Below are 72,089 nucleotides of genomic sequence, written 5' to 3' on the forward strand. Positions count from 1 at the left end.
CGAGGCGAGGTATTTGATTTCAAGGAACTTAAAATGTAGCTTATCTAACTCTTTAGTAATTTTAAGAGCATGATATTCTGTCCTCATTTTAAGGAAAAGGAAAGTAAATCTCAAAGTTAACTAACATATCCAAGTTAACACAGGGAATAATTTGTAGGATCAAGAGTGAAAGATAAGTCTATCAGATTCTAAAGCCCATTTTTTTTCCTCTCTGTTATATCTATTAAAAGTGTTTCCACATGTAATAGGCAAAATGGAGATCAAATGGCTCAGATTAAAGGCTGCAAAAAGGAAAGAGTTCAAGAAAATTATTTTTTTCTAGTTCTACTGCATTATATATTCAAATGTTGCCCAATTTAAAAAAAATAAATCAACATGCCTAGGAAATTCAAGAAATATGGAGACAAATTAGGTAATGATGAAAATTCATGTGAGAAGTGTCTAGTTTGGATGAATAATCAGAAAAGATGATAGAAGTGCATGTCAGATCTGTTAAAGAAATCAGATGGTTCAGTGATGAAAGAAATGTTACAGGTACTTGGAAATAAGATTTATGGTCTTGAATATGGAAAGAATTGCCTTTATGTTAGTAGTATACACTATCTTTTTATCTGTGTGTGTGTAAGCAAAGATGAAAATGATTTTATGTACTTGCTTTTAAATGACAATAATCATAAAATACAAGACCAGTTAATATCTTGTACTTTGAAACTTCTATTGTGATTTGTTGAATTCTGAGACCACAGTTTGAATTAAGCATTGATTCAAAATCCACATATCTAGCAAAATCATGTGATTTAAAATTTTTGATTGGGATAGGATGGACTAGACATAATGGAATACAGTGAACTATTTTTTCTCTTACGCTCTTACCTACCCCTGGTGGATAAAAAGCCTCATAGCAGGAAAGTTTAGGGTGATCCAAAAAAACATAATAGAAATGTGAATTAGGAAGATTGAATAGGAATATGATGGCTAATTATACACCTGGAATTTGGATACAGAAATAGGGGGAAATCAAAGAGGAATCCAGGTACAGTTGTTTTGCCAATAATAGAAGCATCTCTCAGGCAAAGGACTTGAAAAGAGTTGCAGTAGAATGAAGTTGGTTTTGAATATGTTGTGGTAACCTCTAAATTTAAACTTACATCACAAAAATAATAATGGTAATGGCTGTTTCATTTAGCGCTCATTTGTACTGTAAGCTCCACTAAGCTCTTTTCATATATTAATAGAATACTAAAAGTCATGTAAACAAATGGTAATAACTCCATTTTACAGAACTGGAAACTGAGAATCAGAGAAATTAACTGACTCTCCCAAGCTTATACAGCTGGAAATATTCAGAGCCTTCAAATAAACCACATCTGTCTGACTTTCCTGTTACATACTATCTCCTTATTCTTGAAATGGAACAGCATAAAATAGCGTAACTATTGACCATTGATCCACGAGTGAATTTTTAGTCCTCCTCTACAATACCATACCAACATTTTGAACCTTTCTACTTTAAAATTGTGTTTGCTATTTTCCTGATATTTTTACATTGATTTTGAATGATCAATCCCTGGAACCTAAATTATTAACTTTCTGCCTTTGAAATTCTGTTGTTAGTCAAGCTTAACTTGTTTGTACTCTTATTGATTTGTGATGGAGATGACTAAGTGGCCATAAAAATCCTTTTTTCAATTTTTTTTTTTTTTTTTTTTTTTTTTTGCCAGCTGAAGTGTGGTTGAATGGTGGCTGCCCAGACAGAGACTACAGTTCTCAGCCTCTTTGGCATCTTTATGCAGTCATGCATCTAGTTTTCATTAATGAAATGGGAGGGGAATTGCTGTGTGCCTTTTCTGGGTTATGACCTTTAAAAAGTGAAAAAAAAAAAAAGTAAAAAAATAAGAAAAATAAAGTAAAATAAAAAGTGAGTATCCTCTTTATTCCCTTCATCTGGTGGGATCTAGGCACAGACTAGGTTCTAGGGATGACAGAATGGAAGAAATATGAATCCCATTTCACTATACAGATAAGAGCCATCTGCCAAAATCTCCTGCTTTGCTCTGAGAAAGCACTTAGAAACTATGGTATTTGAAACATTAGAGTTGTGGATTTTTAGAATATTTTTTGAAAGATTTTATTTACTTATTCTTTTTACAAAAAGAGAGAGCGAGTAGGGGGAGGGGAAGAGAGAGAGAGAATCTCCAACAGACTTCATGCTGAGCATGGAGCCCTTGCGGGGCTCAATCTCATGATCCTGAGATCATGACCTGAGCTGAAACCAAGAGCTCAATGCTTAATCTACTGAGCCACACAGGCACCCTTATTTTTAGAGTGTTTTAGCTTAACTAAAAATTTCAACTATCAGTAAAATGTATCCTGTCTTGTAATAGTAATAGTGGAACATAATTCCTTGTTATCTTCTATAGAACACGTTCTGGCAATTTAGGTGCTCTTGAAATCTACCAAAAAACCATCTTAATATCTGTTACGGCTTGGATTTAGAATAGGGTGTGAACTGTGGCCTACATACTCAAGTCAGACTGCTCTTTGCAATAAAATGCAGAAGAAATTTTGATCAAGCTCTTACTTATATTATGGTCCATTGCATAATGAATAAGTATTTATTAAAGTCTTGGTTTGTGCCTAATCACTGAGTCTGAGTTATCTTTGTAGAGGATTCATCTAAAGGAAAAGAGAGTTATTTTTACATATGTCCCCTAATATTATTCAATGTATTTCTTTTCCCAACCAGATAATCTTGTTCTTTCTAAATTCCTATTGGTTTTAGAAATTTAATTTTTCATATGCGTGAAAGTTATCTTGCCACCAGAGATGTCTCTGAGAGAGAAACTTATGGTCAGGGAGATCCTGAGAGGAATTCCACAAAACGACTTGTGTAGAAGCTATGACTGTAAAGGGTTCTCCAGACAACATTCAAACTTTTCTACCTTGTGTACATCAGAAGGGTGGTCTCTGATTCGGGCATCTTGAATACATGCTAAAATAAGTTATTTTGAGGCAAGTTGTCTAGAGGTCAAGAAGAATAAAGACCAACTTCAAATCAGCTTTTATTTGAATTTAACCATTTTTCCCTTTTTGTTGTTATTTTTCAGGCAATTACACTCTCCAATACTGGCTGTGTGTTGAGGGCCTTCAGTGATTGCCTTCCTCAGGCAGTGCCAGAGAGCAGTGTTTGAAAAATAAGCTGTGAAGGCTTAAAAAATTAATCTACCTAAAGGCTGGACCAAAACCCTTTTGCTAGAGAACAACTTTTTGCTTTAAAAACCAATTACCAAATTCTCAGAGCAAAGCAGAGGTAAAGAGCAGAGCAGGCAAAAAGGGCAGCTGTGTAAGTAAACTTAGGCCCTTTTTCTTGAGCTTTTCAAGGTTTCTACATATATTTCTCAGTCATTTCTTGGCAAGGCAGTCTCATTACTGACAAGGACCTGGAAAGGTCTGACCTATATTTGCATCACTATGCTTTATTATTTTATTTTATTTCATTTCTATAAGTAGTGGATTTAATTTTTTTTTAATTTTTTAATTTTATAATTGCTAGAGATCCATTAAGTTGGATCCAAATTCCAGCCTGGTTTTCTTGCTCTGTGGTCCTGAATCTCAACTGTAAATTACAGGTAATATACTTATTACAAATATTACTGTAAGAAGCAGATGAATTACTAAACATAAAGGGGTCCACTCAATTTTTTTGCTTATAACAAATGCTCAATAAATATCAGCATGACTGTGTTGTTGTTGATGGTTGTTATAGCAAAAGTATACCTTTGTGAATTTTCTTTTCACTTCCAATTAATGTCTTCGCCTTTCAAAGCTGTAATGCATTTAATCCCATTATTGCCTTGAGAGCAGTTTCTGCCCTTAGCATGGCTCTTCCACTCTTTCCAGATGCATTGTTTCATAGTTAGCTGGGTGAGCCTATTTCTTCTCCTGTCCAAGCACTTCAGAAGAGGCATTATTGTAACACACATTTGACTGAAAGTATTAAATATTTCTTAAACCGTAGAAATTGGATACCATTTTTTCCCAATGGTTATGCTAGTTATCACTTTAAAAGTGGTAAGAAAATCTCAGTTAAATAAAAATCTTGGCATATGATTTTTGAAGTGGTTAAAATTATTTTATTAGGAGAGAAAATAATGTGGTTGTCTAAACTGTAAACCTGGAACCAGAGTGTCTGGATTACAGTCCTGCCTCTGACCCTCCATCATGGTGTGATCTGAAAAGATTGCTTCTGACTCTGTGTGACTCAGTATTTTCATCCATGAAATAGACACGAAAATAATATTTACCTCTTAGGACTGTTATGAAGATTCAATTACTCTATGTGTGTAAAGTACTTAGAATAGTATTTGGTTCATAGTGAAGGTTTCATGTTTTGGTTGCTGTTTTGTTGTTGTCATTGTAGATTTCACTTCTGTATAGCTTGATGAGGTATTGGCTACAATGCTTTGTACATTGATTTGCTTGTAGTATAAACTTTAAATAATGTGTGTTTTGCATGGCATTGGGGGGCCTTTTAAAGTTTTAAAGATGTAGAGAATGTGTGATCAGAGAGAAGATTCTGGTAGAATTAGTTGGAGACTATTGTCATAACTCCAAGTATGAGAAAAATATTGTGTGTGCTAGGCCAGAATTGATGAATATGGAATAGGGAGATAGAATTGAGAGACATGTAAGAGGAAAATTTACATAATTTTGTGATTAAATTGATAAAGAGATAAAATGGAGGTTTCAGGAATAACATTTAGATTTCTCAACTGCAAAACAAGATGAGTCAAAGGTCCAGTTATTGTATAAAGAATTGAACAAAAATAGGTTTAGAGATGGAATGATCATAAGTTTTATTATAATAAGTCTTATTTTGGACATCTGGCCTTTGAGGTGCTCTGGGATCTCCAAAAGAAAATGTCAAATCATTTAGACCCATACAGTCAGTTGGTGCTCCCAGGAGAGACCTGGGAATGTTGTGAGCTGTCACTATATATGTAGTTATTTAAGCTCTGGGATCATTGAAGTGCAGAATCTTGTGTTAAAAGAAAAGGCGAATTAGAAATTAGACTTGAGAAACTCCACCATCTCATGGTGAAGTAATGGAGAATGAGCATGATAGGGAAGAGAGAGAGAAATTTCCAGAAAGAAAAGAAAATCAGGAGACTGTTAAGTACAGAAGCCAAGGAAAGAGAGGGATTGATGGAAACCAATTTTGGATGGGGCTACAGAGTGGAAAAAAAGTGAGTAAATGATACAATATGAATAGATGGCTTTTCTAAGAAACTTGGCTAAGAAAATAGAGACAAAACAGGAACTAAGACAAGCTTAAGGGGTCAGTTGACTTTTAATTAATTAATTAATCAGTATTCATAAAAGGGGGTGACTTGTGTATTTAAAGCCAATGAGAAGAATCTATATAAAAGATTTTAAGCATTCTGGAGAGAAGGTGATTATAGAGATGGGAAAATTCTTACAAACATGGCAGAGATGAATACAAGAAGTTGGTACAGAAGGGATAAACTCTAGAGTAGTGATTCTCAATTGAGATTGATTTTATTCCTTCTCCCTTTAGTCCCCAAAACATTTGGGGAATTCTGGATATATTTTTGGTTGTCACTCTGGGGAGGTGGTGCTATTGGCATCTGGTGGGATAAGGTGAGATATAGTGCTAAACATCTTACAATGAACAGGACAGCTCCCAAAACAAAAAATTATTCAACACAAAATGTCAATACTGTTGATGGTGAGAAACCATGTATAGAATAGACAACAATTTCCATTTAGGAAAAGACTAGAAAAAATAGGATGGGGCAAGAAGTGGGCATATTTTTATGTTTGATATTAATCAAATGATGAGTACTAAATAATATTAACCATAACTTTTGTCATATGGTTAAATTATGTCTCTAGTAATGTGGTTACTTCCTAGTAAGCTCTGAATGATGGGCAATTAAAAAAAAAAAGTATCAGTTGACTTCATTAGAGAGTTACTATAATTTATTTTAACAATGTGAAATTTGAATATTATTGGTGCTCCTGACCCTTCTACACTGAATTCTACCCCTTTATTTAAATTTTATAGACACCATCTGTGACTAAGTCAGCTGAATTAAATTTGAGCCACCTAATAAGAATAAGTTAGATTCATTTTTCCTAAATAATATTCAAAGCTGGTGATTTGGGGAGAATTATGGCATAGTGGGTAACAACTGAATTCCAAGAAGCCTTTAGCCCCCACTTCTAAGCATTTGCTAGCTAAGGACTCTAGGTATGTTACTTAGACCCTAAGTAGGCTTTAGTGTCTTTATCCATAACATAGAAATAGGGCCATTCATCTCACAAGTGTATCTCAACATAAGGGACTAATGTTTGCAAAGCACTCATCATGGGGTGGAAATAGCAAATTTTAGTAATTGATGCTGCTGCAGATAAGAATTTCATTTAGGCCTACTAAGCACATCATAAAATATCCATCAGTCAAAATGCTCACCATGGCATGTTGGGCATGTAAAATTGTTTTTAGGTGTTCTTGTTAAAGAAATAAATATTCCTCAAAATTTATTTCTACATGAAGCTTTAAAGTTTGGAAACCCGAAAAACACAAATTGGTTTTTCACTTCTGATTTATATGAAAAAATGTTTTTTCTTTGTTTGATACTGTTTGTTATAATGAATTCAGAGACATCCAGAAACTATTGGTAGTAGACAGTTATGTTTCTATAAAATAAAGTGGAAAAAAATAACAAATTTTCAGCCTGATTCCTGTTAAAATAGTCTTTGATGGTTTGCTTGATTTCCTTTTTGTGATACTGAAGCATGAAACAGCAGTACACAGTATCAGCACACAGTGCAAGTGTGGTCCCAAATCAGAAGTGAAGAAAATGTGTCTTTAATCAGATAGCAAGACTGGAGTCAGATGGAGGCAAATCAGGAGGAATGAGCAAAAGCCTGTACAGGTACTCTGGGCCTCTATTAGCAAGTCTTACACTGATTGAAGCCAAAATATGAAGGGCAGTGTAGTGCATATTTATTTTATACCCCTGCCTCCCATTTGATAGTCTCACCCTCTTTTCCTTTTAGAGAGTCACCTGTTCTCTGTGTGGTTTTCTTGCAATTGCCACAAAGCATTGTGTCTTCTCTGAGCATGTCTCAAGTTCTGCCAGTCAGATACTTGCCTTTGGGAACTCAATTATTTAGTTTTCCTGATTCTTGTCCATCTCTGAATCTGGCTTATCTGTATTATCTTTGAATCTGTGTGCTACATGATTATCTTCCAGTGAATTTTTTTTTTAAGATTTTATTTATTTATTTGAGAGAGAGAGATCACTAGTGAGTGAGATGAAGGGCAGAAGGAGAAGCAGGCTCTTTGCTGAACAGGAAATCCAATGTGGTGCTTGATCCAACTCTTGATCATGACCTGAACTGAAGACAGACATTTAATGGACTGAGCCATCCAGGTGCCCTCCAGTAAATTTTTTATTTTCCTTGATTATTAAATGTCGATTTTTGTTGATGATAACCAAAAAATCTTAACAGACACAGGCATTACCAATACCAAAGGCTAAATAAACAATTGGTTGTAGGACCAGGGAATAACTAGAACTGTTTAGAAACTATGTGTCAGTGGGAAAGAGCTGTGTGCTGTTCTTACATTCCAGATGAGAATTAAATATGTCTCCAAAAAATTCCAGTGAGTGGCTTTATTTCTATTACAATATGAATATCTCATTAGCTTCCTCACAAATCTTTTCCACTTTTTCAGACTTTTTTGCTTGGATCAGAGCATTATTCAATCAAATAAGACGCATTTTTTGTTGAATGAACACATTTATTCCTAATGCTTTGGGTTTGGAGTTGCCAAAAAGGAAATCAAACCAACTCATTCATACAAATGGGTTAGGCTGCATGCTCTCATCTTTCATCATTATGTTCATGGAAGAGTTAGGCTTCTATTTTAAGAATGAAGAACAAATTTTTGGAAGAGATAAATTGTTATTGAAGAATTCCTATATAATCAGAAGCCTTAGAGGCAAATAATAATTGTAATTTGGGTTCTGAGATTGAAGCCACTTCAATAATGATGCTCATTAGATTTTTTTGTTTCTCTTCTCTGGCCTATTTAGGAACAACAATTGTTTAATGTCCTGATGGACATAACCAATGTAAACATGGTGATTATTTCTGGTACGATGTCTTTCTTGCAGATCACCAGATTGAGGCTTCAGTTTCTTGCTATGTCTCCACTAAGCAAAAATGAATCTTTCCCCAAATGCAATGACACATGTTCAAGCTGTAAAAAAAAAAAAAAGTAAGATTATGGTCTATCTACAGATGACTTATTAGCAAGCAAACAATTATTTTTCTTTGACTTATCCTAACAAAATTTCTTTTACTAATATCAGACTATGAAGATCCATGCCAGGCCAACTGCACAGGGGGTTATAAAATGGTTTACTGTTCTCTTCAAGGAGATATTTATGCAAATACAGCAAAATTAGATATGGATAAGAAAATATGGTAGACTCAGTTTTCATTATATAACTGCCTTTCAGAATAGAAAACTTTGGGTGCTTCATAACATAGAGTAGTGTAACTTTTCCACCAACTTACAGGGATATCCACTAAACATATTTATAAAGTTTTTTCACTATATTTTACTTCACATAGTAGCCTTTTGTAAATAGGAAAAAGCAAAAAGAACTGTGAATTAGGATTATAAAAGATATCAGTGTATAATTAAACACATTTTTTTTTGTTTATGAAAACATGTTAAAGGCCAGAACAGGGGATCCCTAGGTGGCTTAGCCATCTAGCTCCTGCCTTTGGCCCAGGGTGTGATCTTGGAGTCCTGGGATTGAGTCCCACACTAGGCTACCTGCATGGGGCCTGCTTCTCCCTCTGCATCTCTCTCTCTCTTTCTTTCTCACTCTCTGTGTCTCTCATAAATAAATAAATAAAATATTTTTTAAAAAGCCAGAACAAAGAGCTATGAATATTGGCAATAGTCATTGTGTAATGTAAAAGTTATGCAACTGAAAGACAGAACACTTAGAATGTAGATCTGGTTTTGCCATGACTTATTGTAATAACTTTGAGTAAGTCACTTACTTAATGCAACATTCACTTTTGTTTGTTATCCATTAGATGAGGCTGAGCATTAGATCCAGAGTTTCGCCTACATGGCTCTGAATCAGATCTGGTACAGAAAAATGTTTATTGAGCATTATATAATTTTTATAAATTGAATCCGATACATTTTGTCAAGGGATAGTCTATAATTGTCCATAAATTCTGTCATTTTCTGAGGTCTTACCTTTCTTTTATTTGCCTGGTCTCCAAAGACAATTGATAATGTGATTCCCTTCAAGAGATGTTCCCTGAGGACAGTTATGACCTCAAAATCTTATGATTCTAACTGTATGGTTTTGGAATGGTCCAACCTAGCCTGTCTGGACTTTCTCAATGTACTTGAATAGCAACAAAGAATAAGGGGCCAAATTATATATTTAGTTTAGCATATAGTCAAATATGATGTTAAAATGAATTTTGAATTTCTTCCATATATGTCCACAAAATCTAGTAGAGATTCTTTGTTTAAATGTGTGTTTATATGTAAATTAAATGTACATATACTAAAATCAAGAAATTTTAAAATTACTTAGCTCATAGAGAGTGGTGCATTCTGAAAACTTAGCTAACTCTCTGCCAACAATTTCCATTTGAAATGAGACAGAAAGTTAAAAAGGAGTTATGATGGTGGAGTAGTATGGGGACCTTGAGCTTTCTTGGTCCCCAGAACACAGCTAGATGAACATCAAATCATTTTTAACAACTAGGAAATTGATCTGAGGATTAAGAAAACAATCTGCACAATTGGAGGAAGAGAACATGGCAGATGCGAGGTTCAGAGCCATGAACTGGGGGAGAGAAAAGCCATCGTACTGCAAAGGGGAGGGAACCCTTTGTGTAGAACCAGGTCATAGAGACAGTGGGAGAGCAGCCCAAAGGTTTGCACAGTATGTTTCAGTGAGGGGTTCCCTTGGATCATACTGGGAGAGATCACTCTCCTGTCTACAGTACATTCAGAAGAGGTATTTTGCCTCTCCAAGGACAAAAGACCCACCAGGAGACTTTGAGCAGCAGTTCATCAGCAGAGGACAGAGGCATGCATGGGGGGGCAGATAACCTGGTCACAGCTTTCCACTGTGCATCACAATAGACTCCAGAAATTGTGTGCTTGCTGTGTGACTGCTTTTCTGAGACAAAACCTCTCCTCCATGGGAGGGGTGTGGGTCTGCACCTTGATGGGCTCTTTAAGATTTGGAGTTTTGAATCCCAGCCACTGGCCAGAGATAAAACACAGAACTGTGCTGCTGGGCATGCTGATGACTGGGAACAGACAGATTAAGGGCAGGGAGCTGATGAGAGCCTAGGATATAGGAGAGGAGATTGTTTGCTTTTCTGTAAGGACCTCCTGAACAGCCAGGGATTCAAGTACCCTTCCCCAGAGATGAGAAGGTAGTGTGGTGCCATCTTCCACCCCTGACCCATTAGCACGATGGACTTCAGAGAGAAACACAGCACTTCCAGCCTCCACTGGGGGCGCTTATACCAAACCCCACCCTCTGATGCTGACAAGGGAATCTTTACAAGGGTTGGTCTGACTGTGAACCAGTGCAGTGGTCCTCTCCCTCAGAAGGCCCCTGAAGAACCCCTGAATGTACTAATTTTACTGATCATATAGTATTCCAAACTATCAGCTTCAGTTCTGATGGAAATAGAACCACAGTTGTTTTTTAGATTTTTATTTTTTATTATTTTATCTTATTTTGTTTTGTTTTTCTATTTTTCCCTTCTTTGGTATGAATCTCATAAGTTTTTAAAATTTATTGATTTGTTTCCTTTCCTCATGTCTGTGTCAAGCTTCTTTTCTTTTCTTTTCTTTTCTTTTCTTTTCTTTTCTTTTCTTTTCTTTTCTTTTCTTTTCTTTTCTTCTTTCTTTCTTTTTCTTTAGAATCAGGCTTATAGTTTTGTGTTGTTGTTGTTTGCTTTTTTGATTCTTTTCCTTTTTTCTTGGATTAGGCTTTTTTTTCTTTTTTTTAAAAAATTGGGCTTATCTTAGGAAACGGATCAAAGCATACTTAGTTAAAGGTCCAAACACTCCCCACTGCAAGCAAGGAGGAACTCTACAGAGGACTGACCTGTGGAAAAGAGCAATCAAAACACAACAGCAGAGTGCATATAGTATACACCAGAAACATTTCCTGAAGAGCCAGGTCTTGAACAGGGTATGACCCCTTCTTAATATGTATTACTCTCAGGAGCAGGAAACATGACAAGCTTTCAAAATATGCAGAAGACAGCAACCCAGACATAATGAGAAGATGAAGGAACTCTCTCTAAAAGAAAGATGAGGAAGAAATCATGACAAGGATTTGCTAAATATAGATATAAACAATATATTTGAATAAGAATTTAGACCAATAGTCATAAGAATACTAGCTGGGCTCGAAAGAAACATAGAAGATACCAGAGAAACCCTGGCTGGTGAGATAAAGGACCTAAAAACTAGTGAGGTCGGAATAAAAAATGCTATAACTGAGATGCAAAACTAACTAGATATAATCACAGTGAGGATGGAAGAAGCAGAAGAATGAATAGTTGAAATAAAAGATAAAATCATGGAAAATAACAAAGCTGAAAAGAAGAGGGAAGTAAAACTATTAGATCACAAATGTAGACAAGGAACTCAGTAATTCTATAAAATCCAATTATATCCATATCATAGGAGTCCCAGAAGAAGTAGAGTGGGAAAAAGGAGCAGAAAGCTTATTTGAACAAATTATAGCTGAGAACTTCCTTAATTCAGGGAAAGAAACAGGCATCCAAGAGTCACAGAGAACACCCCTCCAAATAAACAAAAACAGGTCAACAACAAGACAGATCATAGTGAAACTTACAAAATACTAATTCTGGGAAACAAACAAAGAGTTGCAAAAGGGGAGGAGAATGGGAGGATGGGGTAACTGGGTGATGGGTACTTATGAGGGCACTTAATGAGATGAACACTGGGTATTATATGTTGGCAAAATGAATTTAAATAAAATATTTTTTAAAAACCCACAAGGATAAAGAGAGAATTCTGAAAGCAGCTTGGGAGAAAAGATCCCTAACCTATAAGGGTAGACACATAAGGCTGGCAGCAGACCTGTCCACAGAAACTTGATAGGTGAGAAAAAAGTGGCATGATATATTCAATGTGCTAAATGGGAAAAATGCACAGCAAAGAGTACCTTATCCAGCAAGCCTGTCATTAAGAATAGAAGGCAAGAGAGAGTTTCCAAGACAAGCAATCACTAAAGGAATTTGTGAACACTAACCCAGCTCAGCATTAAAGGGAATCCTTTGAGCAGAAAAGAAAAACCAAAAGTAACAAAGAAAAGAAAGGAACAGAGACAACCTGTAGGCACAGAAACTTTATAGGGAATACAATGGCACTAAATTCATATCTCCTATCAATAATCACTTTGGATGTAAATGGACTCAATGGATAAAAAAAAACAAGACCCATAAATACACTGCTTACAAGAGACTCCTTTTAGACCCAAAGACACCTTCAGATTGAAAACGAGGGGATGGAGAACCACTATCATGCTAATGGATATCAAAAGAAAGCTGGAGTAGCAATCCTTATATTAGACAAACTATATTTTAAACCAAAGACTATAATAAAATATGAAAAGGATACTATATCATAATAAAGGAGCCTATCAGGCAAGATGATCTAAGAATTGTGAATATTTATGCCCCAAACTGGGCAGCAGCAAATACATACATCAATTAATAACAAACTTAAAGAGATTTATTGACAGTAATACAGTGATAGTGAAGGACTTCAACATCCCACTCACAGTACTGAACAGATAATCTAAGCAGAAAATCAACAAGGAAACAGTGGCTTTGAATGACACACTGGACCAGGTGGGTTTAAAGAACATATTCACAGCATTTCATTCTAAAGCAAGAGAATACCTATTCTTTTCAAAAGCATGCAGAACATTTTCCAGATCACATACTGAGTCACAAATCAGGCCTCAACTGGTACAAAAAGATTGTGATCATACCATAGATATTTTCAGACAACAACACTATGAAACTTGAAGTCAACTGCAAGAAGAAATTTGGAAAGACCACAAGTACATGGAGGTTAATGAACAATGAACATCATACTAAAGAATGAATGGGTTAACTAGGAAATTAAAGAAGAAATTTAAAAAATGCATAGAAGCAAATGAAAATAAAAACATGGCAGTCCAAAACCTTTGGGGTTCAGCAAAGGCAGTCATAGCACTACAAGCTTTCAAAAAAAACAAGGAAAATCTCAAATACACAACCTAGCATTATATGTAAAGAAATTGGAAAAAGAACAGCAAATAGAAGAAGGAAAATAATAGAGATTGGAACAAAAAATGATACAGAAATTTTTTAAAATGGTAGAACAGATCAAGGAAACTATAAGCTGGTTTATTGAAAGAATTAACAAGATTGATAAACCCCTAGCTGGACTTAACAAAAAGAAAAGAGAATGGATCCAAATAAATAAAATTCTGAATGAAAGAGGAGAGATTACAAACAAAACTACTGAAAAACTCCACCAAAATATTGCTAGAACTAATACATGAATTCCAATAATTAAGCTGCAGGAAGGGAAACGAAGGAATCAATTCCATTTAAAAGTGCATCAAAAACTATAAGATATCTAGGAATAAACCTAACTAAAGGAGTAAAAGATCTATACTCAATAAACTATAGAATACTTCTGAAAGAAATTAAAGAAGACCCAAAGAAATGGAAAAATGTTCCATGTTCATGGATCAAAAGAGAAAAAATACTGTTACAATGTCTATACCATCCAAAGCAAACTACACACTCAGTGCAAATCCTTATCAAAATGAGAGCAGCATTTTTCACAGAGCTAGAACAAACAATTCTAAAATTGTATGGAACCACAAAAGACCCTGAATAGCTAAAGTAAATGTTGAGAAAGAAAAGCAAAGTGGGAGATATCACAATTTCAGACGTCAAGCTATAGTGGGAGATATCACAATTTCAGACATCAAGCTATATTACAAAGCTGTAATAATCAAGACAGTATGGTACTGGCACAAAAACAGACATATAGATCAATGGAACAGAATAGAAAACCCAGAAATGGACACAAAACTGTATGTTCAACATACTATTTGTTCAACAAAGCACAAAAGAATATCCAATGGAAAAAAGTCTCATCAATAGACAGAGTTGGGAAAATTGCACAGCAACATGCAAAAGAATGAACCTCGACCATTTTCTTACACCATACACAAAAAATAAATTCAAAATGGATTAAAGACCTAAATGTGAGACAGGAATTTATTCTAAAGGAGAAGACAGGCAGCTATTCCTTTGGCCCTGGCCCCAGCAACTTCTTACAAGACACATCTCTGGAGGGAAGGGAAGCAAAAGCAAAAATGAACTATTATGACTTCATCAATATAAAAAGCTTCTGCACAACAAAGGAAAGAGCAAAAAAACTAAAAGGCAACCTACAGAATGGAAGAAGTTATTTACAAATGATATATCAGATAAAGGGTTGGTATCCAAAATCTATAAAGAACTTATCAAACTCAACACCCCAAAAACAAATACTCCGGTTAAGAAATGGATAGAAGACATGAACAGATGCTTTTCTAAAGAAGACATCCAGATGGCTAACAGTCACATGAAAAGATGCTCAACATCATACATCATCAGGCAAATACAAATCAAAACCACAATGAGATACCACCTCACATCTGTCAGAATGGCTAAAGTGAACAACTCAGGAAATAACAGATGTTGGGAAGGATGTAGAGAAAGGGGAACCCTCCTGCATGGTTGGTGGGAATACAAACTGGTGCAGCCACTCTGGAAAACAGTATAGAGGTTCCCCAAAAAGTTAAAAATAGAGCTACCCTACAACCCAGCAATTGCCCTACTAGATATTTATCCAAAGGATATAAAAATGCTGATTTGGGGGGAAACATGCATCCCAATGTTTATAGTAGCATGATCAGCAATAGTCAAATTATGAAAAGAGCCCAAATGTTGATTGGCTGACAAATGGGTAAAGAAGTGAGATAGATGATGATAGATAGATAGATAGATAGATAGATAGATAGATAGATGATAGATAGATAGATAGAGAGATAGAGAGATATAGATAGATGATAGATAGATAAATAGATGACAGATAAATAGATAAATAGATAGATAGATATAAAGAATAGATATATTGAAATATTACTTGGATATTTATAAAGATATATATATAAAGATATACATATTGAAATATTACTTGGCAATCAAAAATAATGAAATCTTGCCATTTATAACAATGTGGATGGAACTAGAGTGTATTATGCTAAGTGAAATAAATCAGTTAGAGAAAGACAAATACCATATGATTTCACTCATATGCAGACACTTGTTGGGATGAGCACTGGGTTTTATATATAAGTGATGAATCACTAAACTCTACTCCTGAAACCAATACTACACTATATGTTAACTAACTTGAAGTTAAATGAAAAACAAACAAAGCCCCCAAACCTTACAAAAACCCCAAGGAAACAAGAAAGAAAAAAAAAACTAACTCAAGTCATTTTCTATTGGACCATAACTTTATTTATGAAAAAGTTATTAGTTTCATAATATAATATTCTTGGTATTAACTCAAAAAAAACCCCAATTTACTTCTTGTAAGTCATTTCTTTTTTTTTTAATTTTTATTTATTTATGATAGTCACACATTGAGAGAGAGAGAGAGGCAGAGACATAGGCAGAGGGAGAAGCAGGCTCCATGCACCGGGAGCCCGATGTGGGATTCGATCCCGGGTCTCCAGGATTGTGCCCTGGGCCAAAGGCAGGCGCTAAACCGCTGCGCCACCCAGGGATCCCTTGTAAGTCATTTCTGAGACAAAAATTTTATAGTTTATTTTCAAAACAGAAGCAATTTCTGCTCCCATTAATAGAAATGATAGACAAATTTCATGTTCACATTAAAAAATTTGTTTTTATCCATGTGGAAATCATAGCATTCATTGTGAAAATGGTAGACAAGAGCTAATTGGTCTTTTTGTATCCTTTTTACCATTCAGAACCATCATCTTCAGAGTAATAGCATATTAGTACATTACTCAGTGATTTTTCCATTGGAGAAATCTAGTTCCATAAGATGGCAGTTTTCCATTATATAATATTGTTAATTTTAGTATTACTACTATGTTCACCATATTAAATTATTTAGTTGGAAGAGATTTTGGAGCATGTCTAGTAATGCTTTCTCTGTAGCACACTGACAGTTGATTGATTATATAGCCTATACTTGATCCCTTCTAATGACAGGAAGTTCATTATATTGTAGCATTGTCTTTTCACTTATTGGACAGATCTGATTGCTAGGAGTATTTCAAGCCCAATTTCTTTTTCTGGTGTAATGGTCTAATGACACCACTTCTGAAACCTTACTTGTCCTGTGTAATCATCTGTGACTCTTTCAAAGTTTTTTTCCTAGGGCACAGTTTCTCAACACTACCTTCTTAGAAAGCTTCTTAAAGTTTTGAGCAATGTCTACTTGATGTGACCAGTACAGGGTAAGATAGCTTGTTCTGTCCTTTGAGCTACACAACAGTTCTGTTTTTGTAGTCTTGGATTTCATCAGCTTTTTAACAGGAGGTTATAATCTTATCTTTTCAAGTATAATTTTAAAAATAGTTTCTCCTATCCTATCTATATTGGGAGCAACTGACTTATTTTGAACAATTAACATTTGAATTTAAATGCAGAGCTTTACATTTACCTACTATATCATTTTACACTTATAATGATCTTGGGAGAAAGGAAGAAAAGATATTATTAGCTCCATTTTTATTGATAAAAATAGTGTCTTATAAAGAAACTCGCCTAAATTCAAGTAGCAAGTTACTGGAAAAGTTAAATACTAGGATTAAGCATTTTTAATTTGGTGAGAAAATGTCTAACATTGACTAACAATTTAGAAATTCATTTACATGGTAACCTCTATTGCTAACACATAGTTGAGAAAATAAATAAAACTTCTGGTATTTAATCCATTCCCCTCTTTTTAACTTTATTTCTATCAGAGATTCCTTCATGTTTCTATGTATCTCTTTAATTATCAGTATTACTCTATATCCCATTACACAAATCAGTCATGTAACAAAAAAGATCTGCATTTGCTCTTATTTTGTCCCATAGAGATATAGGCATTACATTTCAGATTCACACGGTTTTTCCCAAATCTACAGCTTTAACATGTACTTGTCTTACTAAACTGAACATTTGCTCAGTTTGAATCTCAATTTCAACTGTTTATATCTGGTGTTTAAATGAGAAGTCTCTGGTGATCAAGCAGAGAATTACTGCACATTTTAGTTTTTACTTAAGAGGTGCTATTAAAAGATGAGAAAATAGTTTCAGTAACTTCAAGGAGCAACCCCATTTTTTCTGGAAAATTCTCTAAATATTTCACTTAATAATGTCTCTTCTGCAGATATTTCAATGTTAAATGGTACCTTCCTCTGAAGTGGAATAGAGCATCTATCAGACTCAAAGCAACAGTGCAAGCTTTCTTTTAAAGACATCAAATAGCTGAGAATGCTTACTTGAAAATAAATTTTTTTCTGCATTACCATGTTTAACCCTAATGTGATGGCTTATTACTCATCCCATATAGAGATTGGCGTGGGCAGGTGCTACTGACAAATTTGTCAATTCCAGCCCAGAGCTACAGAATTCCTTGTCCAAGGACATAGAATCCACTAACAGTATTAACGTTCAAAAATTGCCAAAGACAGTTCTGTTCTCTCAAGCATTCCATTTGGTCTAGTTGAGCTTTGCTAACCTTTTCTCTTTGACAGAACAACTTTAAATGCATGTCAGAAGGGAGCTTTATAAATATTTATTGAATAAAACAGCTTGTTTGGATATGAGATGAGTTTAAAGATAGGAATTAAGGCCAGTAAAACTCTAACTTTCTGGTGTGGAAAATGTGCATTGGGAGAATGCCCAACACCAAATTTTAAATAATAACCAATTTTGCTTTTAGTGCTCAACTTAATGTAGTGTTATAATAGAACTCTAGAACTTGCATTTGTCAGTTGTAAAAAAATTTTGGAGGGATATATTTATTTATCATTCATTCATCTTTTAATTCATCTACTCAAATTTTCTAAGAATGATTTAAAGTCATTTACAAAAATACATGTATTTTTAATTATAAGGACATTCAGGCAAAGAAAGAAAAATAGGATAAATCCAAGGATGGTATTTATAATAAAATTATGCACTATAAGTTCTGACCATTGCCTTAGGAGGATTATAAACTAGTTCTCAAGTTTTCTGATGATCAGCACAAGGAAGGATATACTGATTAATTACGTTTCATTTTCATATAATAAATTTCTTTTCATATAATAACAATAGTTTATTAGAAGAAACACATTTTTCTAGATGTGAGAATATAGTAAATATTTTCCTCTAGATATTGTATGCTATAAGAAAGATAAAGATAACTTCCATATGACAAACACAACTTTTAACTATTCCTTATAACTTTATTGTTTGTTTTTCAGGATCTGGGGTAGGCATTTGTATACTTTGTGTTTGTTTAGATGAACAGGCTGTTTCAGTATTGGTGGTGACAATAACTTCTTCAGTGGTACCTTGTCTTCTTACTGCTGTGCATTTTAAAATGCATGTCCTTGTTTCCTGCAGCTGTCTTCCCTACTCCCTCTTATACACAACTTTATCTCCTTACTTTTCCTCTGCATCCCAAATTGCTCAATCAATAAATGGTAATTTACAAGAACAATCCCTCATTTTCCCAGAACTATCTTTCATCAATCATTCCTGAAAATAACTAAATTCTGGCCAATCTCCTTCTGCTAAATCCCTTTAACACAAGTTAGGGACTCTTTTGAAGCCTTCCCCAAGTTAAATACTTCTTGGAAGACTTCTTCTGCTAGGCATTTCCTAATTAAGGCTTATGCATGTGATTCTCTGGTTGTTTTTCTTCATCATCTAAAGCTGTGGTAACTGCTACTTAGTAAATGTTCAAATGTCTTTGTGGAATGAAACAAAGACCTCTTAACAATCATATATAAGTGATTCTAAAATGATTTAGATGGTCTAAATCAGAAAAACATTCAAATACCTTTATATGTCCAACTATTTTCTATGAAGTCAATACCAGTAACTAACAAGAGTTGTTCTTTGATTTTCCTAAGTTTTCAAGTTTATTTTTCTTTGCTAATAATTTATTTCTTTTTCACATATAGATTTTTGTTATGGTCTAAAAAGTTGAGTGGCTGAATCAAAATATTTCCCTATATGAATGGAGTTATCAAATAGTTAAAGAGCTGGACGGTCAACTTTAATTTTCTTATAAGATACCATACCTTTGAATTGCATAGAATCTAGACTCTGAAAATTTGAAGTTTATACATTTTGTTGTCCTGCTTAACATAGATCAAAATGAGTCACCACAAATTAATCTTTTCATCCTGTAACTTACTCACAAATTATGGATTTCCCAGAACTAAATAGAGGTTAAAACACCAAGTGAGAATTTGCTTGTTATATTCATATGGGTATTAATAGATCTGGGGATGGGGAAGAGGAATAATCCTCTGGGAGTTTCGAGTTGTGAATCTTTGTACTTGCTCACTTCCAAACATCATTTGTTCAGTTCATAGACAGGTACAGCGAGGGGTAGGCTTTGCAGCAGGAAAATTTAAGAATTGAATGGGATACAGTCTTTTCTTTCCAGGATGTCATCGTGTTATGGCACAGTGTTATGGCATAGTGTTATGGTTACAACATTGTAGCAAATTCTAAAATTAGGAAATGTACAATTTTGTAGGCATGCACATTTGTGAAGTGCAGTGCCAATGACCCATAGGATTTGAGTATTATCAATCCATAGTTTACCAAGTAGAAAGAAAGGAAAAAAAAATCCAGAAATGGGAGAAAAAACTTCAAAGTCACAAGGATTTTGAAGGGCATACCTATCCCAAAATCTGGTGGTGGGGGAAAGAAATGAACATTTCAAAAAAATAAAGCACAACTTACTTAATAATATTGGGCTTTCATGGGCTATATGTTCCATATTACCCAGAATGAGGGTATCTTGTAAAGTAGAAGATTTTTTATTTCATTAATGTTTCAGGTTTAAAGTAAAAAAAAAATGAAGACAAAACATATTTCTCATAAGGTTAAATAGGTTTTCTTCTAAGGTTATCATTGCTTTGGTTAATATTTAATCATGATAATTATTTTGATCTTTTTGTTTCTGTTTTTAAAAGATTTTATTTATTTATTTTAGAGAGAGAGAGCCTGAGTAGGGAGGAGAGGCAGAGGGAAAGGGAGAAGCAGGCTCCTCGCTGAGCAGGAAGCCCAACATGGACTTGATCCCAGGACCCTAAGATCATAACCTGAACCAAAGGCAGGCACCTAGCTGACTGAGCCACCTAGGTGCCCTGATCTTTCTATTTCAATAAAATATCACTAATGGAAAGTTTTAGATTGTTCCTCAATCTAAATTGGAGGGCTAATAAAATCTGGGGAAAAAAAATCTGGGAAAAACCACTTTGGCAAGAATACCAATGCGAGAAATGAGTGGAATGAATTAGTGTAGTGGGAAGAAGCAGTTTGCTGGAAAGAGAAGCAGAATAATCATGTATGCTTAAAAATGGATCCTATAAATATTCTATTGGTTTAAAGTTCATTTTTGGGATCCCTGGGTGGCGCAGCGGTTTGGCGCCTGCCTTTGGCCCAGGGCGTGATCCTGGAGACCCAGGATCGAATCCCACGTCAGGCTCCCGGTGCATGGAGCCTGCTTCTCCCTCTGCCTGTGTCTCTGCCTCTCTCTCTCTCTCTGTGTGACTATCATAAATAAATAAAAATTTAAAAAAAAATAAAATAAAATAAAGTTCATTTTTTTGTAAATAAAGGTCTCTTTAAAAAATACATGATAATAACATTTAAAAAAGTAGAGTGGTTAAAATAATAATTCTTGGAGTGAAAAAGACCTGAATCATATTTTGGTTTCAACATTTACTAATTTCATGGGAGAGGAAGCTCCATTCTTTCCAAAACATTTTTTTTTTTCCTTTTTCTCTAGAGAAAGAAACCTTCTGTCTTTGGATCAATGGTTGGACTATTGTTATTTATAATCAGGGTCACTGTGCAGCTCCTTCTCATTCTCTTCTCTCCAATAAGGAGACCAAAGCCTACTCCTGCATGAGATAGCCAATTGCCCCTCTTGTATCTCTATGTTCCTCTCAGAGCATTACTCAAACCTAGAGAATCAACCTGATTGGATTCCATTCTTTGACGTATAGAAGCCCACTTAGTACTTAAGTTGAAACTGTGTGTTTGATCTAGGTCACAAGAAAGTCTTGAGTGTGGGTATAATTGTTAGCTTACCTAATACTAATGTGCTGGTGTGGATTACCATTTATTAGCGATATATGTATTTAGTGTGTTCAGCAATTATCTAGAAGGAAAAGGTTTTTGATGAAATGGGAATGTCAGGTCCTTTGTTTCTTATTCAAATTCTATCTAATAGTGCCTTAAACACTAACTTAATGCCTAATATTTGTGTTTGAGCATTTGATATCCAGAGACTTAGAAATATAACACCATCTGAGTTTTGACTTGTTAAATAATTTATGACATCTTTAAAATGTTATTAACCCTAGGTCAGAGGGTTGAAAGAACAAAATGTGCTACCATACTTTGTTATCACCTGTTGGCATATAGTAAGGGCTTAATAATTTTATTTATTAGACTCTAAATGACAAAAGTGTAGGAAATTGGCTTGTTCGCTATTGTTTCTTTAACCCTTAGCATATTGTCAGTTTGGGGTGTGTGTGTGTGTTCTACTTGAATGAACATGGGGAAAATTAAAACTTTTTTTTACCATATACAATAATAAGATAATCATCTATCTGACATTCTGGAATGTAACTTCTGATTGGTATGGAAAGGGAAACAGAAGACATATTTCATGGAAAAAAATAATAAGACCTTAGTACTCTAGTAAAATTTGACAGTTTCTGGGCAATAGAGGATAATGGGTAACTGAAAAATTTGATTGGAGAACTCAAGAGGTAGGATAACTACACATCCATGGTATAGTTTTAAATTTTATTTAAATTTAATATTTTCAACTCAAAACAATGTGTTTACAGGATATACATATATATTGCATACATACAGATATATGTATATATTACACAACTATGTATGCCACAAATACATTAAAGAGTTATCAAATAACAAAATATATTAAAATTATTTTCCTAAAATGACAGTGCCAATAGGCCTGATTATACTGGACAACATAATTAGAGTAACATTTAAAACATAATTTTTGAAGTATAAGCTGTGAGTTTATTTTAAATCAGTAGCTCTATTCATGGACAAAACACACTCATAAACATAGTATTTACTGTCAGAATCTTTATTTTGATCTATAACTTTTTCCAGGCAAGTACCAGAATAAACTATAGCTGACTTTCTTTTTCATCTGCTTATAAATTTGTTGCTAGAGCTGTTTAATTTTTCTTTTCCTAAATGAATGACAGAATAAAATATTTACATATAAGAAAAAGCATATGTGATTCCATTTTTAACCCTCATAATCTTTGTGTAATATTGTGATTGAATATGCTTCCAATGAGGAGAGTTTTGCTTTAAACATATAACTGTGAGCAAGTAACTCCAAAGATTTGGGGTTATCATTGCATGATATATGATTTGATTAAAATATTTATTATTTCCTTGTTCTTCAAAATGGTCAATACTCAGCTATTTCCTTTTTAGAATGCAGTTTTAGGGCTTTTCTTCATTACTTTTTCCAATGGTTGGTATCCTCAGGAACCACCTGTACAGGATTTATGCCACAAATAGGGGACAACTATTTGAAAATTCATTAATCAGCTTCCTCTTCATTATTCTGTTGCCAAGAACATTTATAGTAGACATCTTTTGAGATTTCTGCCTAGGACATTGCATTAACCATTGTGTATATATCTCCTCCCCCCAAATAACCATACATGATCATAAATGGCCCAAGCTAGCTAAATTAGATAATTACTTAGGGTAACTTGGAATTACAGTATAGCAAGAGAACACATTAATTTGGAAAATGGGGGGCTGTTGGGTAAACTTGGAAGCAGAGAAACCAGTCTGTGGGGAGAAAAGAATAGGCAGATGCACAAATGGAAAAGAAAAGAGACTGTGTAGAGAGAACAAGAAAGTGAAGTAGAATAAGAGAGAGAAGGAAGAGTAACAACAGTTCCCACAGCATATTAAAGGAGTCTTCATCTCAAATGAAAAGTATGTTCATTCATTCAACATTTATTCTTTGTTACTGTATGGCAGATACTGCTAAAGATTCTAATGATAAAATGGTAAACATGGGACTCTATGCCATTTCTTTGTGGAGATTTTATGCTCGTGAGACAGATCCTCAATGAGGAAACAACAATATAGTATAATTTAGGATAATAATGAGTAATATAAAATGATATAGAACAGAATGAAGGGTTAAATTGTGGGAAGTGGAGAGAGGAAAATCTGTGAAGAGGGATAGTTTTAGAGCCTATACTTCGCAATGAACACTACTTATTTTCTATTTTCCCATTTCCTCCCCTAGAGTTGCTAGCTCAGTAATGATATGATCATAGTTACTATACCTGACATTTGACCCCGGAACATATGCTTTATATTTTTGCTTTTGTTTTCTTTAGAGAACCCCTGCCCATTCCTGTTACCAATATTAATTTTTAGAGTAATTAATGCTAGCTGCTATAAGACATAAATCCCCAAATCTCCATGGCTTAACCCATTAAAAGTGTATTTTTTATCTCACAGTCTGATGCAATTTGGGCAGCTGTCCAAAGAAGCTCTCTTCCAAATGGTGACTGGAGAATCAAAGTTTCTTCCATCTTTAGCTTCACCATCTGGAGCATGGCGCCTTCAAGGTCACTGCAGCAGAGGAAGAATGAGAGATAAAGGAGGCATATCAGCTCCTAGATTCTTTAGACTGGAGATGATACTCATTATTGCCATTCAAACTTCCTTGACTTGTATTAATTCCATGGTTCCAACTTAAAATCCACAGGGACTGGGAAATATGAAGGATATTGGGGATATATGTGTTGAACATTAATGATTACTTCTATAAAGGATATATTTTGAAAATAGAGCCACAGGCTTTGGTGATGGATGGAGTAAGGGTATGAGAAAAAGTGGAAAACCAAAGATGATTCTTAAGGTTTGATCTATGTAATTAATGATTAATGGTAATGGTTGGGAGTGGTTATGGACATAAGTATTAATCTGACTTTAGTAGTATTCAAAAGTGTGCTTTATTATACCTATATCTGTGGCTGTTATTGCTTGGTAACATTATCTGTACTTGATTTGGTGACATAATAATATACCTGTTTTATCAAAATTCTTTTCATAAATAATTTTTCATAAAGTTGAAATACTGTACTTATTTTTTCTAACCTAGATCTTCAGCTCCCCAGGTAATTCTAATGTATATCTAGGTCTGAGAGCCCTTAGTGTCAACACCTGTAGATCATTGTAGCAAAAAACAAACAAAACCAAAACTGAGTTTTATGGGATGGTTTTGGCAGGAGTGACATGATTTCAGTGTTTTTGTTGTGCCCAAGATTGGGAATCGGAGAAACCACGAAGGAGCCGACACCGATGCAAACACACGAGGGTTTATTTACAAGCTCGAGCTTGGGTCCAAGTATACCCGACACAGCTGACACAGCAGAGCAGGGACTTGGACCCCTAGGTGGGTTTCAGCTGAGTTTTATGGGCTAGTCTAGGGGACCTCCAGAAGGGGTGGAGGAATTTTTCAAGTTCCCTTTACATTCTAATATAGGGCTTTTAAGGGCATTGAGCTCTGTTCTTATTCTAATATGGGGCTTCCAGCCCTTGGCTTGGGCTCTGTTCTCATTCTAATATGGGGCTTTCTAGGACGTTAAGCTGTAAACTGTTTTCTTCCTGTAACTGAAGTAATGTAAATTTCAGCTCTTATTCACAGGGGCCTGGGATGGCTGTACTTGTGCTAATGCTGAACTTGAAGTGGAATGGCCTTCATTTTCTCGGCCTCCACAGTTTTAACAAAATGTTTTGTCTGCTTTATTAAAAACAGATTGCATGATTTTTAAAGCAAGAGGACTAGCTAATATCAGCATGAGAAATGGAGAGATAAGAGGGATAAAGACTGAAAAGGGAGTCCTGGAGCATGCTGAGTTAAAGAAAGGACAAAAAAGGGGGAAGAAATAGTGGCCGGATGCAGTAGAAGAAAAAACAAGAGACTACACTGTCTTATAATCTAAGTGAATAATGTGTTTCAAGGGGTATGAGGGTTAAAGTGTATGTCACAACAGGGTAGATTTCCTGGCAAGCAGATGCTGAGACCAGTTGTAGCATATGCAATGTTTATTAGGGAATGCCTATAAGAGCAAAACCCATGAGAAGAAGAGAAAGGAAGCCACATGGGGCAAAAAGAGAGCCACAATGCCCATCTGATGATAACAGCTTTGGCTAACTCCAGAGTTAAAATGGTCCATCCAGAATTATCCTTGGTTGGGCCAAAATGGTTAGGCTTTTAATACCCTACCACAGTTAGTCACTGAATGTGTGTTTCCCCAGGAAGGGTGTAACCTTGAGTCAGATGAATGTGCAGCTAAGGCAGTTCCTTAAGGGGCTGATAGCCAAGGGTTGTTGTCTGAGACAGCCTTGGCTCTTCCAGTTGTCTCTTCCAGTGGCTGAGACAAACCCTTCCTTAAGCAGTGCATCATTGTGCCCACTATAATCCACCCTTTGCACTCAGATTTGTATATCTAAAATTTTGTATGTCTATTATTGTAAATATATGTAAATTATATATAATTACATATACACAGACTAGATATATTTATGTGTGTGACTGTATGTAAATATACATATGTGTGTGACTATGTATATATATTTATATATATGTATATTTATAAATATATAAATTTATATATAAAAATTTATAAATATATAAACTTATATAAACTTATAAAATATATAAATTATAAATATATAAATATATAATTCTCCAATTGATTTCCCTCTTTTTGAGATAAACTTAGAAAAGGAAATTTAGTTGAGATAAACCAGAGCCCCTGCTATGATAGCTGGTTTTGGGGTTGCAACTGATGCTCTTTGTGTCTTTCCTCATCTGTACATTCCAGATTTTCCTAAACACCAGTTAGTGTCTCTGGTGATTTCATTGGCTTATCTGGTGGCATGATCCAGAACCTCATTTCTGGCCACTATGTCCTTCTCAGGGCAATGTTGCTTCACTTGTTGATGTAGCATCAAAATTTGGCAAGGAGTATCAAGCAGCACCCAAGTGGAACACTGGAGTGCCAAAAATATTCATCCTTGCCATGTTGTGTAATAGGAACTCTGCCAAGGGGGTGACTTTCTGCCAACTGGTCTCTTGACACATTGTGTGCAAAGTGCTGAGGCAATGGCTCTTGCTTATAACCCAAAGGGTCTCTTGCTTAGTTCCCTGGTGGCAGTATGCCTTATGGATTACCAAGACCTCTATCTCTGAGGAACCTAGAGTCTTTGGAAGACAAAGTACAAATTCCTTAAGTAACAATTAAATGTTGAGTCTGGTCCTTAACTTTGGCCCCTTGCTGCAGGAAGTGAGAGCTTATTACCACCAAAGAGGCTCTCTGGCTCTCACACTTGGCTTTCAATTGCCTGTTAATTGCTCTCAGCTTTTCATTGTCTTTTTCTAGAGCATCAGTGGAGCTTACTAATAGCCACTTAATTCCATTGTCATTATGGTTACTATTTACCCCAGTTTTTCAAATGCTTCATACATTGTGTTAGCTCACGCCTTCCCTTGCTCTGGTACACCATCACAATTCAGCACCAGTGAGTTTTAGCAATTGGGCCATGTAGTTGTACCAAGGTCCATCTGTGTTCTGTCTACAAATGATGAGACCTTAACTGACAGCCAGACGGTGACTAATCCAGCCGTAGAATCCACTCTACCGCCTGAGTTTTGGGACCACTTCTATCATACTGTTGTAGGTTGAACTCTCTGGGAAGTAGACATGAGAAAGTTGTAGTGTGCAAGCTGTTTATTAGGGTGTGAACATGGGCAAGGTGGCCTTATACAGCTAAGGCAAACTTTGAAGAACTGACAGATGAAGGTGGGGGACCAACGGTACTCCTGGCAGCTAGGGTAAGATCATTGAACAATGTGGAAGTCAGTGAATATGTTTTTTAGATATTTTGTGCCTATTCTTTTTAAAAATTCAAATAAAAACAAATGACTTTTGGTGGAGTTGTATTATATTAGAAAGGGTGCAGCTTAAGTTGCAATAACAAGGAAACCCTACTTTTAAAATGCCTGGAACCTTAACCCCTTCTCATAGAACAGTTCAGCTCAGTCATCTACAATATTTTTGTTTTGTATGTGTAACCAAGGCACATCCTTCACATCTCACCATGTATCAAACTATGGGAAGAGGCAAAGACTAGAGAGTATACACTCACTCCTTTTAAAGGCAATGTCCAGGCATTGCACACTCAATTTCTTCTCATATCCCCATGGCCAGAACTCTATCACACAGCCAAACTCAGATGTGAGAGTTGCGGGAAATGTAGTTTAACTGGGTGATCACATGCCCATCCAAAATTTTATGAGGAATGTTAGGGGACAGTTGAATTCAGTCATCCCTGTACCATAAATGAAGACCTACCAAAATTCAGTCTCCCATTAGATTTTATCTAATATTAAGACTAGCTCAAAATAAACATTATTTGTGGTAGACCTCACACTTACACTAAGCAGTCTAACCTAGAGCTCTCATTACCTACTTTGCTATGCTGCTCTTCTATAGTAACATTTTGATGATAGGAAATGATTTTGCTTTTCTAAGTTTTCTTTATCTACTATCCTGAATTTATGCATTTCAGGTTTATCTCAGGTATTTGTCTCTGAGTCATCCCTTTTTTTCATTTGATTCCATCATAAGGCTTTTGGTACAATGAATGTTTAAGCAATATATACCGAGAGCTGTACAGACTGAGAATATTGGTATTGCAGGTCAGCTACCATTTTACACTTTTACCAAGTTTAAATTCAAGCCCACGTATTGGTTTGGCATGGTATTATTGCTCTCAGAACAAAAAGTGAGGAGAGATAAGATCCATGGTAATGTCTGAAGGTTAGGCTTGACAACTTTGTTTAAAAAATTGGGGAAGAGGCTTTTTTTCTTTTTCACATTCTACCTTTTGAGATATGAGACTAAATTGGCATCAAAATTGCTGAACACAATTAGATTGATTCTGTAAGGTATTCTGGCAAAATTTATCAGGTGCTCCTAACTGTTTATTCCTTAATGTAGTTGTTTCCATTTTGGAAAACTTGAACTCAAAAATGTAACACTAAACATAAGCAACTTCGTGCACAAAGATATTTATATCCATAGAGTAATAGTAGTAAATAACTGAAAAAAAAGCTAAATGTCTGATTATAAGAGAATTATTGAAAAAACTTAAGTTCATTTGATAGAAAATAGGCATCTATCAAATAGCATAGCAAATACTCATAATCTGAGTGAGAAAAATCAAGATACTGATAAGTAATATATATTCAGTGTTTACTACTTGTCAAGTGCTTTTCTAAGTGCATTACATAAGTTAATTCTGAATTCTGATACATCTTTGTGAAGAAGACATTGATATTGTCTCTGTTATGCAGATGAAGAAGTCTAGGCACAGAAGATTTATGGTATTTGACCAAGGTCATAAAGAAAGTAAATGACAGACATGAGAGTTGCATCCCGGCCTTGAAGCTGTAGAACCGATACTATTATTATTATTATTATTATTATTATTATTATCATTTTAAGATTTTGTTTATTCATGAGAGACACAGATAAAGAGATAGAGACATAGGCAGAGAGAGAACTCGATCCCAGGATCCCAGGATCCCGACCTGAGCCAAAGGCAGGTGGAGATACTCAACCACTGAGCCACCCAGGTGCCTGAACCCATACTGTTAACTACCATGTGATGTGGCCTTATATGTAGAGGACAATGATTTGTTTGGTAAGGTAAATTTTTGTTTTATTGCTTAAGGAAAGTATTGAAGTTGTGTTTTGGAATTAGTGGGCTTATTTATATAAGGTGCCAGGAGCTTTAGGAGAGAAAAAGAGAACAAGTTCCAACCCCATTCTTCTAAGCCAGTTGGATTGAGGTGGCCCAGAGTGAGGTCCTGGGATCAGGTGAGGATAGTATTACTACTGAGCTAAACTTTCCATAAAAGCAGATAGGCACAGAAAGAATGAGTGGGCTCTCCCTTGCTCTAAAGCTTTAAGTAAAAAGGAAGTGGTTTCATGGGTGACACAGAGATATATCCTGTCCTAGCCAGGCTTCTGTCCTAGCAAAAGTAACTTTTATGACTGAATCTAAATGGCTATCATGGAATCCAAGGCTAATGTTGGTGTGAAATCCTTAGCTTTCACGACCCTGATGGTAAGGCTGTCCTCTCTTCTACCTTAAACAAACCCAGTGGTCTGCCTGGAAGATAATAATGTCTCTGAAACAAGTCGCAGTCCAAGCATTAGCATTGGAACTATATAAGATGATGAATTCCAACATCCACAGTGGCAACTGTCCTGAGTTTCTTCTCAACCCCAGGCATCTGTTTTGGCAACTGTTTAGATCAGGCTAATGAACTCTGATAGCTCTTCTGGAAGCTTTCAGCTTCAAGGGAGCATATACATATTCTGGCTTAAAGTAAGGACATGAGAGTAAATAGGACTTGTCCTTCAGATAAAATTGTGGTTGGTGTGTGTGTGCATGTGTGAGTGAAAAATATGGCATGATTCAGGCTTACATCTGTGCTTTGGACCCAAACTATAAAGATAAATAGTATAGTTAAATATATAATTGATGCTCTGCTAAACAAAATAAATTATATATAAAAACATAAGAGGAAATGCACCAAAATGTTAGCATGATTATTGTATGGTGGTGGTTCTTGGGATAGTATAAAATGTTCTCTGTGTTCAACCTGTTCTTTAAGGAATAAGCATTACTTTTCTAATGAAAGACAAAAGTAATATTTATCATTTTATCTATAACTGTTGTTAGGGAAAGACACAATTCTTTATGATTTCCTCAAACTATTTCTCATACATATTAACTTATTGTAATATATTATTTAAAACATATTTCATCATTAATTCACTGAAACTTTTAAAGAAGAATCAATATTTACAGAAAAAAAATTTTCACTGTCTGCATATAGTGGACGTGATTTCAGCATTTCACATATAATGTACTGCCTTCTAAGCAGATAACATAAGGACCTTTGGGAAACATCAAGGATGTGCATTTATGATCTATGTACACTGTGAAATCTCAAGGAAGTCAGCCCTTTACACACTTCACCTAAATATGCCCAAATCAACCTGCATTAAAATTTAGTGGTTCAGGGAATGCTCACCAATGTCATCTTCATAACCTCTTACAGGGAGCAAGGATAATTCTATAAAGTTGTTCCCTGCATTTTAACACCTCTTTAGTCTGCACCTTTGGCATGTGAAAATTAAATTAAAGGAAACAAATTAAATCGCTAAATTCTATCATGTTGATTTTTTTATATAAGCTTAAAATAAAAAGATTTAGTTTTGTTTTTAAGGTTGCTTGGGGTTGCTTGAGTGTAGAAAATCACTGGGACAAGTTTGTTCAGCCAGATAGCAGTCCATGACTCCCACCATACTGGCTCCTCAGAGCGGTAATTTACAGATGTTAGTAAATGCCTTGCTTTTCTAAATACTGATTTCATGGTCCTGGGAAAGGATAATAGAATGCAAAGTACATGGTAAATTTCAGCAAACAAATCAGGATATATGTTACCTTTGGGAAGTTCAAATACTTCTAAACCTCTTCTACCCATTGGAGCAATGGCCCAATCAGGATCCCTGCAGATTGCTGTTTCGGTTTTGTTCTGAACTCCAGGGGGTGCCATTTGCAGTACTATCTTGTGAACGGCACCTTTTGAGGTTTTGCAATCCATAAGGAGAAAATATAATGGAAGAAACTAGAAGAATTCAATTCCTTACCTAACTTTGCTAATGTTGAGCTATTATCTCGATGACAATTTTAAAGAATAAAGACCATTGAGGTAATCATTTTATATCAGTAATGACTGTTCTACTTATACCTGTTTTCCTATTTTTTAACATCATATCAATGAGAAGTAGGTACCTAGAATGACAGCAACTGGCATTTAAAAAATAATAGCTTTGAGACATAATTCATAATATACAATTCACCTATTTAAAGTGTACAATTCAGTAGTGTGCAACTATCATTACAATTTTAGAACATATTTTCATCACCCAGAAAAGAAACCTCATATCCATTAGCATTCATTCCCCAATTCCTTTCCATTTTTTCTACCCCAACATCCCAGCCCTGGGAAACCAGTGTTCTTTTTTTTTTTTTTTTTTTTTTGGTCTCTGTAGATTTGTTTATTCTGAATATTTCATTTATATGGTATCATAGGTCATCTCTAGTGACTGACTTCTTTCATTTAGCATACCTGTAAGATTTGTCCACATTATAGCACCTGCAATAATACTTCATTTTCTTGTATTGCATAATAATATTCCACTGTATGGGTATATCACATTTTGATTGTCAGTTTATCAGTTGATAGGTGTTCGGGTCGTTTTCACTTTTAGGTTATTATAAATAATGCTGCTATGAACGTTTGTGTATAAATTTTTGCGTGAACATATATTTTTGTTTGCTTGGGGTACATACACAGGAGTGGAATTGCTGGGTCAAATGGTAACTTTATGTTGAACATTTTAAGTCACTGTTAGATTGTTTTCAAAGTAGCATAACCATTTTACAATGCAGTATTAGTTGATTCCAATTTCTCCACAAGCTTAAGAACACTTGTTATTGCTTTTTTGATGATAGCTGTCCTATTGGGTATAAAGTGGTACCTCATTGTGCTTTTATTTTGCATTTCCCTGATAGCTAATGATGTTTTTATTGGGCATTTGTATATCTTTGTGGGGAAATGTGTATTGTATTCAGCAATCAACTTTTAATTGAGTGTTTCTCAAGCAACAATTTCTTAGTAGAACCCCGAGAGTGCTCAGATTCTTAATGAATGAAAAATGCTAGATTTTTTTCATCCTAAGTTTAACATTTTATCATCTTACATGATGTGTATGATCTGAAGAGGGTGTACAGCTCATAGTATCTCCCCTCATCAGACTGTAAGTGTGAGAAGACCAGTGCTGTCTATTTTAGTCATAGTTGAGACTATAGTCGCATGGTTTTAACAGCTAGTAGAGAGCTTCTAATGTGATGGATACTAAAAAATTACTTGATGGATAAATAGATAAAGACATTTCTTGTACAAAAACACTGACCTCTTCTGCTTGCCTAGAGCAGATTATGTGATCTTTTCTATCCCCTCTAGGTGAGGTTTGTTCTGAGATATTAAAAGTAATAGTCAAACTTAATTACCTGAAACTTAACCAAGAGTTATTAACCCAATAAAGCTTGATTCAAGAGAAAAATACTTCTAAGGAAGAGAGATAATATATTTCAGGTTTTTCCAAGTATGATATTATGATATAATGATATAATGATATATATATATATATATATATATATATATATATATATATATAGTCTTTGTCTTGGTTCTTGGCACAGAGATCCTAATGTAATAAAATAAATTAATATTTGGTTTTTGTCCCCAGTTCCTGAGTTGGCTCTGGATTGATAGAGGTAAAAGGAGTGTGGTGAACCAACTATGTGATTGGAGGGTTGGAACTTTCTGCCCCATCCCCTGACATCTGGGAGGGGAGAGGAGCTAGAGCCTGTTAATCACCAATGGTAAATGATTTAGTCAATCATGGCTACATAGTGAAACTCCATAAAAACTTTAGCCAAAGGGCTTTGGAGAGCTTTCAGATTAGTGAACAAGAACACATGTATGTGTCAGGCTGGTGGCACATTTCAAACTCCATGGATAAAGAAGCTCCTGTGCTTTGCTTTAAGATACTTCTGGATTACATCCTGTATGAAATCTTCACTTGACTATTCATTTGTATCATCTAATATACTCCTTGCCATAAATCAGTAATAATAAGTCAGCTATTATCTTGGTTCTGTGAGCCATTCTAACAATTATCAAACCCGAGAGCAGTGTCAGAGGAACCCCTAATTTATAGCTGGTCAGTCAGGAGTATAGGTGATAACTTGGCACTAGGATTGGCATCTGAGTTGGGGAGTGTTTTGTGGGATGAGGCCTTAATCTGTGGTGTCTGTACTAAATTTGGTTAGTGTCAGAATTAAATTGAATTGCAGGACACCAACTGATGCCAGATAGCTGTTCAATATTGGACCCCCACACACACACACACACACATTTGGTCTCATAAGCAAAGTGTGAGAATAGAGAACAATAGAATTTTTCTTCCTTTTTTTTTTTTAATTTTTATTTATTTATTTGAGAGAGTGAGTGAAAGAGAGGAGAGTGGGGTGAGGAGGAGGAGGAGAGGGAGAAGCAGGCTCCCTTGAACAGGGAGCCCAAGTCAGCTTGATCCCAGGACCCTGGGGTCATTACCTGAGCCTCTTGGGGTCATGACTTGAGCCAAAGGCAGATGTTTAACCAACTGAACCACCCAGGTGCCCCTAAAAGTTTTTCCTTTTACCAGCATTCCTTTATTTCTGTCTTTAGTCCATATTCACCAAGGGTCAGACAGGAAGCCTCTAAATTAGTGCCAACAAATAATAATATGAAGTGTGTGCAATGCTGGCAAGATAATATTTAATTCTATTATTTCTTGACCCTGGTGATTCTAAGCAATCTCATAGACACTACAGGACTGGAAAACGAACACCAAAATGCTGCTGCTCACTGATCAGTCTGAGTCAATGAAATGTCCTTCCAATCCTTAGCAAGCAATGATGAGGAAGACAGGGGCTATGGGTTGAATTTTGTCCCTCTCTATATTCCTAAGTTGAAATTCTAACCTGTGGTACCTCAGAATATGGCTGAATTTGGAGATAGTGCCTTTATTCATGAGAGAGAGAAAGGCAGAGACATAGGCAGAGGGAGAAGCAAGCTCCCTGCAGGAAGCCCAACACGGGACTCCAGGATCTTGGAACTCTAGGATCACACCCTGAGCCAAAGGCAGCTGCTCAACCGCTGAGCCACCCAGGTGTCCCAAGATAATGCCTTTAAAAAGGTGATTACATTAAAATGAGGTCAGTAGGGTGGGGGCTAATTCAATAAAATTGGTTCCTTTATTAAAAGAAAAGATTAGAACATAGAGAGGTAAGACCATGAGAAGACACAGGGAGCAGATGGCCATCCACAAGCAAAGAGAGGCCTCATCGGAAAAACCCTATAAACACCTTGATCTTAGAATTTTAGCCTCCAGAATTGTGCAAAAATAAATATATGTCTGTTATATAAGCCAGCTAGATAGTGGTACTTTGGTATGACTGCCCTAAAAAATTAATACATCTGGTATAGGTTGAATGGAGACAGAAAGGAAAATCTAGGATTGACTGTTGCCGTAGGAGCATAGTTGGTTTTTTACTAAGAGGATGAAAATGATAGAGGCAATTGAGATAATCTACCAAAACACAGAGGGATCTAGAGAAAAGGCATTTCTGTTCTTTATCTTTTGATTAAACACTTCCTCAATATCTCTTTGGGGTAAGAGATAGGACCATTTTCCTAGTTACAAAGAACATGTTCTAAATCAAAGAGCATGCCAGCCATTCAAAATGATAAATGGCAACTTTCCTATGTTTGGCATTTGAACATAAATGGTGAACCGCTACCAAGTAGATACAACTTTTTTTCCTCCCTCTCTTATTCCCTCCCTTCCTCCTTCCCATTCAATGTCTTTTGTAAAGGAATTCCTTAGATCAAATATAAATAATGAAAAATGGGTTTTATTTATTTCTAATTCTTCCCAAAGGAACTGATGATGACCCTTTAGCAGTATACAGAAGGATCATTTTTCTGTGTCTCCTTTTATAATATCTTTTCCATTTAAAGTTTTCAATGCTTTTAAATATTAACATTTAGCATAACAATGGTTATAATAGATTTTATTTCTTCCGGTTCATGTATGTCTAATGTTTATTTTTATTGTTATTTACTTTTTCCATTTCATTTTTTGCCTATTGGACCAAGTTGCTAATCATTTCTTTTTTATTGTTGTTTTTTAGAAAAATTTTATTTGCCTCTGTCTTTTTTGCTATTTTGGAGTTTTATTGTTTATTTCATTGCTCTATTTACTAAACTTTGTTATTAGTGGAATACACATGGCTATTACATGAAAGTAATTTATAAGTAGTTCCTTCTCATTATAGACTTTTTTTTCTATTATTGTGCCCTCATTTTCCAAGAAGAGATATTGAGAATAGTCCACCTCTGAATCCTGCCTTATTTTAATGCTTCATTTTTGTCAGAGATATTTTAGTATTTTTAGTTCCAGATTATAATGTTTTCCCCAGCAGTGTGTCTTTTCTATGCTAAGAATCCTTGCTTAGCTTTTAAATTACATACTCTCAGCCCTCCGCCACTATATCATTATCCATTTAGATTAAACTATATATATTGCAAAAATAATTGCCCTAGTCTCAATTTCTTCTCTAATATTAAGATTTCTGTCCTAATATTTGTATTTTTGGTTACAGATTTTTCTGGAGATTTTTTTTCTCAGGAAAATTTCTTTCAATTTACTTATGATCTTTCTTCTATGTATTCTTCTTTTGCTTTTTTCCTCTGGGGCCACCTATTATTTTTAGTTAGTACTCTAAATCCATCTTTCAAGTTTCTAATGTTTTCTTAATATTTTCCATCTCCTTTATTATTACTTTTGTATTATTTCTCCTCTTAATCTTTGAGGCCACTAATTTGGATTGCAACAATGTCTCTTCAATTTGCCTTCATTTTTGAATTTTATAGTTGTATGTCACTTTTTTTCCACATAAACGTTTTTTGTTTGCTAATTTTGAAGTTGTTAATTGCTTTCATTATTTTTTTTCTGTGTTGCTCAAGTTACTACCTTTTCTCCGATAGTTCTATTTTACTAAGAGTTCTTCATTCTATGCCTTCTGTTTGTTTTCCTCTCTATCTAGTGGCTTATTTTTTTTCTGGTATTTAGGTTGAGCATCTAGAGTCCATTAAGCATGTAAATTACATAAGCCATCTCTCTCTGGAGAATCTTGGTTGATTAGTGAACCAGACAGCAACTTGTATATCTCTTTCTGGAGTCTAGATCCCTGAGAGAGGTTTCTCTGGTTACCAATTTCATTATTGTTAAGGCTGGTGGGTCCCTCATCTTGTGGAATAAAAGATATTTTTTATTATACTCTTCCTTTTCAGATTCCCTGGTCCAGAGTCCAGCATAACCTCTAAAGCACATTCCCTGAGTAGGGGCAGAGCATCAAGACTTCTTTCAAATTCACCATATTTAATAGTATTGCCACTCCAGAAGTCTCTCCAGACCATTACCCAGCTCTTGTTTCTACTCAATCTCCTCTTGAGAACGCAATTCAGCCAGAGGACTTGACTCTATCTCTGAAGTACCAACTTAGTTTGGGAAATGATCTGTTGGATTACACTTATGGGGCAAGGGCACCAGAGACAATCCTAATTTGTTGTTTTATAAGAATGTCCAACCAACAGTTCCTCAGATGTTATTATCCAAATAGGAACTGAAATGTGTTTTCCATTCATATACTTACTTTTAGTTTCTGAGAACCAATGAGCTGTACTCTTTATTAAGCATCTTTTAAAAAAATATTATTTTATTTAAATGTAATTGATTAACATATACTACATTACTAGTTTCAGACATAGAACTCATTCATCTATTGCATGTAACACCCAGTGTTACATTGCATGCCCTCCTTAATGTCCATCACCCAATTACTCAATCCCCCCCACCCACTTGCCCTCCAATAACCCACAGTTTGATTCCTATAGTTAAGAGTCTCTTATGGTTTGTCTCCCTCTCTGATTTCAGCTTATTTTATTTTTCTCTCCCTTCCCCTTTGATTCTGTTTTGTTTCTTAAATTCCACATATGAATAAAACCACATAATTGTCTTTCTCTGATTGACTTATTTCGCTTTCCATAATACCCTCCAATTCCAGCTTGCTGTTTTAGAGTAGAGTTGAAGTCTAAGAGAAGGGTTTTTCTTCTCCTTTATTTGAAATACCAACATGAATAAATTTTTTATAGCAAAGCCTGTACTCATTGAAGAGAAAACTAACCTCAGAACACTCAGGCACCTATTGGTCATTATGTTCACTTGACTATCACACTTGTAAACTCTACTTGGCTATTAAATATCTGAATCAATTTCCTGTCAGAGATAAATGTTTGTAGTCAAAACAAACTATTACAAATAAGTAGGTGCTGAAAGGAATTTATCATCTTAAGAAGCATGAATTTTTTGAGTACCTGTACATAGAATTGCATTGACCTGAGAGATTATGTTGGGGAAAGGATGGGCAAAGAGGACAATGAAAGCAGTAAGACTCTAGACCATCCCTGAGGACCTCACACATCTAATTAGAATTTATTGTATCTATATAATGAGGGTTACATGAAAAACCTGTATATCATTGGATGATTACAAAAGGATACACTTAAAATTATGTACCAGAAGACCATCTATTCAATTCATATACTGTAGTGGAAAGATCAGGAAACTGTGGATTTAAATCACAATTTTGCCTACTTATTAGGTGGGTGGCTTTGAGTCTTAAAAAATAGTAATATAGTGGTGGAGAAATAGGATAGTTCTGTTTGAAAAATTTAATATTAACCAGATACTTACCAGAATGCAGAATTAATGCTCTATAACTTCTTCCTATTTACAATCACAAGAAAGCATATTTGTGATAATGCCATTTAAGTAACAAAAATAGCTAACACATATTGGACAATTGGAGACTAACCATGTGCCAAACATTGTGCTTAGTACATTACCTGTATCATCTCATTTTATCTTCAGAGTCTTATGTGTTATGTACTATTTTTATTGTTATTGTGTACTTGAGAAAAATGAAGATTAGGCAAGTGAATATCTATCTATCTATCTATCATCTATCTATCTATCTATCTATCTATCTATCTATCTATCTATATCTGTGTCCATGGAATGTAGAGATATATTTGTGTGTCAGTGCATGTGTATGGGGGTTGTATGTAAAACCGTCTTGCAAAGCTTGCCACAAAAACTATTTTTTCTTAATAGTTAACTATGATGAAATTTGGTAGTGGAAGAAATCTAGACACTTATTTTTATTGGAATTAGTAAATTTGCTTTCCATTTGATCTTTATAGTTATGTTCAATATGATGTTAATTTATAATTCTTTCAGTTCTCTAATCAAACCATAGGGTATATATCTAAACTTAGTACTATTTAAAAAAAAAAAAAAAGAAAGAAAGAAACTGGGAACTAGTATGTATCATTGATCCTAGGAAAGATGTTAGCATCAACAATCAGCTCTTGTCTGCCCAGTATGATTGCCTAAAACACAAGTTACATTTCATTCATAGTTCATACTTCTTTAGGGCCTCCTGTATATTTCATTCTAATTAAAACATACCAAATAGTAATAAGATCTTGACAGGAAATACAGAAATTCTTGACAGCATTTAAATGTCATTTAACATTTATGTAATTTATAATCAAATATTAGACTATTATTCTGTTGATAACCATTTTTACAATTTTCTTTGTTCCCTTGCTTAAAGATTACCAATAATAAGCTTTATGATGCCTAAATGGTGATATAATTGAATTGTTGTGTACCTTCATGAAGTTAATTTAGAAAAATATTTTCTAACTTTTCTAAAGTAGCAAAACACTTTAAAAACCTGGTATCTTATGTTTAATTCTCTGATGGGTTTTTTTCCTCTAAAAGGTGGAAGGTAATTCTTGCTTTAAGGGTAGGCTAGTCTTATTGACTCTTCTAGAAAATAAAATATGGCGACAGTGATAGTATGAGTGACCAGGTCAAAAATGGCTTTAGGGCTTCCTCTCTTTTTTCTCTCTTGAATCACTCACTCTGGGAGAATATGAAGATCCTCATGAAGATCCTCAATATCATTGTAGAGAGTTACACATGGTGAAGAAGTGAGGTTTCCAGCTAATAGCCTTGTGAATGAGTCACCATTGAAGCAACCTTGGCTCACAACTTAATTGCAACCTCATGAATGACCTTGAACCATAACCACACAACTAAACTACTCTTACATTACTGACTCTCAAAATTTTGAGGGGAAATAAATATTTATTTTTTAAGTAATTAGGGATAATTTCTTACACAGCAATGATTAATACACATACCAATATATAAAATTGTTTTAAATGGGACTGATTGAAGATTGTTAGGCAAGAACCAGGAGAAACTAGACTTCCAGGCCTCTCTCTCAAACCCAGCTGAGTTCTATGAAGCAGCTTGGCATGGGCATAATGACTTACAGAGTATTAGATTGTTGTCCATGGGCACAGAAGCCATTTCTGTGTTTTTGAGATGATGGATATACAGATTTAACAATTTCTATCAAAATCACAGCCAGACTTCTTATATAGACAAAACTGTTCTAAAATTTAATAGACAAAGGATGTCAAATAGCTAAAACAATTTTAAAAAAGAAGAATAAAATGAGAGGAATCAGTCTGACTTCAAGGCTTTTTATGTATCCACAGTAATCCAAACTGTTTCGCAGAGGTAGGCACAAAGACTAATGGGACAGAATAGATATAGAAATAGACCCACACAAATATTCCCAATTAATTCTTGACAAAGGAGTACATTAATTCAAGGGAGAAAACAAATCACTTTTGAGCAAATGGTGCTGGAGTGAATGAATAACATAGATAAAGAATGAACCAAGGAGGGCCTGGTGGCTCCGTCGGTTAAGTGGTCCTGCTCAGGGTCCTGTGATCAAGCCCCCGTGAGGCTCTGTTCAGCAGGGAGCTTGCTTTTCCCTCTCCCTCTGCCTGCTGCTCTGCCTTGTGCTCTCTCTATGTCAAATAAATAAGTAAAATGTTTAAAAAAAAAGAATGAGGGATCCCTGGGTGGCGCAGCGGTTTGGCGCCTGCCTTTGGCCCAGGGCGCGATCCTGGAGACCTGGGATCGAATCCCACATCGGGCTCCCTGCATGGAGCCCGCTTCTCTCTCTGCCTGTGTCTCTGCCTCTCTCTCTCTCTCTCTGTGACTATCATGAATAAATAAATAAAATCTTTAAAAAAAAAAAAAAAAAGAATGAGACTCAACTTGCCTCATACATTATACAAACATTCAGTTAACACTGATCATGGATTTAAATGTAAAATGTAAAAGTACAAAATATTTAAAAGTAAAATGTTGGAGAAAATCTTTAGGTTCTAGAGCTAGGCAGAGTTCTTAGACCTGACATTGAAAGTATGACACATAAAATAAAAAAAAAAATTGTACATTGAACTTTATCAAAATTAAAAAAATTTGCTGTGAAAGACTGCTAAGAAGATGAAAAGACTATCAACAAGTTTGGAGGAAATATTTGCACACTAAATGTGCAAAGGACTCGAATCTGGAGTATATAAAGTTCACTCAAAGCTCAATAGTAAAAACAAAACAAACAATTTCGTCCAATTACAAAATGGGCAGAAGACATGAAGAATATATGAAAATGGAAAATAAGATAATGAAAAGGTATAAGTATCATATTGTTAGGAAAATTAAAACCACAATCAGCTCACACTATTAATTAACCAGAATCATAAAATAAAATATAGTAATGATACCAAATGCTGGCAAGAATACCAAGTATGGATCACTCATGGACCACATTTGGAAATGTTAAATGTTATAACCATTCTGGAAAACTATTTGGTGGATTCTTGAATAACTAAACATGAAACTATCATATGACTTAGCAGTTGCATTCCTGGGTGTTTATCCCAGAAGTATAAAAACACATTCACACAAAAACCTGTATATGAGTATTGGTAGCAGCTTTATTCATAGTGGCTAAAAACTGGAAACAACCTAGATGCCTTCAAAGAATAAATGGTTAGATAATTGTGGTACGTTCCTACCATGGAAAGAAGGAATAAACTGATGCATGCAAAAAACTGGATGAACCTCCAGAGAATTATACTGAAGAAAATAAGCCAATTACAAAATGTTACATACTGCATGATTCTCTTTATATAGCATTTTTGAAAAATTATGGACACAGAGAACAGATTAGTGGCTATCAGAATGGTTGTGAATGAAGTATGTTAGTAAAAATGCAACATGAGGGCTCCTTGTGGTGATGGAAATGTTCTATAAGTTGATGGTATCAGTGTCAATACCCTAGCTGGGATAGGGTACCATAGTTTTATAAATATCTTAACTTTGGGTGAAACTGGATAAGAGTACACAGGACCTTCCTGTATTATTTCTTAAAGCTGTATGTGATTCTAAAATTATCTCAAAATAAGAGATTTAATGAAAAATCAAACAAGCTTATACTTTCATATTTGTCTGTAGTTTAGTGTTTAATAAACACTTCTGTAAATCATGACATAGCCATCTACTTTCCTTAGTTTAGTAGGAATTGATTTAATATATATCTAACAATAAAGTATAAAGCTCTGATACTTATTCATAAATCATGCAAAAAACTTAAATCTACTCCACAGCTGTAAGCCTATGTTTCCCTGCTCCAGTCATGGAGTTGAGAGTGCCATGTAGTACCTAGGAGAGAGTCTACCTAGCATGAATATAGCTAAAAGTAAAGCCATTGACACTCAAAGTAGCCCTGCAGACATATACCAAATATACAAAGCTACTGACTTAATTAAGAATTCTAGAGAAATGTAGAAAATATAGTATGTATTATTTTGCCTTGAGTAAATGGCATCTGGATTACTGAAGGTTGGTTTTATATCTTTATTGTAGAAGATTATTTACCTTTTGTGCTTCCAGAGAAGTTGAGGCCAGCAGGATAATTTATGCTAACAGCTTTGCTATTTACTCTTAGAGTCATATGGAAAGAGTCTCTTTGTCTTTATAATTCTGCTAAATTATTATCCAGACTGGCAAAATGATTTCTGTGTAATGATTTTTTTTTTTTTTTAATGAACACACTTTTTAGTTGTCTTGGGCTTTCTTGAGTCAATATTCACCAGTACAATCTACTATATTTTATGGTCAGAGTCTCCAAAGAGTTATCACTTCTGTTCTCAAATCTGCATGTCCAATGGCAGAACTAACTACTCTGTGTCACCTGGGACATCAATAATGACTTGTTGGTTCCTATTGATTCTGCATCAGTGAAGGTTAGACACTTTTAAAACTACTTCCCAAACTAGGTTGTACGTATGCCAATGCCTTGGTTTCCTGCCCAATATCTTATTTTTTCCAAGGTTGAGATCTTTGTTGCAATTAAATCTCAGATCCTTTGTGCTGCTGAGAGCCATCCTGAACACTGACCATTTGGGGCTCCAACTGCCAAGTGATTTCTCTCTTTGCCACACTTTGCCAGCAATATATGCTCTGGAGTACACTTGTTAAGCACATGCTGTACCAATCCTAGGATTCTCTCACTCTGTTGGGTCTTGACTGTCCTGTCAGTAATGGCACCCTAGTCTTGACAAAATCCAGGTCCTGACTACCCAAGGCTATGCAGGATTATGTCTTCTTTTTTATTTTTAAAGGTTTTATTTATTTATTGGAAAGAGAGAAAGAGAGAGAGAAAGAGGGGAGAGAGTCAGAGGTAGAGGCAGAGACTCTCAAGCAGACTCCATGCTGAGCATGGAGCCCATCTGGGGGCTATTCCACAACCCCAAGATCATGATCCCAGCTGAAATCAATTCTGATGCCCAACTACCTGAGCCACCCAGGTGCCCCAGGGTTATGTCTTTAGTTGCTGATTTGGGTTATGCAAGTAAGTCATTGCATATTTTGAGATCAATGAAATTTTTGAAAGGAGGATTAAAGTATCAAAATAAAGGAATAAATGAGGGCTCAATAATTATTTGTTGATTGGAATATTTTCTATATTTTAATATTGACCCCAGAGCTCCATTATACATAAGTCAGGTTGTAAAAATAAAGTGTTATGAATGAATGCAGTGGGATAGTGTAAAGGATGAGCAGGAGAAAACTCAGCATCTAACCAAACAGCTATAACTTTTAATGAATTGCCATTTTAACAAGCTTCCCTGCCAATTACTGTCACAGAATCATATTAACATAAAGTAATCTATGTTTCTGATTTATTCATTGTTTTATGGCCATACATCTTTTGTCTTTTTTGCTTTGGCTTAACTCCATGGCTTCTAACATGATTTATACATTACTATACCCAATAAAATATTGAAACAATTGGGGTTATGGTCTGAGTGTTTCTACAATAACGATTTTTATCTTCCAAGTAAAAAAGAAAAATGAAGGTCCAAAAATAATGAAATACAAAAAAAGTTTATTTCTATGGAGACTTATGCAATCATTTTATTTGAAATTGGCAGTTTTAAAACCATAATTTTGCAGTGTTTTCAGCACCAAAGTGCTTTAAGTTAGATTCTTTTCCTTTTAATCATATTCCATCTGATCTAGAGGTGTCAGCTAAACACAAAAAATCCCCATGGGATCTTGTCACTATAGCAACCAGATTGCAGTTTGCAATATCTGGGTAATGAAGTGCTGACACGTTTTCAGCACAAGGTGCTAAGTAGAAGTTTGTTTCACTAATTAGGTGGCAAAAATAATCAATTCCTTTGTGATTAATGATGTCACAAATTATTCAGTAGACAAACCTGGAAAACTTTATTAACCACTACTTTATGTCTTATATGGAGGGACAAAAATTGATAAAAATCAGGTTTGAATTCCTTTGGTTAACTAGTAAGGAAGGATTAAGTGTCTGGGCCCATCCTACCCCCTAACAACAGACATGCTTTGTGCTTTGTTTAGTTTTTAAAGTTTCTTAGCTTGTTAACATTTTATGTGATTTAAGATCAAAGTGATGACAGCTTGAGTTTGATGTTTGCTTTGATGGCAGAGGACAGAAATGGACTGTAAACATTTGTTAATCTTATTGCCATCTGAAATTTACTGTTGTTTCAGATGCTTGTGCTTTTTCTTACCTAAATGAACTTGCATTTATTAAGTATGTTTTTGATGAATAGGACATCTTAGTTAATTGAATATGTTGATTAATAGGATAATTACTGTACCCTGGGGATAAATTGAATACCATTCTAGTCCTATAGAAATGGATAATCAAGGTGAACTCAAGGGTTATATAGACATGGTAATAGTTTTTAATGAAACCCTTCTAAATATCATATGGACCAAGGCCTCTTAATTCAGAGAAAGTGGGGAGAACTACATAACATTTCCCCAAGTTGGACATTCTTATTTCAGGGACTTACAAGTGACTGAGACTGTTAGAATAGTGGAGTGTCCTTCAAAAATGGATCCTCCATTCTCTAGGAAATTGGAAGGGTTGGCCTTTCTATTTTACTCCTACATCTTCCAGAATGGAAACTTCTTTTGTCTTTGGCTATTCAAAGTCCCCCACTTTTTTCCCCTCTGTCTCTTCCTGGGTCTTCCATAAACCTTGTTTTTATAAAAACACAGAGTCCATGATCTAAAAAGGAAATAAAAGGTAAACATAGGGATGAAATATGTGTCCGGTATCTAAGGGGAGACACAGTCACCTTTTAGTCAAGGATGTATACTTAGGCTAGTGCTTTCTTTGAGTCCTTGTTTCTATTTTGGAATAGGCTGAAGGAAGGGGAACACTGTCCTTGGGATAAATCTGAGATATGGCCCTGACACACACTGATGTAACACCTAACATAGCACCTAGTATATAATATGTAAACAATAAAATATATCGATTGTTAAAATAATAGTGATCATAATAAAATGATATAGGACAGACAACCTATATTGAAATGACATAGGATTGGCAATACATAGTGAAATAATGTAAGACATACTATGCATAGGCAAATGATATGGGGCAGGCTATAAATGGTTTAGGAATTCAGGGAAGGAAGAGATTGCTTTGAAATGGATTGTGTACCTTGCTATAAAGAAGAGCATATTAGTGAGCAGGCAAAGCCTAGAAGGATATTCTTGAGGTTTTCATGGCCAATAAAATCAGAAGCAGGGAATGAACGAGTTTTGTGTGAAGGACAATGTCAAAGTGGTAGTGTGGCTGATCTGGGAGGAGGTTGTTTAGGTCAGTTCCTTTCCTATGGACAGAGGAAGGCAAGACATGAGGGCATTTTGGCTACAGTATATTCTATTTCAGGACTGCAAAGCTATACTTGTGTTTAGGTGGACGGGCTACACTTATTTCCTAGGAGGCTTACCTGAAGCTGTGGGCTTGGATAAAAAAGATGGCCTTACTGAATGCAATTGTTTTTGGTCATAGTATATTCTCCAGGACAGGCCATTAATATACCAATGACCCTCAGTCTAGAATTCTCTGCACATGCAGTGGACTGCTCAGGTATCACAAGGTCTGTGAGTTATTATTATTTTCATATTTCATATGAAATTATTTTATATTTCATAAATATTATTTCAAAATAATATTTATAATAATAATTATTATTTTCAATGTCCTGGATCCCTGTAGGAGATCACACATTACTTATTCAAGGTTTATAAATGTGTAACACGATAAATCTAAAATAAAAGATTCTTCATTCTACTTTATGATCTAAATTATATAGAGTTATATCTGCCCTCACGGTTCAAAATATTCATGATACATATAGTTTGAAAGATACTTTACAAAAATGCAACGTTCCTGATCTAGGAAGGAAAATAAAAGAAATGAAGTGGTAAAATTTGGGGAATTAGTAATTTATTCATGACTTCATTCATTCAAACATTTATGCCACGAAAATTTCTTGAGCCACTTCTCTGTGCCAGCGCTTCTGCCATTGAGAACTCAAATATGAATAAAGCAAAAAACCTTGCTATCAGTGAACTTAGAGTCAGCATTTTTAGACAAATGACTCATTAGTGTATCTTAAAATCATTTAGCTTTACCTATGCTTAACAAGGCTGAGACTGCCTTGGCTATATTTCTGGAGGGAAGAGGAATAAATTCATTGAAAAATATGTGTCAATAGTCATTCTTTCTAGACATGGTGTTAAAAAGCATTAAGATCAATTATTGTCTGAGTTTCCACTAGGTGGTTTATTTAACTAATAGCACTTGTGTGTTTTCAATAAATGCACCTTCCTCCCCAAAGAAGTCCAACTGGGCAGAAATCACTCTCATTTTCTTCAGTTAGATAAAGGAAGTGTTGTTATAAGTAATTTGTGTGTGTGTGTGTGCGTGTGTGTGTGTGTAAATGTGTGTCCCTGTGCCTGCTTATGTATTCCTGGGCCTCATAGCTACTTTGATGTGATTACTGTAACAAAAGAGACAGGTCTTGGCTAGAACAGCAAGGCTACAGAAGCCACACAGAAAATTGTATAATTAGTCTTCAACTGTACATTGTACCTTGTTTAAAACAATGTCATGAATCTGTAGGAATCTACATCAGAAATCAACAAATCCTTTAGGCTTGAAAGACTCATCCTCTTTTTCTCTTATGCTTTGTCTTCCCCTCTTTCACCAAATTAGTGTGACAAGTACTTAGACATGATCATTTAAAAATACCTTTTATCATTTCAATTAATCTGCCTAATTTCAAGAGCAAGTTTTCTAATTTTCAAAGATTTAATTGCCTATTGTTACAGCTCTAATGTGGCAAAGTGCAAGGAGACATTGGACTGCCACTGCTACACATGGCAGAGGAAGGCTGTTAAGATAAACCCTAATCCTCCCTGTGTCACTCTGCCACTACACTTCCCCAAAGAACTAAGTATCAATTACAGCATTTTCTTAAAAAAAAAAAAAAAAAAAAAAAAAACTGTTTTAAAGTCCCACTAATAGCGACTTCCGTATTGAAGACAGTGATTCAATTTACATACTAAAAATTCTGGTGGCCAGTGGTTCCATGGCTGGTGAAGCATCTCTGTGATTCTCTTGGCCCTTCTTTCATGATTGGAAGTTGGCAGCCGCAGCACTCTGCCTAAGGTCCTAATAGAACAGAATCTCACACAGGAAGGAAGATGGGTAGATATAAAGGGACTTTTTTCTTGTGTGCCTCTTTTCAAGGAGTTAAATATTTCCCCTGAAGCACATACTAGATTCACCTTATTTTTCATTGGCCAGAACTGAATTAATGCCTATCTTAAGACCAATTGTAGGTAAGGGAAATATAATTTTAATGATTTGCTTAGACCAATTGTAATTCATTTCCTGGGGGAGGGCACACAGCTGCTTGAACAAAATTGGATTTCTGTTAGCAAGGAAGAATAGAGAAATGGCTATTGTGTAGGCAAACAAGAATGCCTTCTGTTTGGTTCTGATCTAAACAAATGTCTTTCTTTAGCTGTCATATTTTTTATTTATTTTTATTTTTTAAGATTGTATTTATTTATTCATGAGAGACAGAGAGAGAGAGAGGCAGAGACACAGACAGAGGAGAAGCAGGCTCCATGCAGGAAGCCTGATGTGGAACTCAATCTCGGGACTCCAGGATCACACCCTGGGCCGATGGCAGGCGCCAAACCACTGAGCCACCCAGGGATCCCCTAGCTGTCATATTTTTAATTCTCTATGAATATGCCATACCATTAGCAAATTATATTTATATAGTTTCACATCTGCAAGAAGTTAACTCCTGGGTTCTCTTTGTTCTTCATAATCACCCAGACAATAAAGTAGAAGTGAATATCATTATCAATGCCTTAAGGATAAGGAAACTGAAGTTTACTTGGATGAGGCAGAGTTGCATAGCTTAAGAGACAAAAAAAGGGTAAGCATTTTAGTCTAAATCTTCTGCAACATGATGCCCCTTTTTAAGCTATTCCATTGGTGTCCTCTTCAATTGTAACGAAGTTGCTTTGTCTCCACAATAACCACGGCTATATGCCCGGGAATAGCAGAGGAGGTGCTTGACAATCTCTTCACCTCATGCTACCAAGTCTTACGAGACTATAAACAGGGAGATTTACAGTCCCGCAAGACCAGGAGCCCTTCATTCATTAATGTGAGAATAATTTATTAAGCACCAGCTCTACCAAGCACTGTGTTAAGTTATGGAGATAACATACCAGACAAACTATTCATGGTCACTGCAGTTTAGAATCTAAAACAGATGACAGAATTTTAAATAATCTATCACACTGAAGTGTCACACCGGCTCTGAAGCAGAAGTAGAGGTGTGTTAAAAGCATTTAGTCAAAGCATCAGATCAAGTCATTGGGAAAGGGGAAAGTTAGAAAAATGTTCCAGAGAAATTGCTATTAAATCTGATACTTTTGAAATTAAAAAGAGGGAGAAGACAGTACTCAAATGTAGTATCTGCTCAATAAATATTTAATGCCTTTTAAAATCAGCTTTACTGAGATATAATTTGCATTACAATTTACTCATTTAACATATAGACTTCAATGGTTTTTAGTATATTCTCAGTTGCACATCCATCACCACAATCAATTGTAGAACATTTTCATTACTACCAAAAGAAACCCCATACTCCTTAGCAGATACCCCCAGAATCCTATTCTTCCTCCCCCAGCCCTAAGCAACTACTAATCTTTTTGTCTCTATAGCTTGGTTAATTTGGGACATTTTTGTATAAATAGAATCGTACAATATGTGCCCCTTGGTAACTGAATTCTCTAAAGTTTTCAAAGTCTAATGATGTTTTCAAAGTTCTTCTATATTATAACACATATCAATGCTTCATTTCCTTTTTATTTTCAAACAGTGTTACACTGTATGGATATAAGATGTTTTATTTATCCATTGATCATTTTATAGATATTGAGTTGTTTCTGCTTTTTGGTTATTTATGAATAATGCTGCTATGAACATTCATGGATAAATTTTTGTGTGCTGTTGAATTGTAAGATTTCCTTGTATATTCTAGGTGCAAGTTCCTTATATTTTATATGATTTGTAAAAATGTTCTCTGGTTCCATGAATTCTCTTTTCACCTGCTTATTGGTGTCCTTTAAAACAAAACTGTTTAAATTTTGATGATGTCTATTTATCTGTTTATTTCTGTTGTTACTGGTACATGATTTGGGGTCATGAAGGTGTATTTATGTTTTCCTCTAAGGTTTTATAGTTTTTTGTAGCTTCTAAGATTGTACAGCTTTTTATAGCTCTTATATTTAGGCCTTTGATTACATTTTATGCTAATTTTTGTATGTACTATGAGTTGAATGCCTTTTGGATGATTCAGATTCTTAGTCAGGTCACTGAGTGCTCTTCAAAATTTGTCTATGGCCCAGTAACATCAGCATGACAAGGAAGCTTGTTAGAAATGCAAATATAGTCTTCAGGTTGATATTCTAGTTTGAAAGGTATTACCTTAGAGAATTGCAAACAACATTGCTATCCACTCCTACTAACCGACTCCAGCCCTACCAAGGGAAGGTATCACTTTAGTAGAAATTGGTAGCCCTCCTTTTATTTTAAAATGACAGATAGCAATTTTCAGCATCCAGCATCTCACATTGTTTCAAATCAGAACTTAGACATCACTTTGATGATTTTAAATAAAATACAGAAATTGTATTTTACTGCAGGAGAGTGCTAACATCCAGAGAATGCACAGTTAACCTTTGAACAATGTGCGGGTTAGGGGCTCTGGCCTCTCACGCAGTTAAAAATCATATATAACTTTGCTCCCAAACTTAACTATTAATGGCATACTGTCAACTGGAAGCCTCACCAATAAAATAAATACTTCATGAATGTATATTTTATATGTTGTATGTATTATAGACTGTATTCTTACATTCGAGTAAGCTAGAAAGGAAAATGTCATTAAGAAAATCATAAGGACGAGAAAATACACTTAAGGGAAAGTAAAAAATCTGTATATAAGTGGACTCTTGCAGTTCAAACCTCTGTTGTTTAAGGATTAACTATATTTTCATAAGGCTTAAATTTATATTCAAGTAAAATCTTTCTGTAGACTAACAAAGACCTATGGTTTGTTTTTTGTAGCCTCTGATTATTAAACACATACATATCCCCACACACACACACACATCAGTATTAAAAATTTCCTTTCAAATATATTAGGACATAGACAAAGAGAAAATAATATTCCTGGTGAAATGTCTGTTCTGAGGAAAAAAAGTTATTTTATAAATTGTCTTTAATATGGCAACTCCTAATATTTGGTAATATAATATATATAGTTCTGGGTTTATCATAGCTTAATGCTATATTCTGTAAATGGTTAGCTATTTATCTCAGCATTTTCTGATATATTTCTAGGTAGCAACCATTGGAGCAGGAAATCAATCTTAAGAAAAGTAATTTGAGAGTATGTAATTTTAGTTGCATACTTTTGAAGGATAAAAATATTTAAAATATCAAAGAAAATTAAACTAATGCATTAATTATAGGATACATGGGATTCTTTGAATAGGAGATTACAAATATTCTATGTTTTAAAGACATATATCATTTGGTAACTTTTAAAATAATTCTGTGAGACTAGATGGTTTTGAATACTCCCCTTTCTTTCTATGTCCACCACTTGCAAACACCCACACATATTGAGATGTATGCTAAAAGTAAACCATGTAAACCATCTGCTCTCCTGTATATCTAGAATATATACTACCCTGGTCTGTTACATAATTCTACAAAAAGACTGAATTACCAGGTCTCTGTTTACAAGTGTGTTTGGTCTTATGGTTGGGGCTTTTGGACATAAAGATTATTATAATTGCAGGTTAAGTAAAACACTCTGTGTAGATTGGTATTCATGTCATGTCTGTTGGGGAAGTTTCAATTTTTTTCTACTTTTTTAAGAGAGAAATGCAAATCATTACTTCACAGATGGGAAGATTCTGTCTTACGTGATAATGGCTTCTCTGTTGCCAAAGATAAAGAGCATAGTATAACAAATCAAAACCACAATGAGATACCACCTCACACCAATGAGAATGGGGAAAATTAACAAGGCAGGAAACTACAAATGTTGGAGAGGATGTGGAGAAAAGGCAACCCTCTTACACTGTTGGTGGGAATGTGAACTGGTGCAGCCACTCTGGAAAACTGTGTGGAGGTTCCTCAAAGAGTTAAAAATAGACCTGCCCTATGACCCAGCAATTGCACTGTTGGGGATTTACCTCAAAGATTCAGATGTAATGAAACGCCGGGACACCTGCACCCCGATGTTTATAGCAGCAATGTCCACAATAGCCAAACTGTGGAAGGAGCCTCGGTGTCCATCGAAAGATGAATGGATAAAGAAGATGTGGTTTATGTATACAATGGAATATTCCTCAGCCATTAGAAATGACAAATACCCACCATTTGCTTCAACGTGGATGGAACTGGAGGGTATTATGCTGAGTGAAATGAGTCAATCGGAGAAGGACAAACATTATATGTTCTCATTCATTTGGAGAATATAAATAATAGTGAAAGGGAATAGAAGGGAAGGGAGAAGAAATGGGTAGGAAATATCAGAAAGGGAGACAGAAGATAAAGACCCCTAACTCTGGGAAACGAACTAGGGTTGGTGGAAGGGGAGGAGGGCGGGGGGTGGGGGTGAATGGGTGACGGGCACTGAGGGGGGCACTTGACGGGATGAGCACTGGGTGTTATTCTGTATGTTGGCAAATTGAACACCAATAAAAAATAAATTTATTATAAAAAATAAAAAAAGAATATCAAGAAAAATGATCCTAATGTAGAAATATTAAAAAAAAAAGAACATAGTATAGATGTTCGTACCAGGCATAGATTTACTATTGAGATTGTAGTTTGCATGGTTTACATTTATGATATAAATATTTGTGACTCTCCATGGAGATGAGATGTTTGAGAACTTGAACTGTATAGCCACATAGACCTAGATTCAAGTACTGGCTCTACTAGCTCTGTAACTCTAGGCAAATAACAGTCCCTTTTAAGCCACCCTGACTCTCTTTTTAAAATTGAAGTAATGTGGATACCTAACTCAGAAGGTCATTTTGGGGATAAACTAAAATTACACGAATACATGGTCTACTATGTTATTATTGTTAGTCTTTGGGCCATGTTTTATTAGGAAAAACAAGAAGAAGCTTATTTTATTTTATTTTATTTTTAAGAAGAAGCTTACTTGAAGAAATGGAAGTAACAAATTTTAAGAATTTGGGACACCTGGGTGGCTCAGTGGTTGAGTGTCTGCCTTTGGCTCAGGGCATGATCCTGGGGTCCTGGGATCGAGTCCCACATCAGGCTCCCTTCATGGAGCCTGTTTCTCCCTGTGCCTATGTCTCCGCCTCTCTCTCTGTCTGTCTCTCATGAAGAAATAGGTTAAATCTTTAAAAAAAAAAAAAGAATTTTGAGAACTTTTGTTATTTAAACTCCATTTTCCCTTAACATATATAACTCTATAGAAACACGGCTTAATCTCTTTACGACGCTAAAAAGAAATTGGATATATCACTGTATTTTGTGTTGCTTTGTTATTAGTTTTATAGGACATCTATTTTGTACAGATCTTAAATCCCAAGTTGACCAGTTTGTTACAACATCTTATTACAAAGCTCAATTTGTTTACAGGATGGAGAACATTAACATAAAAATTCCTACCTAGAAAAATATGAGAAAAATGTGAATGCATGTAGAGTGATATGAATATCTGTTAGTGTTTTTGCAAGAAATGATGAATTTATGTATAAAAATAAGCCAATTAAACCCATAAGTCCATATTATCACTTCAAGGTTAAACATAGAGGCTCTAAAGATGATGACCTGAGAGTGCCAAGTACTAAATGAAATCTTCAGAGAACATACTCATCTCATCTAATGACTGTATTTTGCTTTTATAATGATAAGTGATGCAAGATTAATAATTTTTTGTTTGATTGAGCCAAATTGGAGATCTGTCTAAGCTTCGTTTCTTTATTTAAGTCTGGTCCCAAGCACAATAGAATTTGTCATTCCAAGGGCATCATTGACTTCCTACCTCTCAACTAATTTCTATTTTTCAATGCCTAACCTGTAGAGAGTGGCATTAGCGTGTTAGTTAAGACATATTTTTGTCTCTTCTTTCCTTTCTGGATCCTACTGAGAGAAACATCTAGAAACCACATGAGAATAGGAACAAGAGAAGCCCTTTATTGTGATGTGGCTGATGACTGCTGTTTTTAGAATGCCGGTTCCCACGGGCAAAACACAAAAAGAAAATTGTATTTAAAAAATAGTGTTGTGGCAAAGTTCGGAAATCCACTTGGGTCCCATGGGAAATTAAAGAGCAGGAAAAATTGGACCAAAGAAATTAAGACAATTTTTAGATTACAAACACTTTCTGGGAAAAGATTCAAACCAATTCAAATAAGCCACACAGAGAACAAGGGAGGATTCAAGGACGACTGGGTAAAAACTAAATTGCAGGGTTAGGTTAATTGGTATGGGCAGGAAGGCTTCCTATCAGGTTTAAGCAGTGAGCGTGTCTAAATAATGCTGAGAAAATTGAGTTAGAGAGTGTACACACAACATTTAGGAACTATGATGATTGCATTTCTGCTTAAACCAGAGATCTAGCTAACGGAAATCATTTTCCTATTTATTCACATGTGCAGGAGAGAAAGGACATCTAGAATTAAATCTGAAGGCAAGCTCATGAGCCTGAGTTGGATGTCTGCAACTCTCATGCAATGATGCTGGGTGCAAATCTTTTTAAAGCTACTTTCATTTACTTAGCTTCTCACTTATGACAAGTAAAATTTAAACAGTGAAAGTACATAAGCTCAACTGTGGAAGGCTGGAGATGCAAACATAATCAGTTTTCTAAAATTTTGTGTGAATGGTGATGGCAGTCAAAGTTGATTTTATAAATTTTTGTTTAGTTTTTCATTTTTCTCTTTTTAAAGGGTACATATTTGCTAAATTAAAGGTTTAAACCTGGCAATTTTTACCTTGAAAAGTTTGATGAGCTTGCTTGGAAAAGAAAATACTGAGATATTTTCATAGAGTCATGTTAATGCTATTAAAAAAGGAGATAGAAAGGGTAGGGTGTTTTAGATTATCAGTTAGTATTTGTAAACCTAGCATCAACATCCTTTTCCATGCCGTTCATCTACACATACAATTACTTTTCCTGAATATCCGGCACCATTATAAGTAGTCAATACCATTCCTTAAACCTAATAGTTTATCGGTCAAGGTGCTTCGGCTTTTAGTTTGTTTACTGCAAGCAACTGAAACCATCCCTAGATATCCTTAGAAAAAGATAAATTTAATAAAAAGCTCTTTAGAATTCAGAGTAACATAAAGGCTGGAAAATCAAACTTATAAGGTGTGCATTTGGGCAGGAGGGATAGAAAGAAAGGAAGCACATAACATATTGAAGGAGGCAGGTGCTCTTACTCTTAACTTCACAGGCAAGTGAATAAGAATAGATTTCAGAGTTTGTGATTGGTTCATGCACTTGCATATGGCTACCTGCAAAGTGGGTAGAATAAGGATTAAAGATTTTACAACCATCCTCTGTCTATCCTCCTATATAAGGTATCCCACCAATTATATTTGCAATGGGGAGTTCCCCTCAAGAAGAGACATTGCTTACAGGGTACAAGAATGCACTCATACACACACAACACACACATTCTCTCACACACATACACACACACATACTGAAAATGTATACACAATAGTTAGTGTTAGTTTCTGATTTATTTTTTGCAGTCAAGATTGGTAAGACTAAATGAATCTAATTTAGCAAAACAGTCATCTGTAATGACTTGCTAATAAAGGTATGCTACAGCTAGTCACAGACACAGAATGAGTTCTGGAATTCGTTTTCTATGAATTTTAAACTGACACAAAATAAATAGTGTTTCTGGTAAAAGCTTCTTTTGAAAATGCTAGGGAAGAATAATAATCTACAAAGGTGACATGCTGTACAGAATTTGTTAATGTTAATTTGACTTTTAAGCCTGTATCTAATAATAAACCAGGTATAAGAAAAAAAAGTCATGTCAGTTAGACCCAGCATACAGATTCAGAACCAGGCTTTGTTTTAAAGCAGGATAGAAAATACAAGGATATATTTTGGACAACATAGCCATTTACTATTCTAGGCAATATCTAAAATAAAATGGAAGTAGTGCCAATGAGCAATAATTATTGGTGATTTTTATGTTCTTTCTCTTTTTCACTTAATTTCTATTAGCATTCATTTATAAGAGATATCTGTCTCTACTTTTACCCATCATTCAAAATTTTGAACAAGTGGCCACAATTAGATATTTGGGCTCTCTTTAGTTTTACATGATCTGCAGCAAAAGAAGAAAAAGTGAGAAATTGAAGAATAAAAAAAAATATATGATGCAGCCAAATGAATGATTTAAACTAGGTACAGTGTTTAAACTTTAACCTTTTATTGTTGTTTCTGAGCTCTTGTTTGAAACTACTTTCAAGGCTTGCCTAAAAGCATACAGCATTTAATTTTAATCTTCTAAATAAAAAACTCCATATTTCATTAAAAGAAAAAATATGCATGGTTTTCATCTGAATAGCTGTGACTATGAATTTACTTCACTGGAATGCAATATAAAATCATTATACTTATTTCTTATGCAAATGTATCAAAATTGGCAATTTTTGTTTGCTTATAATTCATTGAACACTTAGTCATGTAAATAGAAAAAAAAGTGACTTGATATCAAAACAAAAACAAAGTAGGAATAAATTGACAATTTCCAAATGCATAGCTAAATTATTTCAAATGAAGTTCCCTGGATGAGTGGCAGTAATACATCAAGGGCAAAGCTGTATTCCACTCTTTCAGAACCTGAGCCATAGATTGTAGAAAACTAGGTTTGCTATGAAGTACCATTAACTCCTTCAGTGTCTCCCTTAGCACATTTGATGTTGTCTATATAACTCATTGTTCTTGGTGGAGAACAACCAAAGCTGACTTTGGCTGAGAAAGCAGAAATATAGTTTATTTAAAAATATTGGAAATTTATAGGACTATTGGGGTGCTGGAAGACAAGATTCAAAGCTTTACAGATAGAAACCACATCTAAAACTAAATCATAGAGTTAAGCTGTTAATAGAATTGGAATTTTTGGGGGGTTTATTATTTTCAGAAACTGTTACTGTTGCTATAAAGAGAGAGATCCTCACCACTTTTGCTGCTCTAGTCACTAGCTCTGATGCAGTTAATCTAGGTCATATGTATATGTCATAGCATTGAAATCTAGGGAAGCGAGTATCCAGCATTTTCTTTTCTGGTGGGAGATATTCATGAGGTGAGGAACTTCCCAAATATGGGAAAGATGTTCAGTGTTCTAAAAACTGGAATACAGCACTAATTGCCCGCAGGGAATTCAGAAGACACAAAGTAATCAAATATTAATCTAAGCTGTTGAGCATTTTTAGCATGAAAATGTATTGAATTTTCTTAAATACTCCTTGTGCTATGTCATATTTATTGATTTATGTATATTGAGCTATTCTTGTATCCTAGGAATAAATCTCACTTTATCATGTTTTATGATCCTTCCAATGTACTGTTGAATTTGGTTTGTTAGTATTTTTTTTTAAATTTATTTCTGATAGTCACAGAGAGAGAGAGAGAGAGAGAGAGAGAGGCAGAGACACAGGCAGAGGGAGAAGCAGGCTCCATGCACCGGGAGCCTGATGTGGGATTCGATCCCGGGTCTCCAGGATCGGGCCCTGGGCCAAAGGCAGGCGCCAAACCGCTGCGCCACCCAGGGATCCCCGGTTTGTTAGTATTTTGTTGTAAAATTTGCATTTATGACTATAGGGGTATTGGCCTATAATTTCCTTTTCTTGTATAATTTCCTTTTCCTTTCCTTTGGCTTTAGTTTCAGAGTAATGCTGGCCTTGTAAATTTAGTTTGGAAATGTTCCATCCTCTTTAATTTTTTGGAAGGGTTTGAGAAGAATTGTTATTAATTCTTCTTTAAATGTTTTGCAGAATTCATCAGTGAAGCCATCTACACCTGGGTTAAATTTCTTTTTTAGGAAGTTTTAGATTACTGATTCAGTCTCTTTACTGTTACTGGTGTATTTAGATTTTCTATTTCTTCATGATTTGGTGTTGGTAGGTTGTATATTTTCAGGGATTTATCCATTTCTTCCAACGTATCCAATACATTGATGTATAATTGTTCAGTTAGTCTCTTGTGATCCTTTGCATTACTGTGGCATCAGTTGTAATGTTTCCTTTTCCATTTCTAATTTTATTTGTATTTCCTCTCTTTTTTCTTCTTAGTCAACTTAAATATTTGTCAGTTTTGCTTATCTTAAAAAAGCCCCCACTTTTCCTTTTTAAATTTTTTCTATTATTTTTCTAGTTACAGAAGAATTCAATTCAATAAAATACATACATGACAAGCCTACAGCCAGCATTATACCTACCAGTGAAAAACTGAAGCTTTTCTTCCAAGATCAAGAACAAGACAAGGATGCCCATTCTTGCCACTTCTATCCAACATAGTACTGGAAGTCTTATCCAGAGCAACTAGGCAAGAAAGTAAAATAAGCATTCAAATCAGAAAGGAAGAAATAAAATTGTCTCTGTAGATGGTAGATTTTATATATAGGAAACTCTAAATTTCACCAAAAAACTTAGAACTGATAAATTTAATAAAGTTACAGAATGCAAAATCAACATACATAAACAGACATAAAACATACAACATACAGAAAATCAGTTGTAATTCTATATATTACCAAGGAAATATCAAAAAAGAAAATTAAGAAAGCAATCTTATTTATAATAGCACCTAAAATAAAAAGAAAAGCCTAGGAGTAAACTTAACCAAGGAAGTAAAAGGCTTGTATACTGAAAACTACAAAACATTGATGAAGGAAATGAAAGAATACACAAATAAATGAAAAGACATCCCATACTCATGGATTGGAAGACTTAATATTGTTAAAATGTCCATATTACTAGTGGGGGAGCTAAGATGGTAGGAGGACTCTAGTCTCACCTTGTCCCTTGAACACAGCTAGATAGTTATCAAATCATTCTAAATATGCAAGAAATAGATGTGAGGACTGATGGAACAAATTGCATATCTAGAGGGAAAGAAGAGGCCACTTTGAGGAAGGTAGAAAATACAGAGATATGGTTTAGGGGATAAACAGATCACAGATGCTGCAGACAGAAGGGAGCCTTGGTAGCAGAGAAAGATGAGAGTGGAGCACATGGGGATATGCACTAGGTGAACACTTCCCCAAAGTCATTGGCTGGGACAATGAGAGGGCATAATTTTTGTGAGTTTTTGCAACCATGAGGGGCTGAAACACTGGAGTTTTAGAGGTCTGTGGGCTTGGCTGGGATAGGGCCTGAGGACCCTGAAGAGAAGGCACACAAGCAACCCCAAGGCCGACTCTGATCGGAGGACCACCTAAGGTGCTTTGAGAGACTGGTCATTCTTCTTTGGATGCATCTGTGAGAGGTGACATTTGCAGTCACCTCTCAGGACACAAATTCCCTTTCCAGGCTCCATTTCCCTTCTCTAACCCCCAGTATAGGCACAGAGACATCTGCTTAGGGTGATGAGATTTGGACACTGGCTATTAGCCTACTTTAATCTCATGCCCCTGAACTCTGGTGTGACTGCCCTTCTCATTTTTTTAATTTATTTTTTATTGGTGTTCAATTTACCAATATACAGAATAACCCCCAGTGCCTGTCACCCATTCACTCCCACCCCCCGCCCTCCTCCCCTTCTATCACCCCTAGTTCGTTTCCCAGAGTTAGCAGTCTTTACGTTCTGTCTCCCTTTCTGATATTTCCCACCCATTTCTTCTCCCTTCCCTTATATTCCCTTCCACTATTATTTATATTCCCCAAATGAATGAGAACATATAATGTTTGTCCTTCTCTGACTGACTTATTCACTCAGCATAATACCCTCCAGTTCCATCCACGTTGAAACAAATGTTGGGTATTGGTCATTTCTAATAGCTGAGTAATATTCCATTGTATGCATAAACCACATCTTCTTTATCCACTCATCTTTCGATGGACACCGAGGCTCCTTCCACAGTTTGGCTATTGTGACCACTGCTGCTATAAACATCGGGGTGCAGATGTCCCGGCGTTTCATTGCATCTGTATCTTTGGGGTAAATCCCCAGCAGTGCAATTGCTGGGTCATAGGGCAGGTCTATTTTTAACTCTTTGAGGAACCTCCACACAGTTTTCCAGAGTGGCTGCACCAGTTCACATTCCCACCAACAGTGTAAGAGGGTTCCCTTTTCTCCGCATCTTCTCCAACATTTGTGGTTTCCTGCCTTGTTAATTTTCCCCATTCTCATTGGTGTGAGGTGGTATCTCATTGTGGTTTTGATTTGTATTCCCCTGATGCCAAGAGATGCAGAGCATTTTCTCATATGCATGTTGGCCATGTCTGTGTCTTCCTCTGTGAGATTTCTGTTCATGTCTTTTGCCCATTTCATGATTGGATTGTTTGTTTCTTTGGTGTTGAGTTTAAGAAGTTCTTTATAGATCTTGGAAACTAGCCCTTTATCGGATATGTCGTTTGCAAATATCTTCTCCCATTATGTAGGCTGTCTTTTAGTTTTGTTGACTGTATCCTTTGCTGTGCAAAAGCTTCTTATCTTGATGAAGTCCCAATAGTTCATTTTTGCTTTTGTTTCTTTTGCCTTCGTGGATGTATCTTGCAAGAAGTTACTGTGGCCGAGTTCAAAAAGGGTGTTGCCTGTGTTCTCCTCTAGGATTTTGATGGAATCTTATCTCACATTTAGATCTTTCATCCATTTTGAGTTTATCTTTGTGTATGGTGAAAGAGAGTGGTCTAGCTTAATTCTTCTGCATGTGGATGTCAATTTTCCCAGCACCATTTATTGAAGAGACTGTCTTTCTTCCAATGGATAGTCTTTCCTCCTTTATCGAATATAAGTTGACCATAAAGTTCAGGGTCCACTTCTGGGTTCTCTATTCTATTCCATTGATCTATGTGTCTGTTTTTGTGCCAGTACCACACTGTCTTGATGACCACAGCTTTGTAGTACAACCTGAAATCTGGCATTGTGATGCCCCCAGATATGGTTTTCTTTTTTAAAATTCCCCTGGCTATTCGGGGTCTTTTCTGATTCCACACAAATCTTAAAATAATTTGTTCTAACTCTCTGAAGAAAGTCCATGGTATTTTGATAGGGATTGCATTAAACGTGTATATTGCCCTGGGTAACATTGACATTTTCACAATATTAATTCTGCCAATCCATGAGCATGGAATATTTTTCCATCTCTTTGTGTTTTCCTCAATTTCTTTCAGAAGTGTTCTATAGTTTTTAGGGTATAGATCCTTTACCTCTTTGGTTAGGTTTATTCCTAGGTATCTTATGCTTTTGGGTGCAATTGTAAATGGGATTGACTCCTTAATTTCTCTTTCTTCAGTCTCATTGTTAGTGTATAGAAATGCCATTGATTTCTGGGCATTGATTTTGTATCCTGCAACGCTACCAAATTGCTGTATGAGTTCTAGCAATCTTGGCGTGGAGACTTTTGGGTTTTCTATGTAGAGTATCATGTTATCGGCGAAGAGGGAGAGTTTGACTTCTTCTTTGCCAATTTGAATGCCTTTTATGTCTTTTTGTTGTCTGATTGCTGAGGCTAGGACTTCCAGTACTATGTTGAGTAGCAGTGGTGAGAGTGGACATCCCTGTCTTGTTCCTGATCTTAGGGGAAAGACTCCCAGTGCTTCCCCATTGAGAATGATATTTGCTGTGGGCTTTTCATAGATGGCTTTTAAGATGTCGAGGAATGTGCCTCTATCCCTACACTCTGAAGAGTTTTGTTCAGAAATGGATGCTGTATTTTGTCAAATGCTTTCTCTGCATCTAATGAGAGTATCATATGGTGGTTTTTCTCTTGCTGATATGATGAATCACATTGATGTTTTACGGGTGTTGAACCAGCCTGTGTCCCAGGGATAAATCCTACTTGATCATGGTGAATATTCTTCTTAATGTACAGTTGGATCCTATTGGCCAGTATCTTGTTGAGAATTTTTGCATCCATGTTCATCAGGGATATTGGTCTATGATTCTCCTTTTTGGTGGGGTCTTTGTCTGGTTTTGGAATTAAGGTGATGCTGGCCTCATAGAACGAATTTGGAAGTACTCCATCTCTTTCTATCTTTCCAAACAGCTTTAGTAGAATAGGTATGGTTTCTTCTTTAAACGTTTGATAGAATTCCCCTGGGAAGCCATCTGGCCCTGGACTCTTGTGTCTTGGGAGGTTTTTGATGACTGCTTCAATTTCCTCCCTGGTTATTGGCCTGTTCAGGTTTTCTATTTCTTCCTGTTCCAGTTTTGGTAGTTTGTGGCTTTCCAGGAATGCGTCCATTTCTTCTAGATTGCCTAATTTATTGGCGTATAGCTGTTCATAATATGTTTTTAAAATCGTTTGTATTTCCTTGGTGTTGGTAGTGATCTCTCCTTTCTTATTCATGATTTTATTAATTTGAGTCTTCTCTCTCTTCTTTTTAATAAGGCTGACTAATGGTTTATCTATCTTATTAATTCTTTCAAAGAACTAACTCCTGGTTCTGTTCCACAGTTCTTCTGGTCTCGATTTCATTGAGTTCTGCTCGAATCTTTATTAACTCTCTTCTTCTGCTGGGTGTAGCATCCATTTGCTGTTTTTTCTCTAGCTCCTTTATGTGTAAGGTTAGCTTTTGTATTTGAGTTCTTTCCAGTTTTTGAATGGATGCTTGTATTGCGATGTATTTCCCCCTTAGGACTCCTTTTGCTGCATCCCAAAGATTTTGAATGGTTGTATCTTCATTCTCATTAGTTTCCATGAATCTTTTTAATTCTTCCTTAATTTCCTGGTTGACCCTATCATCTTTTAGCAGGATGGTCCTTAACCTCCACGTGTTTGAGGTCCTTCCAAACTTCTTGTTGTGATTTAGTTCTAATTTCAAGGCATTATGGTCTGAGAATATGCAGGGGACGATCCTAATCTTTTGGTATCAGTTCAGACCCGATTTATGACCCAGTATGTGGTCTATTCTGGAGAAAGTTCCATGTGCACTTGAGAAGAATGTGTATTCAGTTGAGTTTGGATGTAAAGTTCTGTAGATATCTGTGAAATCCATCTGGTCCAGTGTATCATTTAAAGCTCTCGTTTCTTTGGAGATGTTGTGCTTAGAAGACCTATCGAGTATAGAAAGAGCTAGAGTGAAGTCACCAAGTATAAGTGTATTATTATCTAAGTATTTCTTCACTTTGGTTATTAATTGATTTATATATTTGGCAGCTCCCACATTTGGGGCATATATATTGAAGATCATTAAGTCCTCTTGTTGGATAGATCCTTTAAGTATTATATAGTGTCCCTCTTCATCTCTCACTACAATCTTCTGGGTAAATATTAGTTTATCTGATATAAGGATGGCTACCCCTGCTTTCTTTTGAGGACCATTCGAATGGTAAATGGTTCTCCAACCTTTTATTTTCAGGCTGTAGATGTCTTTCTGTCTAAAATGAGTCTCTTGTAGACAGCAAATAGATGGGTCCTGCTTTTTTATCCAGTCTGAAACCCTGCGCCTTTTGATGGGGTCATTAAGCCCGTTCACGTTCAGAGTTACTATTGAAAGGTATGAGTTTAGTGTCATCATGATATCTATTCAGTCCTTGTTTTTGTGGATTGTTCCACTGGACTTCTTCTTAAAGGGGAATTTTAAGAGTCCCCCTTAAAATTTCTTGCAGAGCTGGTTTGGAGGTCACATATTCTTTCAATTGCTGCCTGTCTTGGAAGCTCTTTATCTCTCCTTCCATTTTGAATGAGAGCCTTGCTGGATAAAGTATTCTTGGTTGCATGTTCTTCTCATTTAGGACCCTGAATATATCCTGCCAGCCCTTTCTGGCCTGCCAGGTCTCTGTGGAGAGGTCTGCTGTTATCCTAATACTCCTCCCCATAAAAGTCAGGGATTTCTTGTGTCTTGCTGCTTTAAGGATCTTCTCTTTATCTTTGGAATTTGCAAGCTTCACTATTAAATGTCGAGGTGTTGAACGGTTTTTATTGATTTTAGGGGGGGATCTCTCTATTTCCTGGATCTGAATGCCTGTTTCCCTTCCCAGATTAGGAAAGTTTTCAGCTAGAATTTGTTCAAATACATATTCTGGCCCTCTGTCCCTTTCGGTCTCCTTGGGAACACCAATTAAACGTAGGGTTTTCTTCTTCAGGCTGTCGTTTATTTTCCTTAATCTATCTTCATGGTCTTTTAGTGACTGCCCTTCTCATTGAAGCTTTCCTTGGCACCGGTGCAGCAAGATCCTCCCCCAGAGGATCAGGGGTCCCTACCATACCAGATCCCTATAGATTGGAGTTTTAAAAGTCAGCAGATTTGGCTGGGATAGAGCCTGGAGTTCCCTGCACTACTCCAGGCAGGCAAGCAATGTGGAGACAGCATGAAAACAACAGTCTAAAAAACACCTGGGCTCATGAGAGGAAATTATTCCTTCTTCTGACAGTGCTTCCCTGAATACAGCAATCACTGACTCCCTTCTATGGAGACAAAGAAGCTGACTGGTACCATTTTCTTCCCTTGCCCCTCAGCATAAATTAATTTCAGTAAACAGCACAGCACCAACTCTGGCTGCCTAACCTGCTTACATTGAGTATCACTGTCCTATACTCTGCTGGTAGTGCTTTTCTCAGGCAGTTGTGCCTAGAGATCAGTGCAACAGGACTTTTCCCCAGAAGCCCAGGAAAAAAACAAACAAAACAAACAAACAAAAAAACAAACTTCTGCACACTTGTGTACTGACCATAGAGTTCTGCAAGATTTCATTTCTAGTAAGTAGCATCACGTCTCTTTTAACAAGCCGACCAGAGCTCAACTAGTTAAAACTCACCATACTCTGGCCAAGATCCAAACATTGCCCATTGCAGGCAAGGAGAAACTCTGTAGACAACTGACCTGAGGAGTAGATTATCCAAAACATAGCAGCAGATTATATGCACCACATACCAGAGACAGTCTCTGAAGTGCCAGGCCCTGGACAGTATAGACCTTTTCTTAATAAAGCCATTACTCTCAGAAGCTGGGAACATAACAGGGTTTTATAACACACAGAAGACAGAGGCCTAGGCAAAATGCAAGATGGAAGAATTCATCCCAAAAGAAGGAACAAGAAAAGGTCACAGTTAGGGATCTAATAAAAATAGATATAAGTCATATGCTTGATGGAGAATGTAAAACAACAATCATAAGGATACTAGCTGGGCTTGAGAAAAGCATAAAAGATGACAGGGAGTCCTTTACTAAAGTATAAAAGAGCTAAAAACTAAGCAGCCCAAATGAAAAATGCAGTAACTGAGACTCAAAACCAACTAGATGTAATGGCCACAAGTATGGAAGAAGCAGAGGAACAAATAAGTGATATAGAACATAAAATAAGATAAAAGGGAAGAACACAGATATCCAAGATCAGGAGGTACAGAAACCTCCTGTTGTAAACAATAAAAACAGGGCCTAAACCAAGACACATTGTAGTTAATTTGCAAAATATAGAGATAAAGAAATATCCTAAAAGAAACAAGAAAAAAGAAGTCCCTAATGTACAAGGAAAGACAAAATGAGAACTCTGTACAGTAGCAGGCTGGAAGGGAGTGGCATGATATAACCAATGTGCTGAATGGGAAAAATATGCAGCCAAAAATATTCTATCCAGAAAGACTATCATTCAGAATAGAAGAAGAGATATAAAGAGTTTCCCAGACAAAAGCTAAAGGAGTTTGTGACCACAAAACCAGCCCTGCAAGAAATAGTAAAGGGGACTCTGTGAGTGGGAAAGACCAAAAGTAACAAGGACTAGAAAAGAACAGAGAAAATCTCCAGAAACGTGACAAAACAAGTAATAAAATGGCACTAAATTCATATCTATCAATAATTACTCTGAATGTAAATGGACTCAATACTCCAATCCAAAGACATAGGGTGTCAGAATGGACCAAAAACCAAGACCCATCTATGTGTTGCCTATAAGAGACTCATTTTAGATCTAATGACACGTGCAGAATGAAAGTGAGGGGATAGAGAAATATTTACTATGCAAATGGATGTCAAAAGAAAGCAAGAATAGCAATACTTATATCAGAAAAACTGGATTTTATACCAACAGTTGTAACAGGAGATGAAGGGCACCACATCATGATAAAGGGGTCTATTCAACAAGAAGATCTAACAATTGCAAATATTTATGCCTTCACCTTGGGAGCACCCAAATACATAAAACAATTAATAACAAACACGGAGGAACTAATTGATAATAATATTATAATAGTAGGGGACTTTAGCACCCCACTTCCATCAACGGACAGATTAAGCAGAAAATCAACAGAGAAACAATGGCTTTGACCTGTTATATTTCAGATATATTCAGAGCATTTCATCCTAAAGCAGCAGAATACACACACTTTTCAAGTGCAGTTGGAACATTCTCCAAAATAGATCACACACTAGGTCACAAATCAGGCTTCCAAAAGCACAAAAAAAATGAGATGATACCATGCATATTTTCTTACCATAAGGCTATGAAACTTGAAGTCAACCACAAGGCAAAACATTGGAGAGACCATAAATACATGGAGGCTAGAGAGCATCTTATTAATAATGAATGGGTCAACCAGGAAATTAAAGAAGAAATTTAAAAATACCCAGAAACAAATGAAAAAAAAAAAAAAAACATGATGGTGCAAAGCTTTTAGGATGCAGCAAAAGGGGTCATAAGTGGAAAGTATATAGCAATAAAGGCCTTGCCTCAAGAGCAAGAAAAATCTCAAATAGAAAACCTAACCTTACCCCTAAAGAGCTAGAAATAGAAGAACAAATGAAGGCTAAAGCCAGCAGGAAAAAAGGAAATAATGAAGATTTGAGCAGAAATAAATGATACGGAAACAAACAACAAAAAACACCCAGGAAGACAGATCAATGAAACCAGCAGCTGGTTCTTTTAAAAAGTTAATAAAATTGATAAACCCCTAGCTGGACTTATCAAAAAGAAAAGAAAAAGGATCCAAGTAAATAAAATCACTAATGAGAGAGGAGATATCACAATCAACACCACAGAAATACAAACAATTATAAGAGAATATTATGAAAAATTATATGCCAACAAATTGGGCAATCTGGAGGAAATTTATAAATTCCTAGAAACATATAAACAAAACTGAAACAGGAAGAAATAGAAAACTTGAACAGACCTATAACCAGCAATGAAATTGAATCAGTAATCAAACATTTTCTAATAAACAAAAGTCCAGGGCCAGATGGCTTCCCAGGGGAAATTTACCAAACATTTAAAGAAGAGTTAATACCTATTCTTCTCACACTATTCCAAAAAAATAGAAATAGAAGGAAAACTTCCAAACTCATTCTATTAATGAGGCAAGCATTGCACCTGATTCCAAAACCAGACAAAGACTCCACTAAGAAAGAGAACTACTGGCCAATATCCCTGAGGAACATGGATGAAGGAATTCTCAACAAAATACTAGCACATTGAATTCAACAGTACATTAAAAGAATCACTCACTTCCATCAAGTGAGATTTATTCTCAGGTTGCATGAGCCCTTCAATATTCACAAATCAATCAATATCATACACCGTATTAATAAAGGAAAGGGTCAGAACCATATGATCCTCTTAGTGGATGCAGAAAAAGCATTTGACAAAGTACAAAATCCATTCATGATCAAAACCCTCAACAAAGTAAGGATAGAGGCAACATATCTCAACATCATAAAGACCATATAAAAAAAAAACCCACAGATAATATCATCATCAATGGGGGAAAAAGTGGAGAGCTTTTTTTCTAAGGTCAGGAACATAACAAGGATGCCTACTCTCACCACTGTTATTTAATACAGTACTGGAAGTCCTTGCCTCAGAAATCAGTCCCCAAAAGAAAAGCCATCCAAATTAACAAAGAAGAAGTCAAAATTTCACTACTTGTATATGGCACGATGCTCTACATAGAAAACCCAAAAGACTCCACCAAAAAATTGCTAGATAGAACTGGTTAAAGAATTCAGTAAAGCAGCAGGTTACAAAAATCAATGTATAAAAATCTGTTGCATTTCTATATACTAATAATGAAGAATCAGGAAGAGAAATAAAGAATCAATTTCATTTCAATTACACCAAGAACCAACCATAAGATACCCAGGAATAAACTTAATCAAAGAGATAAAAGATATGTATTCTGAAAACAATAAAGCACCGGGATCCCTGGGTGGCTCAGTGGTTTAGCGCCTGCCTTTGGCCCAGGGCATGATCCTGGAGACCCAGGGACCGAGTCCCACATCAGGCTCCCAGCATGGAGCCTGCTTCTCCCTCCTCCTGTGTCTCTGTCTCTCTCTCTGTCTTTCTCTCTCTCTATGTCTATCATAAATAAATAAATAAATCTTAAAAAAAATTATAAAGCACTAATGAAAGAAATTGAAAATGACACAAAGAAATGGAAAAATATTCCATGTTCACTGATCAAGAGAAAAAAATTTTGCTAAAATGCCTATACTACCCAAAGCAATCTATACATTTAATGCAATTCCTATCAAGATACCATCAGTTTTTGGGATCCCTGGGTGGCGCAGCAGTTTAGCGCCTGCCTTTGGCCCAGGGCGCAATCCTGGAGACCCAGGATCGAATCCCACATCGGGTTCCCGGTGCATGGAGCCTGCTTCTCCCTCTGCCTATGTCTCTGCCTCTCTCTCTCTCTCTCTCTCTCTCTCTCTGTGTGACTATCATAAAAAAAAAAAAAAAAGTTACTATCCAAAGTGTTTTTTTCCCCAAAGTGTTTAAATAGTATCTACAACAGAGTGGCATAAAAAAAAATAAAAATGGTCAAAAGCCCTTATCTTCGTTGACATTTCTTCAATGAAGACATTTTTTTTCTTTTTTTTTTTAATTTTTATTTATTTATGATAGTCACAGAGAGAGAGAGAGGCAGAGACACAGGCAGAGGGAGAAGCAGGCTCCATGCACCGGGAGCCCGATGCGGGATTCGATCTTGGGTCTCCAAGATCCTGCCCTGGGCCAAAGGCAGGCGCCAAACCGCTGCGCCACCCAGGGATCCCCTTCAATGAAGACATATAGAGAACTACTAGGTTTATGAAAAGGTGCTCAACATTAATAATCATCAGGAAAACACAAATCAAAGCCATGAGATAATCACCTCACATCCTTTAGAATGGCCATCATAAAAAATATAAAGGTAAGAAGTGTTGGAGAAAATATGGAGAAACTGGAACCCTTGTACATTGCTGGCAGGAATTTTAAAAAGTTATAACCATTATGAAAAACAGTTTGGGGATTCCTCAACAAATTAAAAATAGAACTACCATATGATCCAGCAATCCTATATCTGGTTGTGTATCCAAAAGAATTGAAATTGGGCTATTAAAGAGATATCCGTACTCCCATTTTCATTGCAGCATTATTCAGAATAGCTAGGATATAGAAATAACCCAAATGTCCATGGATGGAGAAATGGAGAAAGAAAATGTAATATATAGATATAGATATATAGATACACACACATACACACATACACATATATATGTTGGGATATTATTTAGCTTTAAAAAGGAAGTAAATCTTGCCTTTACAACAGCATGGATGAACTTGGAGGACATTATGCTAAGTGAAGTAAGTCAGTCATGGAGGGCAAATATGGCATAATTCCACTTCTATGAGGAATCTAAAATATCAAGCTCCTAGAACCAGAATAGTGGAATGGTGGTTGTCAGGGGATGGTGGGGAAGGAGATGTGAGGTTTTGTTCCTCAATGGTTATAAAGTTTCATTTATCCAAGATGAATAAGTCCTAGAGATCTGCTATACAACATAGTGCCCATAGTTAACAATATGGTATTGTGTACTTAAAAAATTTGTTAAGAGGGGACCCCTGGGTGGCGCAGCGGTTTAGCGCCTGCCTTTGGCCCAGGGCGCGATCCTGGAGACCCGGGATCGAATCCCACGTCGGGCTCCCAGTGCATGGAGCCTGCTTCTCCCTCTGCCTATGTCTCTGCCTCTCTCTCTCTCTCTGTGACTATCATAAATAAATAAAAATTTAAAAAAAAATTTGTTAAGAGGGTAGATCTCATGTTAAGCACTCTTACTACACCAAAACAAAATAAAATAAAATAAAATACTAAACAAACTTTTGGAAATGATGGATATGTTTATTACCTTAATTGTGGTGATGGTATCATGAGTGTATTCATATATTCAAATTTATCAAATTGTATACATTTAACATGTTTAGTTTTTGCATGTGAATTACACTTCAACAAAGCTGTTAGAAAATACTAATATAGGTACTTCACTGAAGAAATTTGTCTGCTTATTCATTGACTTTAACATAAGGAGATTATCCTGGTTGGCTAATGTAGTTACACAAGTCCTTAAAAAAAGAAGAGGAAGGGGGATGAGAAATGAAATATTAGGGTAAGTTAGACAGACTCAAAGTCTTAAGACTAAATGTCTTATTGGTTTAGAAGATAGAAGGAGTTACAAGTGAAGGAATGAGGATCTCAACCATGAGAAGCTGATAAAGACTTCTAATACCACTGAGGAAACGGGAATCTTGGTCCTATAAGCACAAGGAAATAAATATGGCCAACCACCTGAATAAGCTGGGAAGTAGATTTTTCCCCAGTGTCCAAAAAATAATGCAATCTGGTTCATGCTTTGACTTGGTTTGGTGAAACCTGGAGCAGAAGCCCAGCTGATATTGGGAATGCCCAGACTTCGAATTAAACAGCTGTGATATAATACATCTGTGTTGTTTGAAGTCACCAAGCATGTGGTTATTTGTTTGGGTATCAATAGAAAACTAATAAAAAGCTATAAGAAAAAACTGGGATATGGAGTAAAAGCTGATCTTCTTGCACAAAGTCTTGTGCTTAGGGACTAAGAGATGATAAACAGAATTTGGAGAGAAGAGAACTGTGAAAAGAAATTTGAAGGCTCCCAGAGACACATTTGATCTTCCTTTGTATCACCCTTTTTGCTTTTAAATGGTTTTCATTCTGAATATGCCTCTCCTGGTAGAGTAATACTACAATAACTTACAGATCAAAAGATCCTTATTTTATATCTGCAAGGAGGACTAATAAATATTGAGAACAGTTTAGAATTTCTCCTGACTGGTATAGTAGGTTATATATGCTACACTGATCTGTAAGCCTCAAAATATGGTCATTATTTTTTTATAGAAATTTTCTCTCAATAAATGTATAGACTTAAATAGAAAAGTAAGCCAGTAGCATATACTCACTATGTAGAAAGAAGTCTCTCATTTCTCAAACACTGAATTAATTTTTTTAACAATGCCGGCATTTATTTTTGTTTATGCTTCTATGATTACAAACATTTGAGAAAATTTGGTTTAAAAACAGCAGCTAAATACTAACAGATGGGCTGAGCTGTTTCCAAATAGATGTCTGAAAAAAAATTACCTGTGATAAGAAAGTATAGACTTCTGAGCCAATGAATACAACATGTTAAAAGTTTATTGTCCATTTTAATATAAGAGCAAATTGTAATTTTGGAATGTTTGGAAATGGTTAGATTAGGGTACCAGTAGACAATCTGGAGCTACGGAGGGAGGGTCAAGATATACCAGCTTCATTCCCATGTATTCCTATATCTAGAGGTAAGACACAATGTTTGGGCACAACATTGTATTTTCATTTGTATTGTCCTTTGACCCACTACTAAAGGCTGCATGTCATGGACTGCAAAACATTGAAAAAGCTAATCATTTAAAACTGAGAAACTGAGAATAGTATATATAAGAGATAAAACAAATGAACAACCAAAATAGTCCTCTAGACAAATTCGCATTCTGTGTTGAAATAATTAAAAGCACACTTAAAATAATTTAAAAATTAAAAGGACTTTATTTTCTCCCACAATTTCAAAGTCTAGAAGTAAATGTATCCTTCAAGTTGGTTGTATCAGAGGCTCTGAGATGTCATCAAGGCCTGAGTTGTCAGCCACATCTTAAGTGTGTTTCTGTCATGATAGAAAAATGAATACAGTAGTACTAGTTGTCAAACAAACCATATCACACTATCCCTAAGGAGAGACAGAATAGCTTCTGTTGGTAGCTCTTTTCAAAAGAGCAAGGAAAAAAATTTCTTCAAATCCCCAGGAAGCACTGACTCTTGCTGCTTTGGTTCCGGCAGGGTCACATGCATATTTCTTGCCCTGTCCCAATTACAGAAAATTGTCATATGTGGACTGGTTAGGCCCAGGTTACTCGAACCAAGAGAATACAGAAATGGAGGGTGGAGTTCACATGGCTCTTACATAATGGATATTAGAGTAACCGTTATAATTTTCATTATAATCTTTATCTGGAAATCTAAGACTCCTTTATTTACTGCTAAAACAAGATTAGCTTCCATTATATTTTGTACATCCCTTATCATAATAATTATTCTACTTTATAGACTTGCTTATTTTATTTTCTATTTCTCCTACCATATTTTTCCCCAAAATTTTATTGGGGAAATTTTCAAACACAGAAGAATTGAAAAAGTTGCAGATTTAGCATCTATATTTATTTAACACCTAGATTTCTGCAAGATTAACATGTTGCTATATTTACATTCTCATATTAATCTATCCATTTCTCAATCTACCCATTTTAAGTTTACTATCTTCTGCTGGGTTTTAATGCCCTTTAAGGAAAGAGAGCTTCTGTCTTATTCAGTATTGTATTTTCTGCATGCTAGGACAATATCTGA

At 35.5% G+C, this 72,089-nt stretch overlaps 1 long non-coding RNA gene across 1 annotated transcript; it reads right to left on the bottom strand.

The window, feature by feature from the left end:
• Positions 1–7,476: 7,476 nt before the first annotated feature.
• On the bottom strand, positions 7,477–47,369 carry LOC112651739 (uncharacterized). Its single transcript, XR_003130988.3, has 3 exons — positions 47,205–47,369; positions 23,987–24,102; positions 7,477–8,296 (listed from the first exon to the last, which is right to left on the bottom strand). It is a non-coding gene; the product is annotated as an uncharacterized LOC112651739 (long non-coding RNA).
• Between the last annotated feature and the right edge of the window lie 24,720 nt (positions 47,370–72,089).

This window comes from Canis lupus, chromosome 4 (assembly GCF_003254725.2).
Source record: "Canis lupus dingo isolate Sandy chromosome 4, ASM325472v2, whole genome shotgun sequence".
Classification (NCBI taxonomy): domain Eukaryota; kingdom Metazoa; phylum Chordata; class Mammalia; order Carnivora; family Canidae; genus Canis; species Canis lupus.